Below are 72,089 nucleotides of genomic sequence, written 5' to 3'. Positions count from 1 at the left end.
TATTTCTGAAGATTAACTCAGGTTTTCGCCCAGTGGCTAAGGAGTTGGAGCTGTGGCAGGAGTTGGACCTATGGCAGAAAGGTGGCTGGTTCGAATCCCGGGCAGGGCGCTGGAAAAAACAGGCGGGCTTGATCTGATCTGGAGGGCTGCTGGGTTCACATCCTCAAAACATTCACCTTTCGTTGATCAGAACTCTAGAGGGTCTTCTTCACTGAACCCAAAGATATATATTACTTTTATTGGTTCCATACAGTTGAAGTCGGAAGTTTACATACACTTAGGTTGGAATCATTAAAACTCGTTTTTCAACCTCTCTACAAATTCCTTGTTAACAACCTATATTTTTGGCAAGTCGGTAAGGACATCTACTTTGTGCATGACACAATAATTTTTCCAACAGTTGTTTACAGACAGATTATTTCACTTATAATTCACTGTATCTCAATTCCAGTGGGTCAGAAGTTTTTATACACTAAGTTGACTGTGCCTTTAAACAGCTTGGAAAATTCCAGAAAATGATGTCATGGCTTCAGAAGCTTCTGATATTCTAATTGACATAATTTGAGTCAATTGGAGGTGTACCTGTGAATGTATTTCAAGACCTACCTTCAAACTCAGTGCCTCTTTGCTTGACATCATGGGGAAATCCAAAGAAATCAGCCAAGACCTCAGAAAAAAATGGTAGACCTCCACAAGTCTGGCTCATCCTTGGGAGCAATTTCCAAACGCCTGAAGGTACCACGTTCATCTGTACAATCAATAGTACGCAAGTATAAACACCATGGGACCACGCAGCCGTCATACCGCTCAGGAAGGAGACGTGTTCTGTGTCCGAGAGATGAACGTACTTTTGTGTGAAAAGTGCAATTCAATCCCAGAACAACAGCAACGGACCTTGTAAAGATGCTGGAGGAAACAGGTACAAAAGTATCTATATCCACAGTGAAACGAGTCCTATATCGACATAACCTGAAAGGCCGCTCAGAAAGGAAGAAGCCACTGCTCCAAAACCGCCATAAAATAAGCCAGACTATGGTTTGCAACTGCACATAGGGACAAAGATCGTACTTTTTTGAGAAATGTCCTCTGGTCTGATGAAACAAAAATATAATTGTTTGTCCATAATGACCATCGTTTGGAGGAAAAAGGGGGTTGCTTGCAAACCGAAGAACACCATCCCAACCGTGAAGCACGGGGGTGGCAGCATCATGCTGTGGGGGTGCTTTGCCGCAGGAGGGACTGGTGCACTTATCAAAATAGATGGCATCATGAGGAAGGAATATAATGTGGATATATTGAAGCAACATCTCAAGGCATCAGTCAGGAAGTTAAAGCTTGGTCGCAAATGGGTCTTCAAAATGGACAATGGCCCCAAGCATTCTTCCAAAGTTGTGGCAAAATGGCTTAAGGACAACAAAGTCAAGGTATTGGAGTGGCCATCACAAAGCCCTGACCTCACTCTTATAAAAAAATGTGTGGGCAGAACTGAAAAAGCGTGTGCGAGCAAGGAGGCCTACAAACCTGACTCAGTTACACCAGCTCTGTCAGGAGGAATGGGCCAAAATTCACTAAACTTATTGTGGGAAGCTTGTGGAAGGCTACCCAAAACATTTGACCCAAGTTCAACAATTTAAAGGCAATGCTACCAAATACTAATTGAGTGTATGTACACTTCTGACCCACTGGGAATGTGATGAAAGAAATAAAAGCTGAAATAAATCATTCTCTCTACTATTATTCTGACATTTCACATTCTTAAAATAAAGTGGTGATCCTAACTGACCTAATAGATGGGGATTTTTACTAGGATTAAATGTCAGGAATTGTGAAAAACTGAGTTTAATTGTATTTGGCTAAGGTGTATGTAAACTTCCGACTTCAACTGTATATTAAGGAAGTGTTAGAAGCCTTTTTGGTTCTATAAGGAACCTTATTTTCTAAGTGTATAATAAACACGTTTTTATTTTGATTATTTCATTACCTACATCATGTTTTTTCAAGTTATCCCTTGGGAGCGCAACATCACGTTGTTAAAAAATAATCCTAAATTGGGCATGGCTATAAATTGGGCAATTGAAGGCATCTAGGGCGAAAAATTTGTTCTATGAAAATGAACATTGTATGCAACGTTGTAGGCAACATTATTGACAAGGGACCCTGATGCCTACGATGCCAAAGCTATTTAGAGTTGTTAAACGGGTGTGAAGAGTGTTTTGGTATAACGGTAATATTGTCAAAATTCCACTTGTAACAAACATCAGAATTGGTTAAAGAAATATGCATTCCATTATATTAGGCAATAATGAAGAGTAGGCAAAGTGTTTGTGTCTTGTGAAAATTCATTCATCTTAAGATAGCTATTTATTTTGCAAATAAACGTAGTAAATTCTTCATGAAATTGTCATCTCACCTCTTAGCTTTGGTGTCATGTTCCCCAGAGAGACTCATTTTAGAGGCAGGGACCCCGTCCTCTCTCTCCCCAGAGAGACTCATTGTAGAGGCAGGGCCCCCCTCCTCTCTCTCCCCAGAGAGACTCATTTTAGACCACTGACCCCTAAACAGAGATGCAGCATGTTGGTTGAGGTGAACACAGTGACAACTCATTCTAGAATGTCCATTGTTCTCTTTTACTCATGATCTCTTAGAAATAAAACATTTACTAACAGACACATCCAAACAGTCAGGTTATTTAATGCAATTGCTTTTTCTAGCCCAATGACTCCTCAAAACCCACCAACAACCTACTTTACTCTCTTTTTTTTTGTTGAAATTTGAAAAGGAATTTTCCCACACAGCAGGAAATGCATACTTGTAATGTATTCATGGTTTAAAAAGGCTTCTAGAGTTTATAATTTCCACTTCAAAATGTCAGACTTATTTTGCTATAATGAAAAATTTATCAACCCCTACAAAAAATTTCCATTAATTATAATCCACATAATAATTCACATTTCCTGTTGCTGCAGGATTATTTTCCTGCTGAGAGAAACTGGGTCAAATTAAGATATGGCATCTGTAAGTGCATTCATCTTACGATAGCTAGGTGAGACAACCACATATCACAGTCATATATACAGGATATAAACATTTTACTCTAGCTGAACAATGGAAATGTAGTGTTTTGCAAACAACAACAAAAAAAATGCATACACATTTAAAATCTATGAATTACAAATCTGAGAAAAGTAATATTAGCAATAAATCATATATTTTTTAAAACACAAATGTGATTTTTTGGGGAAATAGCGTTTTGGAAATAAACATAATAAATTCTTCATATAATTGTTATCTCACCTCTTAGCTTTGGTGTCATGTTCCCCAGAGAGACTCATTTTAGAGGCAGGGCCCCCCTCCTCTCTCTCTCCAGAGAGACTCATTTTAGAGGCAGGGCCCCCCTCCTCTCTCTCTCCAGAGAGACTCATTTTAGAGGCAGGGACCCCCTCCTCTCTCTCCCCAGAGAGACTCATTTTAGAGCACTGACCCCTAAACAGAGATGCAGCATGTTGGTTGTGGTTACCACAGTGACAACTCATTCTAGAATGTCAATTGTTCTCTTTTACTCATGATCTCTTAGAAATAAAACATTTACTAACAGACATATCCAAACAGTCGGGTGATTTAATTGTATCACAGGAACATTGTTACGTTCCTCAACAAGAAATAAAACATTGTCTCTCAAACAGAAGAAGGAACTAACAAAGAGTCACTAACAACAACCAAAACGAAACAGGTGGTTTTAGGAGGGGTTCTGAAAGACACTCATGGGGGTGTCCACTAGTGGTGGGAAACAGAGGCTTTACGAACGCTTTGGGGCTTTCACCAAATTGTGCCGAAAATGCCATGGATAGATTTGAGTGCTAATAAACAACATTTAGTTAGAATGTGGGGTTCGCTTTTTGCCTCCAGGTTCACTATGTTTTCAAAAACGATGCATCTGTGGTATTATTTAGGATACTAAATACAGAAGATTATCATAAATAAAACACATTATTTAAACAACAATGGGAAATCCCAATCCCCGTCCCTACCTGCTGAGCTCCCATTCAGGGGCTACAAACTGGAAGACGTCAAACTAAATGTATAAATAAGGTGTCCAGTAGAGGTCAGTGTTTGAAAGAGACTTTGCATCTAAAAAAAAAAGCACTGGCACCAGGGAGAAATCAGTGAGATCTCTCGCATTTTGTGAGGCCGGTTGGACGTACTGCCAAATTCTCTAAAACGACGTTGGAGGCAGCTTATGGTAGAGAAATTAACATTCAATTATCTGGCAACAGCTCTGGTGGACATTCCTGCAGTCAGCATGCCAATGGCACGCTCCCTCAAAACCTGAGACATCTGTGGCATTGTGTTGTGTGAGAAAACTGCACATTTTCGAGTGGCCTTTTATTGTCCCCAGCACAAGGTGTACCTGTGTAATGATCATGCTGTTTAATCAGCTTCTTGATATTCCACCCCTGTCAGGTGGATGGATTATCTTGGCAACTGAGAAATGCTCACTAACAGGGATGTTAACACATTTGTGCACAAAATTGGAGAGAAATAAGCTTTTTGTACAAATGGAACATTTCTGGGATCTTTTACTTCAGCTCATGAAACCTGAGACCAACACTTTACATGTTGCGTTTATATTTTTTGTTCAGTATAGATAAAAACACAAAGCCTCCAGCAGAGGTCAGGCTCTGTCGCCGCCGGCCGCGACCGGGAGACTCATGGGCGGTGCACAATTGGCCCAGCGTCGTCCAGGGTAGGGGAGGGAATGGCCGGCAGGGATGTAGCTCAGTTGCTAGAGCATGGCGTTTGCAACCCAGGGTTGTGGGTTCGATTCCCACGGGGGGCCAGTATAAAAAATAAAAATGTATTCACTAACTGTAAGTCGCTCTGGATAAGAGCGTCTGCTAAATGACTTAAATGTAAAATGTAGTGTGATGTCCGAATCTTCGACCGTCATCATCACGTAGTAATGTTACTTTGATACAAGCATTGATACGTTGTGTCGAATCAGTAGTGCTTTGAAAACTGCAACGGCACATCGTAGCTCCGGTATTAATCGTCCAATCCCTAGTGTCCACTGAATGTTGACTAGCAACAAGAAAGTGGTACCTAAAGGACACCCACCATGAGCGCCCATTGAAGTGGCTCCAGAAGAGGAAATCTGAAATAAAAACCCTCCAACTTACAATATGGAGTAAAAAAACAAGTGGAACCAAACCAAACCAGACCAAACCAGACCAAACCAAACCAGACCAAACCAGACCAAACCCTGGGAGATACAAGACAGAAAGACTTTGTTCATCAACTTAAAGAAGCAGAGCTACAAAGAGGTGCCAGTCTTCTAACATCTTTAAGGCCAACCAGAACACTGGGCCAGCTGCTCTTCAATATCACATAACAGATGGAAACCTTCTGACTAAAGAGATGACAAGCCAGCACAGGCATAAGCATACTGTCTATTGACGTGGCGCCAAGAGGTGCGGCCAACGTGCTAACGTCCAACCTCAAAATATAAATGGAAATACCAAAGCCTGTAACAACATGTAGTCGTGACTGATATCTTTCACCTCATCTCCCTGTTACTGTTTGTTAAGGTAGTTATAGACAGTGCAGCAACACAAGGCCACATTCCTCTCACCCCTTCCACTCTCTCAGGCTAATGTGTATTTGATAAAAGTAGACTTTTTCTTTCAATCTGTTCTTTTCTAAACGTGTCTGAGAATGTAGACAGAAGGGCTAAAATGGACATGATTGATCTGAGGGGGATCAGTGATACGTACAGAAAGGTTTTTTGCAACAAGTAAGAGATGTTATATTATGTAAAGTAGGCTAGGTTTTACTGTATAATAGCAGTTTGTTAGTGATATGCAGATCAAGGTCTATACCTCGGCTATAGCATACAATATCCTAGATGACCAGCCTAAACCGGTTCAAATCAGTTCACATAGGTTATCAGTAGCAGGATTGATCACCTACAAATCGGTTTTAACCAGTATATCTAGCTTGCATCATAGTACACCCCTCAGGCTAAGTTCAGGTTTCAGCATGAGACAGACATCAACAGCCGAGTTGTAGGCTACAACCTGGGTCGTATTCATTAGTTTACTCCGCAGCCAACTGTTTTAAAATGTTGCATAAACAGTTTACTCCAAACGCTGTACAACGTGACCTAAACGGTTTCTGTTGCCAAACGTTTTGCTACGGTGGGAACTAATGAACACACACAACCTGTTTTGAGGAACTGTAAGTTGTTGTTAGTCTTTCCACAGTATTTATTTGTATCTCTTTCACACAACATACCTTCCTGAGTGAAAAGAGTTAACAGTGGATTAGAAAGAGAAAATGTTGTTGCTTGTTGTGTTTAAAGCCTGTTTTGAGAAGACAAGTCTATAGACCTATGACACAGGACACTCTTAGAAAAAAGAGTTCCAAAAGAGTCCTCTGGCTGTCCCCATAGGAGAACGCTTTTGGGTTCCAGGTAGAACCCTTCTGGCTTCCATGTAGAACCCTCTGTGGAAAGGATTCTTCATGGAACCCAAAAGGGTTCTACCTAGGACCAAAAAGGGTTCTACAAAGGGTTCTCCTATGGGGACTTTTAAATTCTAGATAGTGTAGGAGCGATCACCCTGGGGCACACAGATGGAAACAGAACAAATTCACATTCCGCATCTAATTTATATTGAACACATGTTAAGGAGAGTAGGCCTATTATAACACTGTCCACAAAACATATCATCAACTATATTAATACACATAACAATATCATCAACTATAATAATACACATAACAATATCATCAACTATATTAATTCACATAACAATATCATCAACTATATTATTACACATAACAATATCATCAACTATATTAATACACATAACAATATCATCAACTATATTAATACACATAACAATATCATCAACTATATTAATACACATAACAATATCATCAACTATATGAATACACATAACAATATCATCAACTATATTAATACACATAACAATATCATCAACTATATGAATACACATAACAATATCATCAACTATATTAATACACATAACAATATCATCAACTATATGAATACACATAACAATATCATCAACTATATTAATACACATAACAATATCATCAACTATATTAATACACATAACAATATCATCAACTATATTAATACACATAACAATATCATCAACTATATGAATAAACATAACAATCATCGTCTTACCTTTTATATGTCTCTCAATAGAAGCAGAGTCTAGAATGATCATTCGGTCACTGAAAGTTACTTTTGTTTGCTGAACCTATTTACATATCAGGTTCTTCCCTCTCACTCTCACTCTCACTCTCAATCTCACTCTCACTCACACTCACACTCACACTCACACTCACTCTCAATCTCACTCTCTCACTCTCACTCTCACTCTCACTCACACTCACACGCACACTCTCACACATACACACACACACACACACACACAAACACACACACACACACACACACACACACACACACACACACACACACACACACACACACAGCCAACCAATGGAACAAACTAATTGACTAAATAAAACAGACATGTACAGAAACATATCGTTGGCTCAAAAGTTCCAAGAAATATTATATTTTAGAACTAACTGACTTATAAAATAAACTTTAATTTGAGGCATTAGAATGTATGTTAGAGACATGATTGTGTGAAATCTATGTCAATGTAGAGCAGCATAAAGTACAAGAACAGATGTATTGCTGTGATGAGTGACATACACCTCCAGGTAACTGCCAAAATAAAGGAGACACCAACATAGTGTCTTAACAGGGCGTTTTGCCTCCAGGAGCTGCCAAAATAAAGGAAACACCAACATAGTGTCTTAACAGGGCGTTTTGCCTCCAGGAGCTGCCAAAATAAAGGAAACACCAACATAGTGTCTTAACAGGGCGTTTTGCCTCCAGGAGCTGCCAAAATAAAGGAAACACCAACATAGTGTCTTAACAGGGCGTTTTGCCTCCAGGAGCTGCCAGAACAATACTCCTTGGTGTAGATGTGTCTTGGCATACATTCTACAAGTGTCTGGAACTCTATTGGAGGGATGTGACATCATTCCTCCACAATAAATTCCATAATACGGTGTTTTGTTGATGGTGGTGGAAAACTCTGTCTCAGGCGCCGCTCCAGAATCTACCATCAGTGTTAAATTGGGTTGGGACCTGGTGACTGAGACGGCCATGATACATTGTGAAACATCTACTCTGGAACACTCTTTACTCTGGAACACTCTCTACTCTGGAACACTCTCTACTCTGGAACACTCTCCACTCTGGAACAATCTCTACCCTGGAACACTCTCCACTCTGGAACACTCTCTACCCTGGAACACTCTCTACTCTGGAACACTCTCTACCCTGGAACACTCTCCACTGGAACACTCTCTACCCTGGAACACTCTCTACTCTGGAACACTCTCTACTCTGGAACACTCTCCACTCTGGAACACTCTCTACTCTGGAACACTCTCTACTCTGGAACACTCTCTACCCTGGAACACTCTCTACTCTGGAACACTCTCTACTCTGGAACACTCTCTACTCTGGAACACTGTCTACTCTGGAACACTCTCTACTCTGGAACACTCTCTACTCTGGAACACTGTCTACTCTGGAACACTCTCTACTCTGGAACACTCTCTACTCTGGAACACTCTCTACTCTGGAACACTCTCTTACTCTGGAACACTCTCTACTCTGGAAAACTCTCTACCCTGGAACACTCTCTACTCTGGAACACTCTCTACCCTGGAACACTCTCTACCCTGGAACACTCTCCACTCTGGAACACTCTCCACTCTGGAACACTCTCTACCCTGAAACACTCTCTACTCTGGAACACTCTCTACTCTGGAACACTCTCTACTCTGGAACACTCTCTACTCTGGAACACTCTCTCTCTCTGGAACACTCTCTACCCTGGAACACTCTCTACTCTGGAACACTCTCTACTCTGGAACACTCTCTACCCTGGAACATTCTCTACTCTGGAACACTCTCTACTCTGGAACACTCTCTACTCTGGATCACTCTCTACTCTGGAACACTCTCTACTCTGGAACACTCTCTACTCTAGAACACTGTCTACTCTGGAACACTCTCTACTCTGGAACACTCTCTACTCTGGAACACTCTCTCACTCTGGAACACTCTCTACTCTGGAAAACTCTCTACCCTGGAACACTCTCTACTCTGGAACACTCTCTACTCTGGAACACTCTCTACTCTGGAACACTCTCTCACTCTGGAACACTCTCTACTCTGGAACACTCTCTACCCTGAAACACTCTCTACTCTGGAACACTCTCTACTCTGGAACACTCTCTACTCTGGAACACTCTCTACTCTGGAACACTCTCTCTCTCTGGAACACTCTCTACTCTGGAACACTCTCTACCCTGGAACACTCTCTACTCTGGAACACTCTCTACCCTGGAACACTCTCTACTCTGGAACACTCTCTACTCTGGAACCCTCTCTACCCTGGAACACTCTCTACTCTGGAACACTCTCTACCCTGGAACACTCTCTACTCTGGAACACTCTCTACTCTGGAACACTCTCTACTCTGAAACACTCTCTACTCTGGAACACTCTCTACTCTGAAACACTCTCTACTCTGGAACACTCTCTACTCTGGAACACTCTCTACTCTGGAACACTCTCTACCCTGGAACACTCTCTACCCTAGAACACTCTCTACTCTGGAACACTCTCTACTCTGGAACACTCTCTACCCTGAAACACTCTCTACTCTGGAACACTCTCTACTCTGGAACACTCTCTACTCTGGAACACTCTCTACTCTGGAACACTCTCTACTCTGGAACACTCTCTCTCTCTGGAACACTCTCTACTCTGGAACACTCTCTACTCTGGAACACTCTCTACTCTGGAACACTCTCTACCATGGAACACTCTCTACTCTGGAACACTCTCTACCCTGGAACACTCTCTACTCTGGAACACTCTCTACTCTGGAACCCTCTTTACCCTGGAACACTCTCTACTCTGGAACACTCTCTACTCTGATATAAATGTGAGGATGGTTCTTCTAGCACACAAACTTGGACTTGGTTATGCAGCTCTAAAGAAAATAAACAAAGTCCTAGGGATTCCTTCCTTGAGTCTCAGCTCATATCAGAGACATGACAGGAGAGTGACAGGTCAATAAAAAGGGAGAGTAGCCCATTATTGTCAGGTGACTTGCTGTGGATAAATAATATTTAGTAGCCAACTGTGATTACTGAGAAAGTAGCTTTACATAAAGTAAATGCATGCTGATATGCTAATATGTACATAGGGTAACATGCTGATATGCTAATATGTACATAGGGTAACATGCTGATATGCTAATATGTACATAGGGTAACATGCTGATATGCTAATATGTACATAGGGTAACATGCTGATATGCTAATATGTACATAGGGTAACATGCTGATATGCTAATATGTACATAGGGTAACATGCTGATATGCTAATATGTACATAGGGTAACATGCTGATATGCTAATATGTACATAGGGTAACATGCTGATATTTAGTCCTGCAGTTATGACTGTAATGTCGACATGTCGAATGATAACGTCCTCAAAAGAATGTAGCATGGAGGAACCCAGAATGCAAATGAACGTCTGAACTCTAATATGGTCGCGACGCCCCAAAACTGTCTTCTTGGGCAAAAGCCTCATTGCCAGTATGGCAGTAGCCACGTTCAATGAGGGAGCCACTGCTATATCAGATGGGATGGACTAATTGTGTATTGGCAGCACTTTGGCGTCACTGGAAGCAATCAGAGAGGAGTTGTGAGAGCTGATGCTGCTTCAATGGAGTGTGACAAGCGGAGGCGCAGGTCACATGACACGGTCAAGAAAGTAAAGCAGCACCAGCAACAACTCAAAGAGGGCCGTACATATGGGGCAGGGATAGCTGATTACTGTTCTGCACATTTCAACAGCCATACAAAAGCCTTGGATGTGACAAATCGAGCAAAGTGATATGAGAATTTGGCCAAAACTGCATATTTGCCCTACAAACCAGTATTCAAAGCATATGCTCTATTGCTTGAAACAAATGTATTAAACGTGCTGATGTATTTGTAAAAGGTATATTTGATGTTTATCTGTCAGTTTAGAAGCTTTTGTATGGCTGTTGAAAAAGAGATTAATTTAATGTGACGTAAATGGTCATATTTATGGAAAGTACATTTTAATTGTAGTCTGTGGTGTTTGGCATTACAGTTGTTCTCAATTGCTAAAACACAATTTCTGAAACCTTGCTCCATTTCCTGAAAACATTAAACGCAAAACCTCATCTTCAAGCACTATTTACAAAACCTCTGACTCCTCTCGCAAAATGAAACATTCGCCCTCAAAACAGTTTTTACCTGTGTTCAAATTCAAACACTGCTCTCAAATCATAAACAAAGTGATCAAAATGATAAACACTCTCAAGCAGTCAGTAAACAATACACCGAAAAATAGAAAACACATTGTTCAAAACATACAGTTCTCAGGGAGAAGTACATTTTTAATCTCAAAACAAATGTCATGTTTTTCCATCATTGTCTTTTGATGAACGAAAACATGTTCTATCATAGTAGCTCAAAATGGATCAGAAATGACTACTCTGCTTTGCTCTTTGCAATTTAGTTTTTTGTTCTTCCTCCTCCTTGTACCCCTATTTTTACAGTACTGTACCCTGCATCTCACAAACTTGTCCTTTGTCTCTGTGATACTGTAATTCTTGTTCTTTGTTGATATGAACCTGCAACCAGTCAAAATTTATTGAGCAGTCAGTTCTGTTAACAAATGGAAAGCCCAATGTTCAGGGCCATACAATTTGTCCATTGTACAGTATACAGCCTACAATGCACTGTACTACAGTATACAATACTAAAAGGGACAAAAATCAAAGGAGTAAACATGTGATCAATGTGATTCTCCTTGTCTTTGGGCTGGGTCAGGCCAGAACACTTCGTCCACATCACAAGCAATATTGTCCCTCCTGAGGCAACGGGGGAAGAAGCCTCTTGTGTGCCGTATCCAGCCCTGACATGATTCCTCACCTGTATCACCACAGGCTAAATCCATGGCTTGCAGCAGATTTACTCTGGTGTAGGGTTGTCTATCATACACTTTCCATCTCCAAGAGGAGAAATACTCCTCAATCGGATTCAGGAAAGGCGAGTATGGAGGGAGGTACAAGTTCATAAACTGCCCGTTGATGTTAAACCATTCCCTTACCTGAGCAGCTGGGTGGAAACTGACATTGTCCCACACTATCACATAGGTGGGAATGGGATTCTCATTTAGCTCTTGAACCTGCTGCTCTTGAACCTGCTGCTCAAATAAAATATCTCTTAGATTGGCAATAAATCTTAGAAGGTGCCGGGTGTTATATGGCCCGAGTGTAACATGGTGATGTAGAACACCATGGTTGCCGATAGCAACACAGATTGTGACATCGCCACCTCGTTGACCAGGGACTTCAACAACGGCCCGCTGTCCAATTTATGTTTCGGGCCTCTCCCTTCTCCTCTTTGTTAGATTGAAGCCTTGATTCATCGACAAAGATGAACTCATGGGGTCTGTCCAAGGATTCCAAGTCAAATATTGTCTGTGTAGAAATACAATATACTGTATGTAGGATTTTGTAAGTGGTACAGAGACAGTGCTATACTGTAGAGTACAATTAGGCCTACTGTATGCACTTCTGATTCACATACATTGTATGTACTGAAGAGTAATGTCATTCACATAGTATGTGTTAGTACTGTAGACAATCTGGATTACAGTAAATGTTTCTGAATGTACACTTACTTGCACATACTGAGCTCGCAGTTCTTTCACCCTTGGTGAGTTGCGCTCAAAAGGTACTCTGTGTACTTGTTTCATTCGCATCCTGTTACGACGGAGGACACGGTCAATAGTGGAAATGCTCACACTGTTCGATTCCCTGGAAGTGTGTGTTGTCTTGTATCACTCGTTCCTGGATTTCTCTGAGTCGTATTGCATTATCTTGAAGGACCATGCCAACTATAACGGCCTCTTGCTCCCCAGTGAATATAGCTGTCCTTCCACCTGCATGTGGCAGCCTTGCAATTCTACAAAAAGTAGTTGTGCAGTTACAAAACATATTCATGCAGTACAATACATACAGTGATTCACTTTACAAACGTCTATTGAAACAGCTACATATAGTGTAGTACAGTAAATTTGCAATTACAAAAATACAGTAGTACACTGTACCTGTTCTCTTCTCTGAATGTCCTTACTATGGTGGACACAGAAAATCGGCTCAAATTGGGTTGCACTCTAAGTCCTGCTTCCCTCATTGTCAGTTACAGTTTATGCCTATTGCTTACACACTTTTTGCAGAATTTGGCTCATTATGTCAAAACTCAACACACAAGCCAATCAGACATAGCACTTGGAGATTAACAACTCACATATATGCCAAAATGAAACACTGCAATCAAAACGTAACACTCCTTTCTAAAAATGAAATTCTTGCAACAAAACCATACACACAAGCAACATTTGAATTACTCTTTCATATCACCAGCAACACACTGATGGGCTTTATATAAAACACTGCAGTCTCTGAGTTTCTATTTTTATTGTCATTTTATTGTCATTGTCTTCTGTAAAACTCAAAAGTAGAATTTCTGCAGTAATCAAACAGTATTTACAAAAAAGTTTTTACAAAAAAAGTAACATTCTTACAGAAATTCTTAACATCAAATTTAGCAACAAAACAAAAGTAAAAAAACAGAACAATTACTGGATAAATTGCTATTGGGGGAAAAAACATATACTTGTTTTGTGTGTGTGTGTGGTGGGGGGCGGGGGGGCTTATGGATCACGCCTTCTGTTCGGATCTGGCCACAAGACCTCGTCAACATCACAGGCGATGTCCTCGCGGGCTAGGCATCGGGGAAAATATCGCCTTGTGTGCCGAATCCACCCTTGGATTGATTCCACCTCAATGTCTCCACATGCCTCTTCCATTGCTTGCAGAAGAGTCATGCGGGCATGTGGTTGCCGATCATATACTTTCCACCGCCACGCTGAAAAGAATTCCTCGATTGCATTTAGAATGGGGCTGTAAGGGGGCAGGTATAAAACTGTGAAATGATTATGGTTGTTGAACCAATCTCGGACCAGAGCAGCCCGGTGGAAACTAACATTATCCCAGATGACAACAAACCTGGGCTGCTGTGGTCTGTCCTGCACAACTGCATGTAGTGCATCTAGAAATGCAATGATCTGTCCTGTATTGTAGGGACCTAGAGTGGTATGATGATGCAGGACTCCTTGGACACTACTTGCAGCACACAAGGTGATATTTCCCCCACGCTGCCCAGGGACATTTACAACAGCCCTTTGTCCAACTACGTTACGGCCCGACGCCTGGTTTTGGCCAGATTGAAGCCTGCCTCATCCACGTAGATGAACTCATGCGGCAGTTCGGCTGCATCAAACTCCAGAACTGTCTGTAACAGAAAATATTGAATAGTGTTACTGAAAACACATACAGTAACTACAATGTCTATATTTTCACACAAGTAGGGGCTGGGTTGGGTGAGTATAGACAAAAACTACAAGCTACAGGCAGGGCAGGTGGCAGCATAAACCCTCATTCCCACATCACAATATATAGTATATAAAGTAAAGTGACACATACCTGCACATAATCATGGCGCAGATCCTTGACCCTGACACTGTTCCTCTCAAATGGCACCCTGTACAGCTGCTTCATTCTGAAGTTATGTTTCTGTAGGATGCGACTTAGTGTAGAAATGCTGACCCTGTTGATATTGTTGAATTCATTTCCATTTGCAATTATGCGTTGTTGCAACTCACGAAGTCGGATTGCATTATTTTCTCGCTCCATTTCAATGATGGCAAGCTCTTGTTGTTGAGTGAAGAGCCGTTCCCTTCCACCTTGAGGAGGTCGTCCAACCATTCTGTAGAAAATGCCACCACAAGATGTCATTGGTTAGGTTATTTTTCACATACTGTACTTTCAAACTGTACACAGTACTGCAACATCACAATGGTATTCCTTTACATATACAGTACTTCACAGCACTACCCATTTTTGTATAGTATAGTTAGTACAGTAATACTGTAATATGATACAGAATCATGTGACACGTACAGTCTGGAGTAGAAACTTGAAGATATACCTGTTATCCAGTCGGAATGTCCTTATTATCGATGCTACTGTGTAGCGACTGAGGTTAGGGTGGACTCTTTGCCCAGCCTCCCTCATGGACAGGCCATGATTTATCACATGGTCCACCAGAGTAGCCCTGATGTCATCTGATATACGTCTCCGCACTGGTCCTCGTCCTCTTCCACGTCCTCTTCCACATCCGACTCCTCTCTCTCTTCGTCCTCCTCTTACTCTGACTCTCATTGCCTCCATGCTTGCAAAGTTCTAAAAATGGCTTACCTGAGGCCTATTTGTAGTGCTAAGGCTCAGACTGATTGGTGTTCTGTTTTCTGTGCAAGTGTTTTCAGGTGTGTATGTAAGTGCATACAATTGCCAGATGAGTTTTGCATTTTGAACAGAGTGTTTTCCCACTGATAACAGGTGATTTCGTTTTTGAACAAAGTGTCTAATGTAAGAAAACGTGTGTAGTGTTTCGCAATAAGTGTGTTACAGAATTGCAAACAAAGTGCAAAGTTGACATTGTGTTTAAGCTATGGTTACACTGTGTTTAAGGTATGCTACAAGAAGTTTAGGTATTGAGGCTTTGGTCTAAGCATTCGGTTTTAGTGTGTAAGCAATGGGCAAAAACTGTAATGGACAAGAACATGTTCTATGACTGTTGCTCGAATTTCATCAGATATTTCCACTCTTTGTCTTCCTCTTCCTCTTCGTCCTCCTCTTCCTCTTTCTTGCCCTCCTCCTCCTCCTCCTCTTCCTCCTCTTCGCCCACCTGGCATACGCCCTCGTCCTCGTCCTCTCACATTGTTTCTTCTATCCATTCTCAGACTTTCTCCTTCCCACCTTCAACAACCTGTTTGCTCTCTGAACTGCCTTATATTGGTTGTGTCGCATCATTTGAAACAGGTTAAATCCATTTTGAGTGGTTGTGTTCAATCAATGACATGTGTTCTCTATTTGTATTTGATTGTTGCCACTTGTGTTTACCAGTATGGATGACATGTGCATTAGAGTGCAGAATGTGTTTGGAGAATGAGAATATGTTTAGAGTTTTGCTGAAAAGTCTAAGTGAGATCTGCATATTGTGTTTTACCATGTGAAATGGTTTAAGGTATTGACAACAGACTGCATAATTAGCTAAATGAGTCCAGGCAACTGAGAACTTTGTTCAGCCAATGGGTTTTAGTGTTTTAGCAATTTGGCCTTTTATAAACCCATTTCATGCAATTCCACGTCATTTTACTTGACTGCAGACTCTGGCATAATCTGTATTAATGCCGTGTTCAAAACAACTGGAAACTCTGAGCTGGGAAATCTCAGACTTCCGACTTTAATGAGTTCAAGACAACTGGGAAATGGGGAAAAAACGAGCTCCAACTGGAAACATTTGTTTTAAACGGTCATCCTACTGGGAATTCTGGCCTCTTTCTAGAGCTCCGACTTTCCTGATTTGAAGACCACTGATGTCATGATTCTACCTAATTTTTTCCCGAGTTCCCATTTGTCTTGAAAGCGCAATACCGCACAAATGATCGAAATGACAGGCTATTTTGACACTGAAAAACTGAGAATCTGAGATCAATGAAAACGAACTTGAATCCATCAATAGCCTATGCCTGGGTGTGTCTAGACATATTGTATGCTACAATATGAGGAGGAAATTATAGTCCTAAAAATGTTTTAAAGTTTCACTGACAGATTTGCCGCGCGTTCCTGACAGTATGCCTTGTTATTGTGCTACACTCCATTTACATTTTAGTCATTTAGCAGACGCTCTTATCCAGACCGACTTACAGTTAGTGAGTGCATACATTTTCATACTGGCCCCCCGTGGGAATCAAACCCACAACCCTGGCGTTCCAAAAGCCATGCTCTACCAACTGAGCTACACGGGGCCTAGGTTAATTTTAAAATAAGCTATTTATCCTCTGTGACTACATTTTAGGCTTTCTCATTGCGTAGTAGGCTATTTTGAATTATTTCATTTATTTCTGAACAGACAGCAGTAATTCTATAACTTTGTAAAATGTATTTGAATTGATCAGGCGTGCTGCAGCTCCTCCAGAACCCTTGGCGTGGCTCTATAAATGATGGGCAATGCTGGAGAGATGAGAGTTGGAGGCTCATGTCTGTCAGAGCAGAGAGAGTTCTGGGAGAGATTATTAGCATTTTTACATTGCAAAAAGTGACAATTATCTTTCATGCCAGGAGAGGTACCGGATCCGGCCAAATAGGTTCCGGAACGAAACAGTCCAAAACGGAGAGGTGCCGGATCCTGTCCCGGCAGGATCCAGATCAAATTAAGCACTGATAATACACTATAACCATCATATCAAAGTAAACTTGGAGTCACGCGATATGTTGCGTGGTCCTCCCACTACGACTCGGGAAAGCATGCAGTTTTAGGCTACAGATGAAATAAGTTATGATGAACTTCACAGGTTGGTGAAAGTGCAAGGTGACGAGCTTGATGCTCCTTTCCAATAAATATTAAGGGTCTTATTCAGCTAACATGATGATCGATGCTTAGCTGCCATTTGTGAAATACAAATAATATCGATATAGCCATACCCACACTGTATCTGTGAGTTGTTGGCATGTGCCATGGCCAGAGTGGGCACATTTGCTATATAATGCAACAGCTTTAGTGACAAAACCATCAGTAGAGTTGAAGATGCGATGGAAACCCATTTAACTTGTGTTTTTCATGTGGTACATGGGAATTTAACCACACAAGGAATTACGTTATCATGTACAGTCTTTTATCCACAAAAAATCAGTTTGATGGAAACATCTCTGGAGGGAAAATGCGCATATTGTTTTATTCAGAATTTAGAATATTCGCATGGAATCCTTTCGAATATTGGATGAAAACCGATCTATTGACCAGATACTCCATTGGCTCTAACAATGAAAATAATTGTCTTAAAAAGTTAAAGGCAGTCGAGAGGAAGCAAGATCAACAGAACCGAAAACCAGAAAAAAATGTTTTCAAGGAACAGCAACAGAACCGGAAACGAAGATCGATACTGTTTTAAAAACAACTGGTTAAAAAGTGTTATTTTACGAGTCACACACAAAAAAACGCTATGAAGTGCTCATGCAAAGCCCTCACTCTGTCACTCCAACTTATTCCAGCTTCTGCCTGCCAGCTGAAAGTCTTTACCAGTGGGTGTGTACACCATCCAAAGTGTAATTAATAACTTCACCATGCTCAAAGGAATATTCAGTGTTTGCTTTTTATTTTATTTTGACCCATCTACCAATAGGTGCACTTCTTTGCGAGGCATTGGAAAACCTCCCTGGTCTTTGTGGTTGAATTTATGTTTGAAATTCACTGCTTGACTGAGGGACCTTACAGATAATTGTTTGTGTGTGGTACAGAGATGAGGTTGTCATTCAGAAATCCTGTTAAACACTATTATTGCACACAGGTGAGTCCATGGAACTTATTATGTGTCTTGTTAAGCACATTTTTACTCCTGAACTTATTTAGGCTTGCCATAACAAAGGGGTTGAATACTTGTTGACTCAAGACATTTCAGCTTTTCATTTTTAATTAATTTCTAAAAACATTACTCCACTTTGACATTATGGAGTATTGTGTGTAGGCCAGTGACACAAAATCTCAATTTAATCCATTTTAAATTCAGGCTGTGTAACAACAAAATGTGGAAAAATTCAAGGGGTGTGACTTTCTGAAGGCACTGCATTATAGACCGTTCAGACTTCAGTAGGGGACGTTGTTGGGCATCTCCTTTAGCATACACATCAGATTCATCTACTGGGTTGTTATCAATCTAAATAAATACCATCTAAAAAATATATATTGCTTGATTGAATGCAGTCATGTCTTAAGAATATTTTGTTTCTTATTTTGAATATTTGTATATTTAGAAGTACATAAAATGCATGTAAGGATATGTTTTATATTATAACCAATCAGCGTTCAGGATTAGACGTTATATAATATTCTACAAAGGCCTACTGAAACATGTAGCATATTTTAGTTTCCCATACAATAAAAACATGACAATGTAATACATTTGATAAATAGTATTTATAGATGTGATTAGTAATATAGTTATAGTAAGTAATACAGTCCAGTAACAGCTTCTTTTTACAAAGTAAAACGTAAAAGAGAATTATATCAACCCACAAGGCTCACGGTCATATTATTTGCCGTAAACATGAGTGCCAAAGCTTGATAAATAGTGCGTAAACAATTGTAAAGGATGAATTACATGAATAAATATCGGTGAAAAGATATCCATGAAAAGATATGAAAAGAAGAGTCATTTATTGATTGTATGGGACCCTGTATTGTGGCCTTACCCGTGTTTTAACTCATGAATCAATCTCATGAATAATGCTTCAGTTCGGCTGGCGCTGAACTCTGCTAGCCAAACCCAAGGAGTGTTCTAGTATACTCCCTTAAAAAGACCTTAAAAGACCTTCGCTTGAAAATCGTGAAAAAAGAGGCAGTAGTCCTATTTGTCCTTTTTGAGATGCCGTAGCCAGTATAGACTCAAAATCGTCTGAATTAATTAAGATAACTCAAGCAATCTTGGCAAAATGGGTAAAATTGCAGGACATTTGCTTTAAAACTGCAATAATTCTCTCTGCCCCATGGCAAAATATATAGAATTGCATGAAATTGGTTATAAAATTGCTACATTTTCTCTCCACCCCAATGCAAAATGTGTATAACTGCAGAATACCTGCTTTAAAACTGCAATATTTTCTCTACACCACATGGCAAAATGTGTAAAAATAATTAGACCACCCACAATTCTTCATCATCATTACACCATTGTTCTAAATTAAATTCACCCTCTTCACCCTCCTCATCGTTCAGTTCATTCTAATGTAATTGTAAAGTAACGTGCACCATTATCCGTTTCCATCGCCCGTTCATCCATTGGCATCATTCAACCAGTGAGGAGAGAGACACATGATCACCTGGGTACCAACGTCTTACAGCGCATTTGTCTTGGACCCTTAAGATAGTACTAGGTGTGGAAACATTGCTTTCACCTGTCCAGTTCTCTCATGTAGTTGAGATGAAGGAGAGGAGACAAGGAGAGGAGACAAGGAGAGGTGACAAGGAGAGGAAGTCCATGTAGAATGTTGATATGCCCCCCAGGAGTTGTTGATGTCCTGAGATGTCTGTCTGTTTAGTGTTGTATGCTTGATGTCATCCTAATATTTCTATATTTCTTAATTCCATTGTTTTCCTTTTTAGATCTGTGTGTATTGTTGTGTATTGTTAGATATTACTGCACTGAGCTAGGAACACAAGCATTTTACTACACCCTCCATAGCATCTGCTAAATATGTGACCAATAAAATAGATTTGCTGAACCCTTATTGGGAGGTAGTTAACTAGTCTGTATATTCCACTGATTCATATGGATACCAGTCCATTCATTGGCTGTAAATGTGGGTAAAACCTGACAAGCGTTTAACTGTAGCTATGTGGTCTTTACTTGGGTGTGTTTCAGCAGGGTGAGGTCAGAGAGGGTGAGGTCAGTCAGTATTTTTCTGAACTCCTAAAATCCGTTACACAATCTGATGGGATGAATGCTCAACCCCATTTAAATGACCATAAAGTCTATATAGTACCTTTAAGTTAAGACCTCACAGATCTGTTCATGGCAAAGCAGTTCAATTCATGATTTTAATTGATTCTTGAAGAATATAACTTATAAATCATGAGCCTCATCTTGAGGAGTCACCTGTGACAGTATTCATAAAGAGTAGGAGTACTGATCTGGGATCAGTTTTGCCTTTTAGATCATAATGAAACTGATTAGATGGACAGGGGGGACCTGATCCTAGATCAGCACTCCTCCTCTGAGACACTGCCTTTATGAATAAGGGCCCAGGAGTCACCAGGACCAAGAAACCGAACACATACGGTTGCAAAGTCTAGTTACAGCAGGTGTTTACTGCCATCTAGAGGAAGATACCAATAAGACACTTTATTATCAGGGTGGGGAGACGGCTGAGCTGAAACAGAACATAAAGAAGACTATCCTGCTCAGAACAGTGAACAAACAAAGGCAGAAGCTGCTGGTAAAGCAACACTCACGGTGTGATGGAGAGTGGTAAAGCAACACTCACGGTGTGATGGAGAGTGGTAAAGCAACACTCACGGTGTGAGGGAGAGTGGTAAAGCAACACTCACGGTGTGATGGAGAGTGGTAATGCAACACTCACGGTGTGATGGAGAGTGGTAAAGCAACACTCACGGTGTGATGGAGAGTGGTAAAGCAACACTCACGGTGTGATGGAGAGTGGTAAAGAAACACTCACAGTGTGATGGAGAGTGGTAAAGCAACACTCACAGTGTGATGGAGAGTGGTAAAGCAACACTCACGGTGTGATGGAGAGTAGTAAAGCAACACTCACGGTGTGATGGAGAGTGGTAATGCAACACTCACGGTGTACAGATGTAAAATAAATAAGTGTTAGCTTCCTCAGCACCATGCACCCCACTGTTGCCACCGGCAGTGACCAGAAGAAGAAACCGGAGACAGTGACAGACTACAATCACACAAAGGTATATACAGTATCTCTACCATATACAGATAGCCTTCCCATCTGCCAAACACCAAATAGTATCCCCTTTTATTATATTACATTCATATTGTTACTATTAGATGGCTTGACAAGACAGTCAGCAGGAGACATATCTTCATGGATCTGGCATGTGAGCTTGGTGAGAACCACATGAACGCAGAGAAAGAAGCTACAGTCACCAAGCAGGCCGCCAAGACATCAGGTCCTGCTCTCCCTCTTCCCCAAGCACCACAGCTCCCACTGGGGAAAAAGACACAATGTCAAGACAGCAGGTGCACACCAAACAAGGCCCATGAAAACTGTGTGCAGGGCAACCGATTTGATTTGTTTGTGGACCCGAAACATTAAGAGAAGATGTGATTGATTCATGTGTAAAGGCGCGGTACAGTGTCTGATACAAGCAACAAATGATTGTTTTTATAACTTGTCATGAATATATTTCCACAAAAATGTATTTATGCAATTCATCCTTTACAATTGTTAATGCACTGGTGCTTTTGTTTAGGAATACAGCAAATCATTTCACCTGAACACCTGGCTAGTTATATTAATATTATAATACTTTTTTAATTTGTACTTTGTCAAAATAAACTGTAAATGGACTTCATTAACTCTATTACTAATTGAATCTACAAATACAGTTGATTAAATGGTTTACACTGTAATGTTGTATTGTAAGTGAAACAGAAATAGGCTATAGGCCTATTTTGTAGAATTAACTATTGTTGTTATTTTTTTATTGATATATTTCCACAAATATTTCTTCATGCAATTAATCCTTTACAATATATGATGCACTATTTATCAAGCGTTTATTTAACAAACCATGTTTGCACACCTGGCACCTTGCTGGTTGATATGCATCTGATGCATATGCTAAAGTGGACGCCTGGTAACTTTCTCTAGCGGGTTCTTATATGCTGAAAGAACAGGCGGTTCTAGTGTTAAGGACTGGTAGATGGGTGTTGCTCATGCATTCACTCATGCTGACCGGCTCCAGTACTTTGTTCTTGACTAAAGCCTCCAAGTCAGCCTTGACTTTTGGTCTGATAGCATAAGGTACAGGTCCTGCTTTCAGAAACGTTGGTTTGCTGTCTGGCTTAATGCTAAGCTTCCCTGTAATGTCGTTCATACTACCCAGCTGTCCATTAAAGTCTTCTCCATGTTTCTTTAAGATGGCAGGTAGGTCTGTGTCTCCATGTGTCATTGTATGCACTGATGGCCAGTCCAGTGTGATTTTCTCCAACTATGAACATCCCAGTAGTGATGCATAGTCTCCTTTCACAACATAGAGTGGCAGCTTTTCAGTTTGTCTGTTTACCTGAACTGTGACATCAGTGATGCCTCTCACAGCGACAGATTCACCTGTGTAAGTCTTTAACACGAGGTGCGATGGTTGAAGTGGAAGGTGTTTCAGTGTCTTTTTTCTGACACAAGAGATACAGCTGCCCCTGTGTCAATCTCCATACCCACCGGCTGTCCCTCTAGCAAGGGGGAGACATAGTAGCCGTGCGGCCCGCCAGGAAAAAGTCAGGATTTTCAGTGTGACTTCCTGGTCTGATGAGTCACTCACCTCAGTGTTCTCTTACTCAACAGTGTGAACATGTCTATTTGTCTTTCGTTGGAATGTCTGTTTCTTGTTTCAGTCTGATCTCTTTTTGTTTCTGGAGACTTGTTCGATGTTGCCCTTTTTACCACAGGCTGGACAATCCATGTCCTTCCACCAGCATGTAGAAGCCTGATGTCCCTTTTTACCACAGGCTGGACAATCCATGTCCTTCCACCAGCATGTAGAAGCCTGATGTCCCTTTTTACCACAGGCTGGACAATCCATGTCCTTCCACCAGCATGTAGAAACCTGATGTCCCTTTTTACCACAGGCTGGACAATCCATGTCCTTCCACCAGCATGTAGAAGCCTGATGTCCCTTTTTACCACAGGCTGGACAATCCATGTCCTTCCACCAGCATGTTGATACCTGATGTCCCTTTTTACCACAGGCTGGACAATCCATGTCCTTCCACCAGCATGTAGAAGCCTGATGTCCCTTTTTACCACAGACTGGACAATCCATGTCCTTACACCAACATGTTGATACTTGATGTCCCACCTTGCCACAGTGGAAGCATGTGACTTGATTTCCCGGTCTTTGATTTTTAGTTGAAATTCCGTGCACTTTTCATTCTTTTGTGATCAACTTTATATTTATTTTAAAGAAACACAGACAAGAACAAACAGCAGCAGGAATGGTTATACAGCTAGAGACACAATACTGTTAAAATATATATCAGTATATTATGGAAACTAGTTATTGCAGATAAATACAATTATAATAAACCACATATACAAAATGTGTTGTTTGGCCCCATGGATCCTAGAATGGATAGTTCTAAATAAATTATACCTATAAAAGTGCTGATCCAATGAGGTGTGGTGGTTGCCATCTTAGTTCCAACATCTTTTTAGCTGCTGTCCAACCTGACAACATTATAACCCACCCTCCAACCCCTCCTGGGACCACCCCAACCCACCCTCCAACCCCTCCTGGGACCACCCCAACCCACCCTCCAACCCCTCCTGGGACCACCCCAACCCACCCTCCAACCCCTCCTGGGACCACCCCAACCCACCCTCCAACTCCTCCTGGGACCACCCCAACCCACCCTCCAACCCCTCCTGGGACCACCCCAACACACCCAACCTGATCTCCATTAAATTATATACTAAATCAAGGTACACATTTGCACAAAAATGATAATTAACGGTCAATCTGTTGGGTAAAACCCACTACAGGAGTTATTTTATGGTTTCAGCTGCAATTGTTGTTTGGCTAGCCCCATGGATCCTAGCAGTGGATAGTTCTAAATAAATTATATCTATTAAAGTGCTGATCCAATGAGGTGTGGTGGTTGCCATCTTAGTTCCAACATCTTTTTAGCTGCTGTCCAACCTGACAACATTATACGTCTTTGCTGTAATGACAGTGGTGAATTATCATTCAGTAATAACAGTTTGGGGGAACAAGGTATGAGGATACCTCTTTCCAAAACATGTCCCCTGGTCACTCCCAGTACATATGATTAAAGGAGGCCAAGGCACCTTGATTACATAGATCACACAGAGGAGCGGTTGTGATTTCTATAAAATGATGTTTTCTAGGTGGAAGGTATGAGATTAAAATGTATCAGCTGATGATTAGGATTGTTAGATGAACCCACTAAGTTCCTGATGAACTCAACTGGTGAGCCTCTTTAGCAGCTAGTTCCATGGACACACTGATTTCAATGTCCTTTGCCAAGGTCAGATGACTTTCAGTCAACAGTCTCTTTTGTGTAGCTTCACTCCGTAGCCCACATACTAGTCTGTCTCTAATGATGTAATTTAGAACAACATTAAACTCAGTGTTCTGGTAGTTTCTTTAATGCAGCAGCAAACATTGTTACTGATTCTCCCTCTTCCTAATGTCTCCTGTGGAACCTGAACCTTTCAGCATTAACTAGTGGTTCTGGTGAAAAATGTCCTTTAAGTATCTCCACAATATCCCCATACGTCTTATTACCTGTTCTGTCTGGCTGTAGCAGGCTGCCTAGTAAATTAAATGTCTTTGGCCCCATTACACTAAAACATGGAGGCACAATGTTGTCCTCATCCATGTCATTTACAATAACAAAATATTCAAACTGTTCTGTATATGAGTTCCACTGCTCAATACTTTCATCAAACTGTCCAATGGTTCCATCAATTCCAATAATGGTTCATTTCTCAGTGAGCTCCTGATTGTCACTCACTTCAATATTGTCCTCAACCAAAGCAATATTTTCCTCAGTCACGTGATCTTCATTCACTTCACTCACTGACGTTTCCTCCTAAGTTCGCTCATTTAGCAATTCTTTATTCCAAAGTTCATCTTCACAGTTGAATAAATGTCCTTTCCTTTAATCACTGTATATTCCTCCTTTTTAATCATTTTGTTTTCCCGCTCCGACGTCCGTCTCCAGTCCTGTTAACTCTCTTTCTTAGCTAGCTAGACTATGCACCTGCCTCTGCTATCAATACACTGTGCTAACATTAGCCTTTTCTGGACCACAGAAAATAACAGTTTTAAACAGTTGTAAAAACCCACTTCTTCCAGACAGAATAGTTCCTGTAGATTCAGACTTACTCATCGCCAATCTTTTGTTATGTCTCGTTGGTTTCATAACCACGTCTGTATAACAATTCAATAATGATGAGACAGGAGACAGGAATCAGTTCAACCACGTGAACGTGATCATCTCAACACATACAAACCCCCATGATGCTCTGCAGCACAACCCCAATATACAACAAATACATACATTAGTAAATGGACACTAAACAAAACTCATAGAGGAATTGAAATGTTCAGTTGTAGAAAGTAGGGCCATGGGATAGGGTCAGAAAGGTCAGTATGTTTGATAACTGGTTCCAGAGGTGACATAACAAGCACAAGGTCCATTATAACACAGTGAAGTAGAGGTGGGAGCTAAAAGCAGACATGGACAGTGAGACGGTATGAGGAGGTCAGGGGTGAAACACTAGATCAGGACAGGTAGAAATGGCAGGGCTGGAAATAGACACAGAGACACATTATGATCATGGCTCAGACCTGACCTGAGACACCCAAACAGAAGATGCCATAGCAAAGTCCTGTCCACTAGGCTATATGGGATTTCCTTTCATCAAAATCCAACACATGGAAATGTGTCCAGTGTGTGTGTGTCCAGTGTGTGTGTGTGTGTGTGTGTCCAGTGTGTATGTGTGTGTCCAGTGTGTGTGTGTGTATCAAGTGTGTTTGTGTGTGTGTGTCCAGTGTGTGTGTGTGTCCAGTTTGTGTGTTCAGTGTGTGTAGGTGTGTACAGTGTGTGTGTGTCCAGTGTGTGTGTGTGTGTGTGTATGTCCAGTGTGAGTGTGTCCAGTGTGTGTGTTTGTCCAGTGTGTGTGTGTGTTTGTGTGTGTCCATTGTGTGTGTGTGTTTGTGTGTGTCCAGTGTGTGTGTTTGTCCAGTGTGTGTGTGTGTAAGTGTGTGTTTGTGTGTGTGTGTGTGTGTGTTTGTGTGTGTCCAGTGTGTGTGTGTTTCCAGTGTGTGTGTGTGTGTCCAGTGTATGTGTGTGTGTGTGTGTCTGGTGTGTGTGTGTGTGTGTGTGTGTCCAGTGTTTGTGTGTCCAGTCTGTGTGTGTGTGTGTCCAGTGTGTGTCCATTGTGTGTGTGTGTGTCCAGTGTGTGTGTGTGTGTGTGTCCAGTGTGTGTGTGTGTGTCCAGTGTGTATGTGTGTTCAGTGTGTGTGTGGGTCCAGTGTGTGTGTGTGTGTGTGTGTGTGTTTGTGTTTGTGTGTGTCCAGTGTGTGTGTGTGTGTGTGTGTGTCCAGTGTGTGTGTGTGTGTGTGTGTGTGTCTAGTGTGTGTATGAGTGTGTCCAGTGTATGTGTGTGTGTGTGTGTCTGGTGTGCGTGTGTGTGTGTCCAGTGTGTGTGTGTGTGTGTGTGTGTGTGTCCAGTGTGTGTGTGTCCAGGGTGTGTGTGTGTGTGTTTGTTTGTCCAGTGTGTGTGGGTGTGTGGGTCCAGTGTGTGTGTGTGTGTCCAGTGTGTGTGTGTCCAGTGTGTGTGTGTGTGTGTCCAGTGTGTGTGTGTGTCCAGTGTGAGTGTTCAGTGTGTGTGTGTGTGTACAGTGTGTGTGTGTGTCCAGTGTGTGTGTGTGTGTGTGTGTCCAGTGTGAGTGTGTCCAGTGTTTGTGTTTGTCCAGTGTGTGTGTGTGTGTGTGTGTGTTTGTTTGTGTCCAGTGTGTGTGTGTGTGTGTATCCAGTGTTTGTGTCCAGTGTGTGTGTGTGTGTGTGTCCAGTGTATGTCCAGTGGGTGTGTGTGTGTCCAGTGTGTCCAGTGTGTGTGTCAGTGTTACCATGGTTATTATTTACAGGGACACTGAGGAGTCAACAACATACACTCTAAACCCTGGATAGAGGGGCTCAGTGAATGTGGAGTGGAATGTGTTCAGGTGGGTCAGTGTATCAGAGGAGACTCTGTAGAAGGACAGAGTGCCGGCTGGCCAGTCCAGATACACTCCTACTCTGTGGGAGCTGGAGGAGGGGACATCTATGGTAGTGGACTTATTCTTGTGCCAGGCTCTGTAACTGTTGTCAGAACAGAACAGACTCCAGGACTTGTCATAACCTCCAAGCCTACAGTCATCACCCCTTCCTCTCCTGCTGATTCCTTTATATGTCACTCCTATACCAGCCCCACTCCCACTCCACTCTACCTCCCAGTAACAGCGCCCAGTCAGACCCTCTCTACACAGCACCTGACTACAGCCCTCAAATCTCTCTGGGTGATCAGGATACGGCTGCTCCTCTCTCCTCCATGTCACCTTTCTGTTCTCCTCAGACAGAGAGAGGAATCTGTTTACTGTGTTTAGGTCCAGTGTGAGATCACAGACATCTGATGGATGAAACCAGACACAATATTAGAAATCATCATCATTCACATTAGAATGTTAACTCACTTTTCACTAATTCATTTAATGTAGATGTTTCTAGGTATCAAAAGGAGAAGTTAAGGTTGAGACTTGTTGAATGATCATATGTTATACTGTATGGTAATATAAAACACACTTATTCCTGTTAATTACACACACACACACACACACACACACACATTGTCAAAGCAACTCTTTGTAAACTTTGGTGTCCCTGATTTGTGCTTCTGTAGAACTACAGCTGATATTTAATATGACCAAGTAAGTAATGATGGTGATCTTTGACTTCACTTGAATTAAGACTTATTCTTAGTCATATTCTTCACAGCAGTCAACACTCACATTTTCTAAGTCCAGGTTTCATTGTGTTCTCTCCACCATGTTCCACACTGTAGCGGTAAGCAGAAGAACAGACAGTCATTGAGGGATACACCTGAACTCACACACACACACACACACACACACACACACACACACACACACACACACACACACACACACACACACACACACACACACACACACACACACAGTCAGCATATAACTTTGTCCAAGTGTGTGTGTGTATGTGTCCTTTTTGTGTGTGTTTTTGTCCAGTGTGTGTGTGTGTGTACAGCGTGAGTGTGTGTGTGGGGCCAGTGTGTGTGTGTGTCCAGTGTGTTTGTGTCCAGTGTGTGAGTGATCATGTGTCCAGAGTGTGTGTGTGTGTGTGTGTGTGTATGTGTCCAGTGTATGTGTGTGTGTGTTTGTCCAATATGTGTGTGTGTCTAGTGTGTGTATGTATGGATCCATTGTGTGTGTGTGTGTGTGTGTGTGTGTGTGTGTGTGTGTGTGTGTGTGTGTGTGTCCTGTCTGAGTGTGTTTGTTTCCTTTTTGTGTGTGTGTGTGTCCAGTCTGTGTCTGTGTGTGTGTGTTTGTCCAGTATGTTTGTTTGTGTGTGTATGTGTGTGTATGTGTGTGTCCAGCGTGTGTGTGTGTGTCTAGTGTGTTTTTTTCCAGTTTGTGTGTGTGTGTCCAGTGTGAATGTGTGTGTGTGTGTGTGTGTGTGTCCAGTGTGTGTGTGTCTGTGTCCTTTGTTTGTATGTGTCCAGTGTGTGTGTGTGTGTCCAGTGTGTGTGTGTGTGTCCAGTGTGTGTGTTCAGTGTGTGTGTCCAGGGTGTGTGTGTGTGTGTGTGTGTGTGCCCAGTGTGTGTGTCCAGTGTGTGTGTGTTTCCAGTATGTGTGTGTGTGTGTGTCCAGTGTGAGTGTGTTTGTGTGTCTCCAGTGTGAGTGTGTGTGTCCAGTGTGTGTGTGTGTGTCCAGTGTTTGTGTGTGTGTGTGTGTGTGTGTCCAGTGTTTGTGTGTGTGTCCAGGATGTGTGTGTGTGTGTGTGTGTGTCTAGAGTGTTTTATCAAATGTGTGTGTGTGTGAGTGTGTGTGTCCAGTGTGTTCTTTTCCCCATTTTGTGTGTGTCCAGTGTGAATGAGTGAGTTTGTTAGTGGGTGGATCCAGTGTGTTAGTGTGTGTTGTTTCAGTTTGTGTGAGTATGTGTGTGTCCAGTGTGTGTGTGTGTGTGTGTCCAGTGTGTGTGTGTGTGTGTGTGTGTGTGTGTGTGTGTGTGTGTTTGTGTGTGTCCAGTGTGTGTGTGTGTCTCCATTGTGAGTGTGTGTGTGTGTGTTTCCAGTGTGTGTTTCCAGTGTGTGTGTGTGTGTGTCCAGTGTGTGTGTGTGTGTGTCCAGTGTTTGTGTGTGCGTGTGTGTGTGCGTGTGCCCAGTGTGTGTGTGTGTGTCAAGGATGTGTGTGTGTGTGTGTCCAGTGTGTGTGTGTGTGTGTGTGTGTCCAGTTTGAGTGCGTGTGTGTGTGTGTCCAGTGTGAGTGTGTGTGTGTGTCCAGTGTGCTTGTGTTTCCGGTGTGTGTGTGTGAGTGTGTGTGTGTGTCCAGTGTGAATGTGTGTGTGTGTCCAGTGTGTGTGTGTCTGTGTCCTTTGTTTGTATGTGTCCAGTGTGTGTGTGTCCAGTTTGTGTCCAGTGTGTGTGTTCAGTGTGTGTGTCCAGTGTGTGTGTTCCCAGTGTGTGTGTCCAGTGTGTGTGTGTTTCCAGTATGTGTGTGTGTGTGTCCAGTGTGTGTGTGGGTGTGTGTGTGTATGTGTGTGTGTGTTTGTCCAGTTTGTGTGTGTCTGTGTGGGTGTGTGTGTGTGTGTGTGTGTCCAGTTTGTGTGTGTGTGTGCCCAGTGTGTCTGTCCAGTGTGTATGTGTTTCCTTTTTGTGTGTGTGTGGGGCCACTGTGTGTGTGTGTGTGTGAGACCAGTGTGTGTGTCTGTGTTCTTTGTGTGTGTGTCCAGTGTGTTTGTGTATGTGTTCATTGTGTGCGCTTGCATGTGTGTCCAGTGTGTCCAGTGTATGTGTGTGTGTGATACACTGATACACGTGCGCACATACACACTGGATGGACACACACACACACACACACACACACAGACGGAAACACACACATACACACACTGGATACACACACACTGGACACACACACACACACTGGACACACACACACACACACACACCCACACACACACTGGACACACACACACACACAGTCTTTTATATAACTTAGTCCAAGTGGTGGTCAGAATGTTTGTCTTCACTAGCCTGATAACTCCAACATGTCTGATATGAACATTGACATAAACCCTCTACATACTTGAGTTTCTCCAGTCTGCAGTGTGGATCCTCCAGTCCAGCAGAGAGCAGTCTGACTCCTGAGTCTCCTGGGTGATTGTAGCTCAGGTCCAGCTCTCTCAGGTGTGAGGGGTTTGACTTCAGAGCTGAGACCAGAGAAGCACAGCCTTCCTCTGTGACTAGACAGCCTGACAGCCTGCAAAGAGTCAAATCATATTAAAAACACACTGCTATTCTTTGGTGGTGAAAATAGTGGCAGTATATTTTTTCTACATATTAAGATACATTAATTTATGAATAGATATGGCAGGTTTCAGGACACGGATGTATCATTATTAGATATTATCATAATATTGCTTGTAGATAGAAACATGTATAGTCCAAATATTTGAGTAGACTGACCAGAGCAGTTTATAAAGCAGTATCAGTCAAAAGACAGACAGTGAGGTATCAGATTTAGATTGTATTGAGTATACAGTCCACACCATATCTATTTTGACAGTGAAGCTAACATTTTAAATGTGGCTCTATACTGCAGCATTTTGGATTTGAGATCAAATGTTTCATATGAGGTGACAGTATATAATGTTACCTTTTATTTGAGGGTATTTTCATATATATCTGTTTCACCGTTTAGAAATGAAAGCACTTTATATATCTAGTCCCCCTATTTGAAGAAGTCATAAGTATTCTGACCAATTCACTTATAGTGTATTAAAGTAGTCAAAAGTTGAGTATTTGGTTGTAAACTTGTTGGTTGCATTTGCAGTTTGTTTTGGGTTATGTTTTGTCCGATAGTAACTGAATGGTGGATGATGACTGGAGTAATTTTCTGTCTAAGTGAGTAGATAACAGGTTTCTAAACACTACTAAATTAATCCTGATAATGCCATGATTAATAAAAATCATGAATGAATCATGAATAATAATGAGTGAGAAAGTTACAGAGGCTACAACAAAACATGCTAACCTCTCACCATTACCAATAACAGAGGGGGTATGATCCTTGTTCCTCTGTAACTTTCTCATTCATCATCATTCACGATTCATACATGATTATTCATAATCATGGTAGTATCCACATGAATGTAGAATTGTTCAGAAACATCTTCTATTCTTACTGACAATACAAGTGAAGTGACTCCAAAATGGCAGGACATTATTCACCATTCAGTTTCTATTGGGAAAAACATCATTACATTTACATTTACATTTTAGTCATTTAGCAGACGCTCTTATCCAGAGCGACTTACAGTTAGTGAATACATTTTTTTTTTTTTTTTATACTGGCCCCCCGTGGGAATCGAACCCGCAACCCTGGCGTTGCAAACGCCATGCTCTATCAACTGAGCTACATCCCTGCCGGCCATTCCCTCCCCTACCCTGGACGACGCTGGGCAAATTGTGCGCCGCCCATGAGTCTCCTGGTCGCGGCCGGCTGCGACAGAGCCTGGATTTAATCATCCAAAACACAACCAAAACAAACTGCAAATGTATTCAACAAGTTTGTAGAATCACAAGCTTGAGGTAATCACTGTGGGTAAGGAATATGGGACCAAATACTAAACTTATGACTAAATGAATTGTCCAAATAATTACGTATTTTTCAAATGAGACAACTAACTACATGAAGTGCTTTCATATCTAAACAGTGAAACAGGTATGCATGAATACTCTCAAATAAAAGGTGACATTCTTATAGTGTATTAAACTAGTCAAAATTTGAGTATTTGGTCCAAACTCGTTGGTTGCATTTGCAGTTTGTTTTGGTTGTGTTTTGGGTTATGTTTTGCCCATCAGTAACTGAATGGTGGATGATGACTGGTTTAATTTCCTGTCTAAGTGAGTAGATAACATGTTTCTAAACACTACTAAATTAATCCTGATGATGACATGATTAAGAAAAATCATGAATGAATCATGCATAATAATGAATGAGAATGTTACAGAGGCTACAACAAAACATGCTAACCTCTCACCATTAACCTCAAATAAAAGGTGACATTCTGTACTGTTGCCTAATATTAAACATTCTATCTCAAATCCAAAATGCTGGAGCATAGCACCAAATGTAAAACTGTAAGCTTCACTGTCCAAACACATATGGTGTGGACTATGTGTGCCTGGTAAACACATGTGGATCTGGTGAACAGTTATCACTTGTTGACCAAATACAGGAATACTGACCTCAGAGTCTCCAGTTTACAGTGGGGATTCCCCAGGACAGCAGAGAGCAGCTTCACTCCTGAATCCTTCAGGTCATTGTTACTCAGGTCCAGCTCTCTCAGGTGTGAGGGGTTTGACTTCAGAGCTGAGACCAGAGAAGCACAGCCTTCCTCTGTGACTAGACAGCCTGACAGCCTGCAAAGAGTCAAATAATATTAAAACCACACTGCTATTCTTTGGTGGTGAAAATAGTGGCAGTATATTTTTTCTACATTTGCAGATACATCAGTGTCCTGAAACCTGCCATATCTATTCATAAATTAATGTATAATTATTAGAAATGATCATAATATTGCTTGTAGAGAGAAACATGTATAGTACAAATATTTGAGTAGACTGACCAGAGCTGTTTTAAAAGCAGTATCAGTCAAAAGACAGACAGTGAGGTATCAGATTTAGATTGTATTGAGTATACTGTCCACACCATATCTAGTTTGACAGTGAAGCTAACATTTTAAATGTGGCTCTATACTCCAGCATTTTGGATTTCAGATGAAATGTTTCATATGATGTGACAGTATATAATGTCACCTTTTATTTGAGGGTATTTTAATACATATCCGTTTCACCATTTAGAAATTAAAGCACTTTTTTTCTGTGAGTAGATAACATGTTTCTAAACACTACTGAATTAATCCTGATGATGACATGATTAAGAATAATCATGAATGAATCATGAATAATAATGAGTGAGAAAGTTACAGAGGCTACAACAAAACATGCTAACCTCTCACCATTACCAATAACAGAGGGGGTATGATCCTTGTTCCTCTGTAACTTTCTCAATAATCATCATTCACGATTAATTCTTGATTATTCATAATCATGGTAGCATCCACATGAATGTAGAAGTGTTCAGAAACATATTCTATTCTTACTGACAATACAAGTGAAGTGACTCCAAAATGACAGGACATTATTCACCATTCAGATTCTATTGGGAAAAACATCATCCAAAACACAACCAAGAAAAACTGCAAATGCATTCAACAAGTTTGTAGAATCACAGGCTTGATGTAATCACTGCAGGTAAGGAATATGGGACCAAATACTAAACTTATGACTACTTTAATACAATATAAGTGAATATGTCCAAATTATTAAGACTTCTTCAAATGGGGGACTAGATACATAAAGTGCTTTCATTTCTAAACAGTGAAACAGATATGTATGAAAATATCCTGAAATAAAAGGTGACATTATATACTGTCACCTCATATGAAACATTTGATCTCAAATCCAAAATGCTGGAGCACAGCACCAAATGTGAAACTGTAAGCTTCACTGTCCAAATACATATGTCAGGACTATGTGTGCCTGGTAAACACATGTGGATCTGGTGAACAGTTATCACTTGTTGACCAACTACAGGAATACTGACCTCAGAGTCTCCAGTTTACAGTGGGGATTCCCCAGTCCAGCAGAGAGCAGCTTCACTCCTGAATCCTTCAGGTCATTGTTACTCAGATCCAGCTCTCTCAGGTGTGAGGGGTTTGACTTCAGAGCTGAGACCAGAGAAGCACAGCCTTCCTCTGTGACTAGACAGCCTGACAGCCTGCAAAGAGTCAAATCATATTAAAACCACACTGCTATTCTTTGGTGGTGAAAATAGTGGCAGTATATTTTTTCAACATATTAAGATATATCAGTGTCCTGAAACCTGCCATATATATTCATAAATTAATGTATCGTTATTAGAAATGACAAATTATCAAAGTATTGCTTGTAGAGAGAAAAATATAAAAGTACAAATATTTGAGTAGACTGACCAGAGCAGTTTAAAAAGCAGTATCAGTCAAAAGACAGACATGGAGGTATCAGATTTAGATTGTATTGAGTATACAGTCCACACCATATCTATTTTGACAGTGAAGCTAACATTTTAAATGTGGCTCTATACTCCAACATTTTGGATTTGAGATCAAATGTTTCATATGAGGTGACAGTATATAATGTCACCTTTTATTTGAGGGTATTTTAATACATATCTGTTTCACCGTTTAGAAATGAATGACTTTATGTATTTAGTCCCCCTTTGAAGAAGTCATAAGTATTCTGACAAATGTACTTATGGTGTATTAAAGTAGTCAAAAGTTTAGTATTTGGTCCCAAACTGGTTGGTTGCATTTGCAGGTTGTTTTGGTTGTGTTTTGGGTTATGTTTTGCCCGATAGTAACTGAATGGTCGATGATAACTGGAGTACTTTTCTGTCAAAGTGAGTAGATAACATGTTTCTAAACATAACTAAATTAATCCTGATGATGCCTTGATTAAGAAAAATCATGAATGAATCATGAATAATAATGAGTGAGAAAGTTACAATGGCTAAAACAAAACATGCTTCCTCTCACCATTACCAATAACATAATGAATGTTGAAGTGTTCAGAAACATCTTCTATTCTTACTAACAATACAAGTGAAGTGACTCCAAAATGACAGGACATTATCCACCATTCAGTTTCTATTGGGAAAAACATAATCTAAAACATAACCAAGACAAACTGCAAATGTATTCAACAAGATTGTAGAATCACAAGCTTGATGTAATCACTGCAGGTAAGGAATATGGGACAAAATACTAAACTTATGACTACATCATTGATATACACAGAGAATAGAGTCGGCCCGAGAATTGAACCCTGTGGCACCCACAGAGAGACGGCCAGAGGTCGAGACAACAGGCCCTCCGATTTGACACATTGAACTCTATCTGAGAAGTAGTTGGTGAACCAATCGAGGCAGTCATTAGAGAAACCAAGGCTATTTAGTCTGCCAATAAGAATGCGGTGGTTGACAGAGTTGAAAGCCTTGGCCAGGTCGATGAAGACGGCTGCGCAGTACTGTATTTTATTGATCACGGTTATAATATTGTTTAGGACCTTGAGCGTGGCTTAGGTGCACCCATGACCAGCTCGGAAACCGGATTGCATGGCGGAGAAGGTATGGTGGGATTCGAAATGGTCGGTGATCTGTTTGTTAACTTGGCTTTCAAATACTTTCGAAAGGCAGGGCAGGATGGATATAGGTCTGTAACAGTTTGGATCTAGAGTGGCACCCCCTTTGAAGAGGGGGATGACCACGGCAGCTTTCCAATCTCTGGGGATCTCAGACGTTACGAATGAAAGGTTGAACAGGCTAGTAATAGGGTTTGCGACAATTTCGGCGGCTAATTTTAGAAAGAAAGGGTCCAGATTGTCTAGCCCAGCTGATTTGTAGGGGACCAGATTTTTTTGCTCTTTCAGAAAATCAGCTGTCTGAATTTGTGTGAAGGAGAAGCGGGAGGGGGGGGGGGGGGGGGGGGGGGGGGTGCATGGGCAAGTTGCAGCTGAGGGTGCAGAGCTGGTGGCCGGGGTAGTGGTAGCCAGGTGGATCATTCTGAATCATGGTAGCATCAACAGGAATGTAGAATTGTTCAGAAACATCTTCTATTCTTACTGACAATACAAGTGAAGTGACTCCAAAATGACAGGACATTATTCACCATTCAGTTTCTATTGGAAAAAACATAATCCAAAACACAACCAAGACAAACTGCAAATGTATTCAACAAGTTTGTAGAATCACAAGCTTGATGTAATCACTGCAGGTAAGGAATATGGGACCAAATACTAAACGTATGACTACTTTAATACAATATAAGTGAATATGTCCAAATTATTACGACTTTTTCAAATGGGAGAACTAGATACGTAAAGTGCTTTCATATCTAAACAGTAAAATAGATATGTATGAATACCTTTAAATAAAAGATGACATTCTGTACTTCACTGTCACAACACATATGGTGTGGACTATGTGCGCCTGGTAAACACATGTGGATCTGGTGAACAGTTATCACTTGTTGACCAACTACAGGAATACTGACCTCAGAGTCTCCAGTTTACAGTGGGGATTCCCCAGGACAGCAGAGAGCAGCTTCACTCCTGAAGCCTTCAGGTCATTGTTACTCAGATCCAGCTCTCTCAGGTGTGAGGGGTTTGACTTCAGAGCTGAGACCAGAGAAGCACAGCCTTCCTCTGTGACTAGACAGCCTGACAGCCTGTAAAGAGTCAAATCATATTAAAACCACACTGCTATTCTTTGGTGGTGAAAATAGTGGCAGTATATTTTTTCTACATATTAAGATACATCAGTGTCCTGAAACCTGCCATATCTATTAATAAATTAATCTATCATTATTAGAAATTATCATAATATTGCTTGTAGAGAGAAACATGTGTAGTACAAATATTTGAGTAGACTGACCAGAGCAGTTTAAAAAGCAGTATCAGTCAAAAGACAGACAGTGAGGTATCAGATTTAGATTGTATTGAGTATACAGTCCACACCATATCCAGTTTGACAGTGAAGCTAACATTTAAAATGTGGCTCTATGCTCATTTTGGATTTGAGATCAAATGTTTCATATGAGGTGACAGTATATAATGTCACCTTTTATTTGAGGGTATTTTTATACAAGTCTGTTTCACCATTTAGAAAAATAAAAGCCCTTTATGTATCTACTCCCACTTTTTCAAGAAGTCAAGTATTCTGACCAATTAAGTTATAGTGTATTAAAGTAGTCAAAAGTTTAGTATTTGTTCCCATATTCTTTGAATGCAATGACTAAATCAAGCCTGTGACTGCCATGATTGAGAAAGATCATGAATGAATCATGAATAATTATGAGTGAGAAAGTTACAGAGGCTACAACAAAACATGCTAACCTCTCACCATTACCAATAACAGAGGGGGTATGATCCTTGTTCCTCTGTAACTTTCTCATTCATCATCATTCACGAGTCATTCATGATTATTCATAATCATGGTAGCATCCACATGAATGTAGAAGTGTTCAGAAACATCTTCTATTCTTACTGACAATACAAGTGAAGTGACTCCAAAATGACAGGACATTATTCACCATTCAGTTTCTATTGGGAAAAACATAATCTAAAACACAACCAAGACAAACTGCAAATGCATTCAACAAGTTTGTAGAATCACAGGCTTGATGTAATCACTGCAGGCAAAGTATATTGGACCAAACACTAAACTTTGGACTAAATTAATTTGTCCAAATAATGAAATACTTTTTCAAATGGGAGAACTAGATACATTAAGTGCTTTCATTTCTAAAAGGTAAAATATATATGAATATCCTCAAATAAAAGGTGACATTCTGTACTGTTGCCTAATATGAAACATTCTATCTCAAATCCAAATTGCTGGAGCATAGCACCAAATGTAAAACTGTAAGCTTCACTGTCCAAACACATATGGTGTGGACTATGTGTTCCTGGTAAACACATGTGGATCTGGTGAACAGTTATCACTTGTTGACCAACTACAGGAATACTGACCTCAGAGTCTCCAGTTTACAGTTTGGATCCTCCAGTCCAGCAGAGAGCAGCTTCACTCCTGAATCCTTCAGGTCATTGTTACTCAGATCCAGCTCTCTCAGGTGTGAGGGGTTTGACTTCAGAGCTGAGACCAGAGAAGCACAGCTTTCCTCTGTGACTAGACAGTCTGACAGCCTGCAAAGAGTCAAATCATATTAAAACCACACTGCTATTCTTTGGTGGTGAAAATAGTGGCTGTATATTTTTTCTACATATTAAGTTATATCAGTGTCCTGAAACCTGCCATATCTATTCATAAATGAATGTATTATTATTAGAAATGACAAATTATCAAAGTATTGCTTGTAGAGAGAAAATTATAAAAGTACAAATATTTGAGTAGACTGACCAGAGCAGTTTAAAAAGCAGTATCAGTCAAAAGACAGACAGTGAGGTATCAGATTTAGATTGTATTGAGTATACAGTCCAAACCATATCTATTTTGACAGTGAAGCTAACATTTTAAATGTGGCTCTATACTCCAGCATTTTGGATTTGAGATCAAACGTTTCATATGAGGTGACAGTATATTATGTCACCTTTTATTTTAGGGTATTTTCATACATATCTGTTTCACCATTTAGAAATGAAAGCACTTTCTGTTTCTAGTCCCCCCATTTGAAGAAGTCATAAGTATTCTGACCATTTGACTTATAATGCATTAAAGTAGTCAAAAGTTGAGTATTCGGTTGTAAACTCGTTGATTGCATTTGCAGTTTGTTTTGGTTGTGTTTTGGGTTATGTTTTGCCCGATAGTAACTGAATGGTGGATGATGACTGGATTAATTTTCTGTCTAAGTGAGTAGATAACATGTTTCTAAACACTACTAAATTAATCCTGATGATGTGTTGATTAAGAAAGATCGTGAATGAATCATGAATAATAATGAATGAGAAAGTTACAGAGGCTACACCAAAACATGCTAACCTCTCACCATTACCAATAACAGAGGGGGTATGATCCTTGTTCCTCTGTAACTTTCTCATTCATCATCATTCACTATTCATTCATGATTATTCATAATCATAGTAGCATCCACATGAATGTAGAAGTGTTCAGAAACATCTTCTATTCTTACTGACAATACAAGTGAAGTGACTCCAAAATGACAGGACATTATTCACCATTCAGTTTCTATTGGGAAAAACATCCTCCAAAACACAACCAAAACAAACTGCAAATGCATTCAACAAGTTTGTAGAATCACAAGCTTGATGTAATCACTATGGGTAAGGAATATGGGACCAAATACTAAACTTTAGACTAAATTAATTAGTCCAAATAATTACGACTTTTTCAAATGAGAGAACTACATACATTAAGTGCTTTCGTATCTACACAGTAAAACAGATATGTATGAAGAACCTCAAATAAAAGGTGACATTCTGTACTGTCGCCTAATATGAAACATTATACCTCAAATCCAAAATGCTGGAGCATAGCCCCAAATTTAAAACTGTAAGCTTCACTGTCCAAACACATATTGTGTGGACTATGTGTGCCTGGTAAACACATGTGGATCTGGTGAACAGTTATCACTTGTTGACCAACTACAGGAATACTGACCTCAGAGTCTCCAGTTTACAGTGGGGATTCCCCAGTCCAGCATAGAGCAGCTTCACTCCTGAATCCTTCAGGTCATTGTTACTAAGATCCAGCTCTCTCAGGTGTGAGGGGTTTGACTTCAGAGCTGAGACCAGAGAAGCACAGCCTTTCTCTGTGACTCCACAGCCTGACAGCCTGACAGAAAGATCATCATGATTACACAAACACATTGTTAATTTAACACCAGTAGTGTAGAAGTACAATGGCAGATGCATTTGGTTTATTCTCTTAAACAACATATAGATTAATCTTCCGTCTCCTAGAATTGCATGGTCATATTGTTATACTAATTTGAACACCAATGCACTGATTCAATATGTTATTTCATAATACATATTTTTCTCTAATCTGAATATGTTTTCCTGATGATTAGTACTTAAATATAATTGTATTTACTCACAGAGCAGCTCTGGAGGCTTTGACCACTGGCAGCAGCCTCAGAAGACCTTCCTCTGATCTGGAGTATTTCTTCAGGTCAAACACATCCAGCTCCTTTTCTGAAGTCAGCAACACAAAGACCAGAGCTGACCACTGAGCAGGTGACAGTTTGGCTCCTGAGAGACTTCCTGATCTCAGGTAGCTTTGGATCTCCTCCACTAGAGAATGGTCATTCAGTTCATTCAGACAGTGGAACAGATTGATGCACCTCTCTGGAGAGGGATTCTCCCTGATCTTCTCCTTGATGTACTTGACTGTTTCTTCATGGCTCTGTGAGCTGCTTCTTGTCTTTGTCAGTAGACCTCGTAAGTGCTTCTGATTGGACTCCAGTGAGAGGCCCAGAAGGAATCGGAGGAACAGGTCCAGGTTTCCTGTCTCACTTTGTAAGGCTTTATCCACAGCACTCTTGTAGAAGGTAACTTTACGCTTGTGTCTGATCCTCACAGAAAAATTACAGGATGTTGATTGCGGTTTGGCCATTAGATTCTCATTGTTGTTGATGAATGAGAGGAACACATATACAGCAGCCAGAAACTCCTGAATGCTCAGATGCACGAAGCAGTACACCTTGTCCTGGTACAGCACACATTCCTCTTTAAAGAGCTGTGTGCACAAACCTGAGTACACTGAGGCTTCATTGACATCAATGCCAGCCTCTTTCAGGTCTTCTTCATAGAAAATTAGATTGCCCTCAACAAGCTGTTGAAAAGCCAGTTTTCCCAGTGACAGAATGCTCTCTTTATTCCAGTGTGGACCTGTCTCTTCTTTTCCAAGATACTTTTCATTCTTCTGTTTGGTATGAAACTCCACAAGGTGTGAGTACATCTCAGTCAGAGTCTTGGGCATCTCTTCTCTCTTATGTTTCAGCATGTGTTCAAGGACTATTGCAGAAATCCAACAGAAGACTGGAATGTGGCACATGATGTGGAGGCTCCTTGATGTCTTTATGTGTGAGATGATTCTGCTGGCCAGGTCCTCATCACTGAATCTCTTCCTGAAGTACTCCTCCTTCTGTGGGTCATTGAACCCTCGTACCTCTGTCACCTGGTCAACACACCCTGAAGGGATCTGATTGGCTGCTGCAGGTCGGGTAGTTATCCAGAAGAGAGCAGAGGGAAGCAGATTTCCCTTGATGAGATTTGTCAGCAGAACATCCACTGAGGTTGACTCTGTGACGTCACAACAGATCTTGTTCTTCTGGAAGTCTAGGGGCAGTCGGCACTCATCCAGACCATCAAAGATGAACAGAACTTTGTACTTGTCATAGTTGGAGATTCTTGATTCTTTGGTTTCCATTGAGAAGTGATTGAGAAGTTCAATCAAAGTGTGTTTTTCCTTTTTCATCAAATTCAGCTCCCGAAAAGGGAATGAAAATACAAATTGGACATCCTGATTTGCTTTTCCTTCAGCCCAGTCCAAAATGAACTTCTGTACAGAGACTGTTTTTCCAATGCCAGCGACTCCCTTTGTCAGCACAGTTCTGATAAGTTTGTCTTGTCCAGTTAAGGGTTTGAAGATGTCGTTACATTTGATTGCAGTCTCTGGTCTTGCTTGTTTCCTGGTTGTTGTCTCAATCTGTCTCAGCTCATGTTCATTATTGACCTCTCCTGTTCCACCCACTGTGATGTAGAGCTCTGTGTAGATCTTATTGAGAAGTGTTGGGTTTCCTTGTTTAGCGATCCCCTCAAATACACATTGAAACTTCTTCTTTAGATTAGATTTAAGTTCACGTTGGCAAATCACAGCAAGTTCATCTGAATGAAGAAATAACACAGAAGATATTAATATTACGTCTGTTTTAATGCCTACAGTATTCTAGGACTGTTATGACATTTTAAATTATAATACTTTTTTCGCTTAACTGACTGTATAAATGTGTAAATGTTTTCATAATGCATTACAGACTGGTGTGACTGATTTATATCATTATTAGTATTCTATCTCTCTCTCTCTCTCTCTCTCTCTCTCTCTCTCTCAACACAACACATTCTTCTGCTACTTGATGAGGTCACTAGGTGTTGTGTTAAGGCTGCTACAAATGATTGAGTTACACAGCTACTTTAGCTGTACTTTAGCTACAGCTTTTAAATGTTCTAAAACCGCATTCAACATGAGGCAGACAGCTCTTACTTTTCTCCAGTGTGTCAGCAAGCTCCTTCTGGTTCATTTTCCTCAGGACGTGCAGTGTGATCTTCAGAGCCCCCTCTCTGGCACTGCTCTCCTGCTTCTCATCTTCAGCATCCACCACTTTCTTATCCTGCTTCTGACTCTCAAAGCCTTCTGGGAGTTCTGGACTAAGAATCCTCTTGAACATCTTCAGCTCGTTCTTCACAAATGTTATAATATTCTCTTCAAGCAACTGAAATAAATCAAGTAAATAAGTTAAGCAAGAGACTAAATGCTTTCTCATTAACACATTAATGAATGATTGACAGGTCAACTTTACTTGAGGTAAACAAAAACAAATGTACATAACAGGACCACATACACTGAATATGGAGGCCAGGTCTGTTTGATGACTCTGGGAAGATTGACCACTGAGAATCTCTGACTCTGAAATCTCCTGTTGGTTTCTGTGGACAAAACATGAGATTACATCTCCTCATCCAGGGAGTACACACACACACACACACACACACACACACACACACACACACACACACACACACACACACACACACACACACACACACACACACACACACACACACACACACACACACACACACACACACACACACACACAGGGAGGGAATGTTGTGTTTGTTTAATATTGTTTTAGGACTATGAAAATGGAAAAAAGGTTTAGCCTATGGATTATGAAAACAACAAAAAGAAATGGGAAAATGGGAGAGGAGAAATTACTAGAAACAGTGTTGTTTAACTCACTGACCATGACCCATGAGTTCTTCTTACCTTTGTTCAGTAGAAAAGTCTCCCTCTCTGAAGAATATAGGTTGACGCATAGACCGGTCACTCTTCATGGACACACAGCTGGGTACAGGGGAGGCTGGTCTCTCCTGCTTGATTGGGCTTCAACACAACAGAGACAAACATTACATCTCTCATCTACTCTGAGCTCAGATGGGGAAACAGAGGAAGAGTTTCTTTCCAAAATGCTATATATCCATTTTCAGAAATGTTTGTAAATGATCTTCTATTTGTTTAAAGAAATTATCAAACAAATGGTTGTGTTTTCTCACTATCTAATCATAGCAGGGTTGTTCAATGACAGACATGTGTTTGATTAAAATCGATCACTTAATGGCTTCATTTCAGAGAGACAAATGTTTCTTTTGCAAAATGCTATATATCTGCCTTACTCTCAGATAAATAAGTAGTACTGCTAGATTTTACACAGTTAAATGTAATAAATATGCTAAATATTTAATAAAGAACTGTACAAATGATACACTTGTGATATCAATATTTAAATATTGTAAAAATAATAATTCAATACAGTAATATGAGATCTGTATGAAAAACATTTACATTTGACATTTTAGTCATTTAGCAGATGTTTTTTATCCAGGGTCCGGATTCCCAAAAGCATTTTAAGGCCAAGTTCATCATTAGAATCTTCGTAGGAGCATTGTTAAATCTCTGAGCTGTTTCCCAAAACCATCGTTATTAACGTTGCACTTGAAAACACTCATATTCTAACACCTGCCTCAGACCACTTGTAGAACAGCCAAGTGAGTCGTTAGATGTTTTTTTGCCCTCCCGCGTCACTTTATACACAGAAGATCTCCGCTAAACATAGAATCACATGGTTTATCCGTCTCTCTGTGACCGCAGATAAATTCAGAACAAATTTGACTACAAATACAAAGTTGCCAATGTCTTTGCAATTGATTCAAACAAGGGACGTACACAAATTATGCTTCAAATGAAACTGAGATGACTGCATTAAAATATAAACAGTAGGCTATAGGCCTATTTCAATCATATTGGAATACATTCCATGTTCAATATATTTAGTTATATGTTGCTACTTGTAGGCTACTGTCTGTAAATTGTCTCAATATATTTCATGATGTGTAGCATAACATGTGCCCAATGATGTGCCAAATCTGTGATTTAGTGCATTTTTATTGGGTAAGCACTAGAATAAACTACCTCAATATTTGCAGCCGTAGGTAGTAATATCATTCTAGAAGCTGATCCGTGGTCAGTATTGTGAAATAATTATAATGTTAAGGAAAGATTTTAATGGAGAAAACTGATCCGAGAGCAGCGCTCCCCTTCTTTCGATCCTATCAGTATCGATACATGCTCCACTGGACGTGATACCTTGTCATGCTGCTGATCCAGTTTCTACTGGTCTGCCTGCGGAAATGGAACTCTGACCTGTTCACCGGACGTGTGACCTTGACCCGAACCTGCTGTTTCGACCCTCTCTCTCTCTCCCTCTCTTTCTCTCTCCCTCTCCTTCTCTCTCCCTACCACACCTGCTGTCTCGACCTCTGAATGCTCGGCTATGAACAGCCAAATGACATTTACTCCTGAGGTGCTGACGTGTTGCACCCTCTATAACAACATTGATTATTATTTGACGCTGCTGGTCATCTATGAACATTTGAAAATCTTGAAGAATGATCTGGCCTTAATGGAAATGTACTGTTATAATCTCCCCCCAGCACAGCCAGAAGAGGACTGGCCTCCCCTCAGAGCCTGGTTCCTCTCTAAGTTTCTTCCTAGGTTCCTGCCTTTCTAGGGAGTTTTTCCTAGCCACTGTGCTTCTACATCTGCATTGCTTGATCTTTGGGGTTTTAGACTGGGTTTCTATATAAGCACTTTGTGACAACTGTTGATGCAAAAAATGTATTCTGGGAATACATTTGAAGCAGACCAGGCCAGGGTTTGGGGTTTGAGAAGTCAATGAGAGGTAAAAATGACTTCCGTAGTTGTTCATTTTGAAAATGTTCTGTTTTAAGTAGTTAAACAAACGGACACATTTTCATGTTAGTCAAAAACAACTTTATATGGAAGGAGTGCCTTTGATTTGACTTGATTTGGCACAAGACGACCATTAGACACAATGACGTATTTCTGCGCATGAGCTTCAAATCAAATCAAATTGTATTTCTCACATGCGCCGAATACAACAGTGGTAAACTTTACCGTGAAATGCTTACTTACGAGCCCTTTCCCAACAATGCAGAGTTAAAAAGTCACAAAAAGTAGCTAAATAAAAAAGGAAATAGTAACATAATAAAATAATAATAATGAGGCTATAAGGAGAACCAGTACTGAGTCAATGTGCAGGGGTACCAGGTAGTTGAGGTAATAACTAGACTATATACAAGGAGTACCAGTACTGAGTCAATGTGCAGGGGTACCAGGTAGTTGAGGTAATAACTAGACTATATACAAGGAGTACCAGTACTGAGTCAATGTGCAGGGGTACCAGGTAGTTGAGGTAATAACTAGACTATATACAAGGAGTACCAGTACTGAGTCAATGTGCAGGGTACCAGGTAGTTGAGGTAATAACTAGACTATATACAAGGAGTACCAGTACTGAGTCAATGTGCAGGGGTACCAGGTAGTTGAGGTAATAACTAGACTATATACAAGGAGTACCAGTACTGAGTAAATGCGCAGGGGTACCAGGGAGTTGAGGTAATTTAGGAAATATGTACATGTACGTAGGGGTAAAAGTGACTAGGCAATCAGGATAGAGATTGCATCTCCTCATCCAGGGAGTGCACACACACTCACTGACACACACACAGACACACACACACACACACACACACACACACACAGACTATATACAAGGAGTACCAGTACTGAGTCAATGTGCAGGGTACCAGGTAGTTGAGGTAATAACTAGACTATATACAAGGAGTACCAGTACTGAGTCAATGTGCAGGGTACCAGGTAGTTGAGGTAATAACTAGACTATATACAAGGAGTACCAGTACTGAGTCAATGTGCAGGGGTACCAGGTAGTTGAGGTAATAACTAGACTATATACAAGGAGTACCAGTACTGAGTAAATGCGCAGGGGTACCAGGGAGTTGAGGTAATTTAGGAAATATGTACATGTACGTAGGGGTAAAAGTGACTAGGCAATCAGGATAGAGATTACATCTCCTCATCCAGGGAGTGCACACACACTCACTGACACACACACACACACACACACACACACACACACACACACACACACACACACAGAGGGAATGTTGTGTTTGTTTAATATTGTTTCAGGACTATGAAAATGGAAAAAAAGATTTAGCCTATGGATTATGAAAACAACAAAAAGAAATGGGAAAATGGGAGTGGAGAAATGACTAGAGACAGTGTTGTTTAACTCACTGACCATGACCCATGAGTTTTTCTTACCTTTGTTCAGTAGAAAAGTCTCCCTCTCTGAACTCTATAGGTAGATCCAAAGACCGGTCACTCTTCATGGACACACAGCTGGGTACAGGGGAGGCTGGTCTCTCCTGCTTGATTGGACTTCAACACAACAGAGACAAACATTACATCTCTCATCTACTCTGAGCTCGGATGGGGAAACATAAGATGAGTTTCATTCCAAAATGCTATATATCTATTTTCAGAAACGCTAAATTAGATTTTATTGTTTAAAGAAATTATGAAAGAGATTGGTGTGTTTCTTCAGTAGCTAATCATGGTATGTGATTGTTCAATGACAGACATGTATTTGTTTAAAATCTATCACTTGATGGTTTCATTTCAGAGAGACAAATAATCATGTTTTTTTGCACAATGCTATATATCTGCCTCACTCTCAGAGAAATAAGTAGTACTGTTAGGTTTTACACAGTAATAATATATGTCTGCCTCACTCTCAGAGAAATAAGTAGTACTGCTAGGTTTTACACAGTAATAATATATATATCTGCCTCACTCTCAGAGAAATAAGTGCCTCACTCTCAGAGAAATAAGTAGTACTGCCACGTTTTACACAGTAATAATATATATATGTCTCACTCTCAGAGAAATAAGTAGTACTGCTAGGTTTTACACAGTAATAATATATATCTGCCTCAGTAGTACTGCTAAGTTTTACATAGTCAAATGTGACCGATCAGCTCAATTTTATGTAGCAAAATTTGAAATTTGTGTTTTTGACATTGGATAAAAGTAGAGACTCAGCTAGAAAAAGGTATATCATACACTACAGTTGAGGAACAATGGGAAAGTAATTCTGCTTTGAAAGATGATAAACTTGTAACCTCAATTTTGAGAAAATGGCCTTTGAATGTTTTGGTTCACCTACTGGAGAGCTCTTCTTTATCTACAGTGGTTTTACTTTGGCAGATAATGTCACCCATCTAAATAAATAGTATATATATATATATATAGTTAACTAAATGTATGGTGTTTTTGGTTTATGTCAGTTTCATTGTTTGTTATGCTATAAATTGTTATGTTATGGTTGTAAGTGGTAAAATGAACTAGAAAAGGTCATATTTTGAAATTACTACTTTAGTAAGGATATACTTTATTCAGTACTACTGCAGTTGCTAAATAATTCCAATAGATGGCAGCGTAAGACCATGAATGACATTTCAGAAGGTTAGTTTAGTTTTCTCCCTGGATACACCACCACTCCCCCTCACAGGAAAACTCCTGCACAAACTTTTTACTGTCCCTTTCCACACTGCTAACGCAAGAGGACCGACTGAAAAAGCATTTCACAGATTACTGTGAAATAATATAATGATGATTCATGTTTATTATTAGCTGTTTTTATGCTCATGTTTTGAAATTATACTTCATTACTATAACGATTATCAATAAGCCTGAACATTAATTTAGTCACCTCTGGTCGAGAAAAACGTATTTTCCTAGTACATTCATTGTCAGATTCATCAACCAGCAGCGAGCACTCTGCCTTCTAGCACAAGCGAGGGGCATGTTGAGGTACATTTGCTAACCGGGAGGGTTGCATGATGTAATTCATTGGTGGGCTGGAAGACGCACTCTTGTCTTATCTATTCCGAGGTTGTTTAATCGATATATTAGATATTTAAAAATGCATGTATACTAGGGTTGAGGTTGGAGCATCTGACTAGTGATTATTTACCCGGGGTTCAACACCTGCTATAGTCACTATTTTGTTACTCTTCCAAAAGCATCACAGGCCTAATACGAGATATATAGCTAACTAAAGTAATGAGTGACCATTTTAGAAAATCATGGGACATATAGTCTTGGTGAGGCAGCTGAGAAATAAAGTGTATTTTTCTTGTTAATTCCTTAGATCAGTCTCAAACCTTACCCACCTGTCCCACGCCAGTTTCTGGACTTTCACATAGAGGTTACTAGGTCACCCAGTTGAAACCACATTTGAAAAATAAAACAAATGTTTATCAAGTGTTCTGCCTTGCAATAATATATATAATAAAATAACAACAAAATAATCAAAACGCTATTTAATACTATAATTGTATTTACTAAGATAATATTATTACTAAAATAGTTTCTAAACGTGTTACGGCTAAAATAGGTTATGAGTAGGGTAAGAGTTTCTGTATAGCACTTTGTGACATCTGCTGGTGTAAAAAGGGCTTTATAAATACATTTGATTGATTGTTAGGTTTAGGGTTTATATGGCAAAAAACAGTATGGGTTTATGGCACTCTTGCTCCTCCTTGTGGCCGTCTGTGGGTACTACATAACTAATTCATTACATTTACATATTTTTTATTCATGAGACTCCAGGTCGCGGCTGGCTACGACAGTCTGGATTCGAACCAGGATCTCTATCGGCCTTAGACCACTGCGGGAGACCTGACACTTCATGACACTTGCTAGGCTTAGGCTCATAATCTGAGGTAGCAACTGCGTCAGATCTACAAATCCATTAGCTAGACCACCGATTAGACAACAATCACCCCATTATACCCATTTGGTTTGCAACTCAGTGAACCTGCGCAGCATTCGCTCAATTTGATGCCTATGAACGAAGATTTCGATGCATATCAAATTACCCAGCAGCCATTTAGAGACCACAAGTCGTCAAAAAAATGGTTATTTCTTAATTAAAAAATGTCTTCTGGCTGTTTAAAATCGTCCACATCTTGAAAAAGAGGACAGGGACTTGCGTTTTGTTTAGATTGTACACTTTTTTCTTAAAACAAATATAGTTAACCATGACCAGAAAATTTTTAATGTTTGATGGCTATCCGCCTTCCATCACTTGCACTGCTAGCAATGACCACAACATGTACTCAGGTGAACAGTGTTTGTGCTCACCAACTAGCCTTAACCTTGTTAATAATAAGTTACCTGAGGTAAACCTACAGGGTTAAGACTCACCAAGTAGCCGTAACCTTGGAAATAATAAGTTACCTGAGGTAAACCTACAGGGTTAACGCAGGCAGGTCTCATTGATAACAATAGTGAAGCTGGCATTGTGATGCAGAACAATGGGCTGGGAATAGAACGTTCTGAAGGCGAGTCGTTGTCACGGAGCTCAATAGAACTAATAGGAGCTGGTAGGGTGAAAAATGGCCAAACATAAGGCCTGTTTTTTCGCGATTACTTCATAACCAGGGACAGAAGGTAATATTATGGAACTTGGCTCCATGGCGGATGCAATTAACTCATTTTATCAGAAATAAACGTTGTAAAAAATGTCACTTGAGGCGCCCCGAAAATAATATTCAAAAGTTCAGTCCTTGGACACAGAGGGGTTAAACGGTAAAGTTACCGTCCATCTAGAATAGAGAGGAGAACCGGACAGAGGGAGCGTAGGAAGCCAGCATCCATCAACGAGAGAGGGAGAAGCCCTCCATGGTATTTAACAGGTGGAAGAAACAACCAGGGAGCTCCATCGGTCCACAAGAAATGCAGGCAGCCGGTGATGATGTAGTGGTAGCTAGGATAACTAGGATGCTGCTGGTAGAGTAGCTAGCTTAGCTAGCTGTACCGACTAGCTTGGCTAGCTAGCAGGTCGTTCGTCTGTCCCTCGAGGATGATGACGAATCCGGTGAACCACACAATTAAACAAGAATAGCGAGTGAAAAGGATCTGGCTACACTCATACTGTCACTGACCATTACGCAAAAAACGAATTGAACAATAAACTTCGGTGTCTCAACACTATAACGAACTCTGTCGTTATTCCCCAAGATCACATCAGTCCACTCTGCGCGTAACTGGACAATATGCTTGGCGCCAAACCGTAGGTGGACACGGGCATTTCTGTACGTGGACGCGAACAGTTCCAGAACGCGGACATGAGCACTGCCACACAATAAACTAAAAGCAGTCTTTAAAGTCGGGTACATTAGTTATATTCTTTTTTAAATTATGTAAAACAAAAACAAAAATATTTTTTAAAACAAGATTTTGAGATCTGGGCACGTATCCAAAAAGCGTCTCAGAGTAGAACAATTGGTCCTCTCTCTCCCAGACAGACTCATTTAATACTGGGTCGTTACAATATTTTGAGATCTGGGCCCATATCCAAAAAGCGTCTCGGAGTAGAAAATGAGTGCTGAGAATAAAGCCATTCTAGTCCTACTCTTATGGGTATAAATTAAAGCTATGCATGAAGCCTCTTTATTCATAAGTGTCCAACCTAGTTGGCAGATATTTAGGACACCTCATGAGCTGTACTAACCAGTTAAGAGGTACCAGCAGGTGTCTTGATAATAGAAACATGCAGTGAGTCAGTGGTTCCTGTACCACATGTAATTGCTTTGGAGCAGTGGTGACCTGTCATTCAGGGCAGAGCCCCACCTGTTTAGCAGATGCTCTTACCCAGAGCGATTTACAGTAAGTGCATTCATCTTAAGATAGCTAGGTGAGACAACCAGATAATACAGTCAAATATACAGGATACGAACATTCAATTTCAGCTAAACAATGGATATATAGCATTTTGCAATAAATAAAAAAATAATGATATCTAAAATCTATTAATTAAACATCTGAGAACAGTAATATTGAAGGTACCCATAAGCAACCATTTCTGATTAAAAAACACACGTGAAAAATTGTGGAAATAGCATTTAGGAAATAAACTCTTAATAATTCTTAAACAAAATTGTCATCTCACCTCTTAGCTTTGGTGTCATGTTCCCCAGAGAGACTCATTTTAGAGGCAGGGCCCCCCTCCTCTCTCTCCCCAGAGAGACTCATTTTAGAGGCAGGGCCCCCCTCCTCTCTCTCCCCAGAGAGACTCATTTTAGACCACTGACCCCTAAACAGAGATCCAACATTTTGGTTGTAGTTAACACAGTAATTCTTGAATGTGAATTGTTATCATTTATTAATGATCTCTTACAAAACATGTACTAACAGACATATCGAAACAGTCAGGTGATTTAATGCAATCACATGAATATGTAGTTGTGACATCTCTTCTCCATGGCCACGTCACACACTTATTTGTATTCATTAAAAGTCGGCCATTTATTATTTTTGAATCTGTTATTTTCTAAACATATCTGAGAATGTAGACAGAAGGGCTAAAACAGGCTTGATTGATCTGGGGGGGATCAGTGATCTATACAGAAAGGTTTTTTGCAACAATTAAGAGATTTTATATTATTTAGAGTAGGCTAGGTTATAATGTATAACAGTTTTTTTGTTGTTGTGTAAAGCAGATCAAGGTCTATACCTCAGCAAGTGGCGACCCGTCATTCAGGGCAGGTGGCCTTTCCTGTTTTGCATGTTATTGTGGCATTAATACATGTCAAATATCAGTTTGCTAACAATGTAAAAAATATATACACTACTGGTCAAATGTTTTAGAACACCTACTCATTCAAGGGTTTTTCTTTATTTTGTACTATTTTCTACATTGTAGAATAATAGTGAAGACATCAAAACTATGAAATAACACATATGGAATCATGTAGTAACCAAACAAGTGTTAAACAAATCAAAATATATTTTATATTTGAGATTCTTCAAATAGCCACCCTTTGCCTTGATGACAGCTTTGCACACTCTTGGCATTCTCTCAACCAGCGACCCGTCATTAAGGGCAGGTGGCCTTTCCTGTTTTGCATGTTATTTTGGCATTAATACGTGTCACATATCAGTTTGCAAAAAATACAAATATATATATATATATCATTGAGTTAATATTGCCGCATACAAACATGGTCTCTTTTTTGTTTTCTTGAGTAAGGGAGCTCCAAAATGCAGGTGTTTCAGCCTAGCTCAGTGCTTTCTGTGGTGGTGGGGCAAGCCAGAAGAAAATACAGAGCGCTGCGCCGTGATTGGCTCAGTGTTCTGTCACTCATGGGGACACTACGTCACTGCCAAGTCTAAGGGTAGAGCTAGAAAATTCAAGCCCCCTGGGTGCTGCCACAGAGTTACATTAGAAGTGCCCATCCAAGAAGGTCATTGGCCACAGATAAAATGACGTCAAATCACATATCTACAGTAGCTTTGATTGGACTGATCATGTCAACATCATACTTTCAAAATCTTAGCCAGCAGTCATCATCACGAATCAGGTCGACAATCTACAGGCAAATCCTTTTTAATCCTTGTCATATGAAGAGAAATAATGAAGAGAAATGATAGGACAGCTTATGGGACTCTGCTGTTGGGACTCTGCTGTTGGGACTCTGCTGTTGGGACTCTGCTGTTGGGACTCTGCTGTTGGGACTCTGCTGTTGGGACTCTGCTGTTGGGACTCTGCTGTTGGGACTCTGCTGTTGGGACTCTGCTGTTGGGACTCTGCTTTATGTAGGCCCTAACAGTTTGTGGGCACCGTTTGTCACCGTTATAGTGCAATGAATGTATTGTTTAGTGTTGTGTTGTGGAGTGGCTTTGCTGGCATGCATTCCCCTTTATTTATGTTTTGCCCCACCAAGATTGACATGCTAAAATCACCACTGACCTCAGCTATAGTCTAGATGACCAGCCTAAACCTGTTCAGATCAGTTCCCATAACGTTATAACAGTAACAGTAGCAGGAGCCTAGTCCTGATACAGATGGAGGTCTATACCTCAGCTATAGCCTACATATCCTAGATGACCAGCCTAAACCTGTTCAGATCAGTTCCCATAACGTTACAGACCTAACAGTAGCAGGACAGAGCTTGTAGCCTAGGCATGGTATTTTTCACACCATTTCAAACGGAGACCATCAGGTTTGTCAACATGATAAGTGATCATAGCTCAAACCTACTCTGACTATTGAATGTCTGACGTTGACCTAACCTTATAATAGTTTGTAGTTTAGCCTAGACCTACGAGAGTCTGCCCGTCTTTCCTACATATCAACACATTCATCCGACTTCTAATGTTACCGAGAAATATGTGCCACAGTTTCAACAGCCATTGTGTAACTGCGTAGGCTACACACTTACTTTCACGTTCATATGAGGAAATCACATAACTTCTTACAGTCGCTGGTTTAGCCGCCTGTTCTCTTGCAGATGAAGTAGCTTTTATAGGCAACTCATTCAACCAGCCTAAACAACAGTAAATAAAAGATGTCAAATGGTCAAAAGTCAGTCCTGATATAGCCATGTACATCAAAGAGAGGTGTATTGCTACAGATGTAGGATCTTAATTTTAGCCAGTTTGCTATAGCAGGAAAATAATCCTGCAGCAACAGGACATTTTAATTATTATGTGGATTATAATTAATGAACAATTCTTTTAACACAAAGTGGAATTGATCATCTTCAGAAACATTTTTTAAAGCTTAAATACACTCAAATACACTACAAGTTTTAGTTCTCCTGCAACAGGGTGATCAAATTAAGATCCTACATCTGTACAGAGATTATGTTTTTATCTAAATAAGGCAGTTTGAGTTATTAGCAATAACGTTGCAACTGTCAGCTGCTGTAAACCTATGTGATTGGATGTTATAGACCCCCATCTGAACAGTTTATTTCCCCATGCTGTGGCCCTGACCAACTGGCCATCTGGTCCATAGAGACTAAAGGACTATACACTCTATGCTGCTCACCACATCAAGCCCTCTCTGAACTGTACACTACCATCTGGCCCATAGAGACTAAAGGACTATACACTCTATGCTGCACACCACATCAAGCCATCTTTGAACTGTACACTAAATAACTGAACTATACTGCATTAGCACTCTGTTCATCTCTCTTAGATATATTTATACTGGTACTGTACATGTGGACATCCACTGTATTCCCACTGTACTGTATATCTGTATACCAACTGTATTCCCACTGTACTGTATATCTGTATATCAACTGTATTCCCACTGTACTGTATATCTGTATATCAACTGTATTCCCACTGTACTGTATATCTGTATACCAACTGTATTCCCACTGTACTGTATATCTGTATATCAACTGTATTCCCACTGTACTGTATATCTGTATACCAACTGTATTCCCACTGTACTGTATATCTGTATATCAACTGTATTCCCACTGTACTGTATATCTGTATATCAACTGTATTCCCACTGTACTGTATATCTGTATACCAACTGTATTCCCACTGTACTGTATATCTGTATATCCACTGTTCATTCTCTTATAGCTCTATGCTCACTCTTCCTAGTTGTGTATAATGTTGTACAGACATTTGTGTAAACTCTTCTGTCTGTATTCTGTCTCTAAATGTTGTCTGTCACTATCACCATGTAGAATTATGTGTACAGATGTCGGATCTTAATTTGATCACCCCCCACTGCAGAATAACTTTCCCGCAATGCAGGAAATGTAAAACTTGTAGTGTATTTGAGGTTTTAAAAGGCTTCTGAAGTTTGTAATTTCCACTTAGAAATGCCAGACTTGAGTTTCGCTTAATAAAAATGTATCAACCGCTACAAAAATGTCCATTAATTATAATTCACACTTCCTGTTGCTGCAGGAATATTTTCCTGCTGTAGCAAACTGGCTCAAATTAAGATCCTACATATGTACATGCAAATGTACTTGGCGAATAAAGGTGATTCTGATTCTGCAAAGGTTGAGTCTTGAATATTGATATATTGAATTTGACTTGCCCATGTTCAGTTATCACCATTTTGTATGATTAAACTGACACAAACCTGTCTCAGTAGAAGTAGACTGTTAGGTCTGAGTGTTTTACATACATTCACTGTACTAAAATTACACCATACATTTAATTTCTCTACACACTTTACAATCATTCCAGGCAGGATTATCACCTTGTAGCCTGAATTCACAACCAGAACATGTCAAGTCATTGAGATATCTACTGTTCTGCTGAGAGAGCACCTTCGTGATGACTAGCGCTCTGTATATTCTTATGGGTGAGGCCTGAGCTGGAATGTGAATCTAACTGAAGCTAACTTTAGAAAACCAGTATATCTAGCTTGCATCATAGTCCACCCCTCAGGCTAAGTTCAGGTTTCAGCATGAGGCAGCCATCAACAGCCGAGTTGTAGGCTACAACCTGGGTCGTATTCATTAGTTTACTCTGCAGCCAACAGTTTTAAAATGTTGCATAAACAGTTTACTCCAAACGCTGTACAACGTGACCTAAACAGTTTATGTTGCCAAACGTTTTGCTACGGTGGGCACTAATGAACACACACAACCTGTTTTGAGGAAGTGTAAGTTGTTGTTAGTCTTTCCACAGTATTTATTTGTCTCTCTTTCACACAACATACCTTCCTGAGTGAAAAGAGTTAACAGTAGATTAGAAAGAGAAAATGTTGTTGCTTGTTGTGTTTTAAGCCTGTTTTGAGAAGACAAGTCTATAGACCTTTGATACAGTACACTCTTAGAAAAAAGAGTTCCAAAAGGGTCCTCTGGCTGTCCCCACAGGATAACGCTTTTGGGTTCCAGGTAAAACCGTTCTGGCTTCCATGTAGAACCCTCTGTGGAAAGGATTCTTCATGGAACCCAAAAGGGTTCTACCTAGTACCAAAAAGGGTTCTACAAAGGGTTCTCCTATGGGGACAGCCAAAGAACCCTTTTAGATTCTAGATAGTGTAGGAGCGATCACCCTGGGGCACACAGATGGAAACAGAAGGAATTCACCCCACGCATCTAATTTATATCCAAAACATTTTAAGGAGAGTAGACCTATTATAACACTCTGTCTACCAAAATATCCATCAACTATATTAATACACATAACAATATCATCAACTATATTAATACACATAACAATATCATCAACTATATGAATACACATAACAATATCATCAACTATATAAATACACATAACAATATCATCAACTATATTAATACACATAACAATATCATCAACTATATTAATACACATAACAATATCATCAACTATATGAATACACATAACAATATCATCAACTATATGAATACACATAACAATATCATCAACTATATTAATACACATAACAATCGTCGTCTTACCTTTTATATGTCTCTCAATAGAAGTAGAGTCTGGAATGATCATTCGGTGGTGGAAAGTTCCTTTAGTTTGTTCTGCTCATTTCCATATCAGGTTCTACCTGTTCTCTCTCCCACTCCCTGTCTCTTTATAGCTCTTACAATGTGCCTTGGAATACATTCTACAAGTGTCTGGAACTCCAAATGTAGTTCTGATTTAGTGTTCCAAATGAAAACAATTTGATTAAACTGGTTAATATGGTTAAATTTCATTAAGACTGAGTAATGCTGTGATTGTTTTTATTATTTTGTATTGAAATGTTTGACTTTATTTTCCCTATGTCCTTTCAATATAGGAACAATTTGTGAAATGACAGCCTTCTGTAAATATGGACAAAAGTCTATGGATTAATTTTATGGTATGTGTCTTGCAACATTATGTAAAATGACAGATTGAGAAACACTGCATCTTCCTAGGTGCATATGTGAGAAGGAACGCAAACTGTCTCCCTATGTGTGTGCTATCCCTAAACATCAAGTGTTTGTGGTTCATTAAAATGTTTATTGTCAAGGTTTAAAAAATAAATAAATAATAATAATAGTATTTTGAACTCTATTGGAGGGATGTGACATCATTCTTCCACAAGAAATTCCATAATTTAGTGTTTTGTTGATGGTTGTCTTCAATTGGGTTGAGACCTGGTGACTGAGACGGCCATGGCATATTGTGAAACATCAGCAAGTTCCTCTCTCCCCAGGGGTAACAGCTCCTCTCTCCCCAGGGGTAACAGCTCCTCTCTCCCCAGGGGTAACAGCTCCTCTCTCCCCAGGGGTAGCAGCTCCTCTCTCCCCAGGGGTAGCAGCTCCTCTCTCCCCAGGGGTAGCAGCTCCTCTCTCCCCAGGGGTAGCAACTCCTCTCTCCCCAGGGGTAACAGCTCCTCTCTCCCCAGGGGTAACAGCTCCTGTCTCCCCAGGGGTAACAGCTCCTGTCTCCCCAGGGGTAACAGCTTCTCTCTCCCCAGGGGTAGCAGCTCCTCTCTCCCCAGGGGTAACAGCTCCTGTCTCCCCAGGGGTAACAGCTCCTATCTCCCCAGGGGTAGCAGCTCCTGTCTCCCCAGGGGTAACAGTTCCTCTCTCCCCAGGGGTAGCAGCTCCTCTCTCCAGGGGTAACAGCTCCTCTCTCCCCAGGGGTAGCAGCTCCACTCTCCCCAGGGGTAACAGCTCCTCTCTCCAGGGGTAGTAGCTCCTCTCTCCCCAGGGGTAGCAGCTCCTCTCTCCCCAGGGGTAACAGCTCCTCTCTCCCCAGGGGTAGCAGCTCCTCTCTCCCCAGGGGTAACAGCTCCTCTCTCCCCAGGGGTAACAGCTCCTCTCTCCCCAGGGGTAGTAGCTCCTCTCTCCTCAGGGGTAGCAGCTAGGATGTGAAGACATCGGTGGCTTAGCCCACAGCCAGTAGGAGGGTCCGGGAAGGAATTTCAACAGCTAAATCCATGAATACATCACCAGTGTATTGCCAAAAACCACTCAAGACCTTCAAATATATACTCTGACCTGTCAAATGAGCCAAACTGATTAAATAACCCCACAATACCTAAACACTCTCTCTCTCTCTCTCTCTCTCTCTCTCTCTCTCTCTCTCTCTCTCTCTCTCTCTCTCTCTCTCTCTCTCTCTCTCTCTCTCTCTCTCTCTCTCTCTCTCTCTCTCTCTCTCTCTCAGTGCAGTAATTAGAATCCCTATATCAGCTTTTAGTGATAGTCTACTGTGTGTTCTCCCCTCCTCTGTCTCTCTCCATCACTTTCTCTGTGTCGTCTATTGATGTCTTTCATCTTGTCTGGTGTCTCTCTCCATCATATCCTATTCTTCTGTTGCTGTCTCTGTCTTGTCTGGTGTCTCTCTCCATCATATCCTATTCTTCTGTTGCTGTCCCTATGTCTTGTCTGGTGTCTCTCTCAATCATATCCTATTCTTCTGTTGCTGTCTCTGTGTCTTTTCTGGTGTCTCTCTCCATCATATCCTGTTCTTCTGTTGCTGTCTCTGTGTCTTGTCTGGTGTCTCTCTCCATCATATCCTATTCTTCTGTTGCTGTCTCTGTGTCTTGTCTGGTGTCTCTCTCCATCATATCCTATTCTTCTGTTGCTGTCTCTTTGTCTTGTCTGGTGTCTCTCTCCATCATATCCTATTCTTCTGTTGCTGTCTCTGTGTCTTGTCTGGTGTCTCTCTCCATCATATCCTATTCTTCTGTTGCTGTCTCTGTGTCTTGTCTGGTGTCTCTCTCCATCAATCCTATTCTTCTGTTGCTGTCTCTGTGTCTTGTCTGGTGTCTCTCTCCATCATATCCTATTCTTCTGTTGCTGTCTCTGTGTCTTGTCTGGTGTCTCTCTCCATCATATCCTATTCTTCTGTTGCTGTCTCTGTGTCTTGTCTGGTGTCTCTCTCCATCATATCCTATTCTTCTGTTGCTGTCTCTGTGTCTTGTCTGGTGTCTCTCTCCATCATATCCTATTCTTCTGTTGCTGTCTCTGTGTCTTGTCTGATGTCTCTCTTTAGTTTTGTAATCTAAATTTGGAGCTATTGGAATTGTAACATGTTGTCCCATGTACATGGTGTAATTTACTGATGGTCCCTAACTAGCCCCATAGGGATATCCAAATTCAACCCACATTTACCACAGGCATTACGATTGGGTCGCTATTTTGTTTGCTATCTTTCTTACCATTATCTGGGTATTTTGCATTTCAATGCGAGTTAAACCATAATGTTTCTGCGTGATTGTGCCGTGTTTATTCTGGTGATAACTGGATCACTGGCTGTCTCATGGAGTGTGTGAGGGTGAGTGTCATGGTCGGGATGGCCTGAACTCAGAGCCTGATAGAATACCAAGGAAAACCGTAGTAACTGCAGTAGAACATGGTGGAACAAAGCCAGATGGCAGTAACCTCACTTACTGCTGTTTCCTTGGTTTTTACTGGGATTTTATAGTTGCATCAAATTTGACCCTCCATTTTCTCTGAAACGGAAGATATTTGAACCAGGACACTTTGTCACAAGATATAACAGATACTATGAAGCCTGATTTAGGTCTGAACTCATCTTTGACCAAATGTGTAGCAGCAGTTTGCAATTGTATGGCAGAATAGCTGTGCACATAATCCTAATACCTCTTCATGGACTACATTTGAACACTTAAACATTTTCTTCTTTTAGGGCGGGACCTGGTATGGTGTGGTCACATTGCCTAGTGGTTAGAATGTTGGGCCAGTAACTTAAAGGTCGCTGGTTCAAATACCCGAGCCGTCAATGTGAAAATCTGTTGATGTGCCCTTAAGCAAGGCACTTAACACTAACTTGCTTCATGGGTGCTGTACTACTATGCCTTACCCTGTAACACAACACATTTCACTGCACCTATCCGGTGTATCTGACAATAAAAACATATATATTTTTTGCAATTCCAACAGTTAATTTAACAAAGCTGGTTATAACTCTTGTTGACGTTGATCCAAGGACACCTTCACTTGCATTACCCTCTTACTGCAGAAAAATATTCTCATGAAATCATGTGACTTATAGTTAGAGAGAACGATTCCTGTAAACGCACACTGCTACAAGCAGGAAACAAGGTATGGACAAACCAGAAATGTGACATTTCTGTTTGATAGTAACCCTGAATGATGAATGTGTGATCTATCTTGTCATCTTTTTGGTCAACCACATTGGAACATTCTAATCTTTAAGGACATGAAGTATGGAGTCATTGTTTTCAGGAAGGTGTCTCCATGGCGATAGGAGGGACAGGAGGCAGACTAAACGGCAAGGGAAGCCGCCTGAACTACTGCCCTACAAAGGCAAAGAGCAGTCTACGCAAATGTCCGTGCATATCAACCATAACCACTGATCTGACCTATGACCCCTAAAATGCTGATACTGAACTCTGCCTTTGTATGACCTTAAACAAGTATATGGGTAATGCAACGGCAAAGTGCAGCATAAAGAAATCTAAATATGTTGATCCAACTTTCTTGTTGTTTATCTGTTTGATGGAAACTGTTTGATAGTTGTTACTACCTTCCAACTGTATTTAATGGTGTTATGTAGTCGTGTTTTCATGTTTTCAATGTTGTATTATAGTAGGCCTAAGGTTATTTCATCATGGAGAATGTTTATACTCAAGAAATATTTGACATTGTGTGACTATCATTATAATGCTGTTTTACCATTATTTACTCTCTCTCTCTCACACACACACACTCACAGACACACACATATCCCCCCCCCCCCACACACACACACACACACTCACTGTGCAGTAATTATAATCTATAGAGCAGCTTTAAGTGATACAGTCTACTGTCTGATCTCCCCTCCTCTGCCTCTCTCCATTACTTTCTCTGTCTTCTGTTGCTGTCTCTCTTGTCTGCCCTCTTCTGTTGCTGTCTCTCTTGTCTCCCCTCTTCTGTTGCTGTCTCTCTTGTCTCCCCTCTTCTGTTGCTGTCTCTCTTGTCTCCTCTTCTCTGCTGTTGTCTCTCTTGTCTGCCCTCTTCTGTTGCTGTCTCTCTTGTCTCCCCTCTTCTGTTGCTGTCTCTCTTGTCTTCCCTCTTCTGTTGCTGTCTCTTGTCTCCCCTCTTCTGTTGTTGTCTCTCTTGTCTCCCCTCTTCTGTTGCTGTCTCTCTTGTCTCCCCTCTTCTGTTGCTGTCTCTTGTCTCCCCTCTTCTGTTGATGTCTCTCTTGTCTGCCCTCTTCTGTTGCTGTCTCTCTTGTCTGCCCTCTTCTGTTGCTGTCTCTCTTGTCTCCCCTCTTCTGTTGCTGTCTCTCTTGTCTGCCCTCTTCTGTTGCTGTCTCTCTTGTCTCCCCTCTTCTGTTGCTGTCTCTCTTGTCTCCCCTCTTCTGTTGCTGTCTCTCTTGTCTCCCCTCTTCTGTTGCTGTCTCTCTTGTCTCCCCTCTTCTGTTGCTGTCTCTCTTGTCTCCCCTCTTCTGTTGCTGTCTCTCTTGTCTCCCCTCTTCTGCTCAACCAACCTTGGTTCTCTCTCCATCTGCCCTCTTCTGTCACTTTCTCTGTGTCTTGTCTGTTGTTGTCTATGTCTTGTCTGTTGCTGTCTGTGTCCTTTCTGTTGCTGTTTGTAAATTGAATTTTGCTGTCTGTGTCTTGTCTGTTGTCTGTGTCTTGTCTGTTACTGTCTGTGTCCTGTCTGTTGCTATCTGTGTCTTGTCTGTTGCTGTCTCAGGTTCCAGTTTGTTACTTTCTCCTTTGTCTATTTTCTTCTGTTATGGCCTGTTCTGTCTCTCTCCATCATATCCTGTTCTTCTATTGCTATCTCTGTGTCTTGTCTGGTGTCTCTCTCCATCATATCCTGTTCTTCTATTGCTATCTCTGTGTCTTGTCTGGTGTCTCTCTCCATCATATCCTATTCTTCTGTTGCTGTCTCTGTGTCTTGTCTGGTGTCTCTCTCCATCATATTCTATTCTTCTATTGCTGTCTCTGTGTCTTGTCTGGTGTCTCTCTCCATCATATCCTATTCTTCTGTTGCTGTCTCTGTGTCTTGTCTGGTGTCTCTCTCCATCATATCATATTCTTCTGTTGCTGTCTCTGTGTCTTGTCTGGTGTCTCTCTCCATCATATCATATTCTTCTGTTGCTGTATCTGTGTCTTGTCTGGTGTCTCTCTCCATCATATCCTATTCTTCTGTTGCTGTCTCTATGTCTTGTCTGGTGTCTCTCTCCATCAACAGAAATATTGGTGAGGGTTAGGCCTACTCCAATACAACATTGAAAACATGAAAACACGACTACATAACAGCATTAAATACAGTTGGAATATAGTTACAACACTCAAACGGTTTCCATCAAACAGAAAAACAACAAGAAAGCTGGATAAACACATTTAGATTTCTACATACTGCACTTTGCTTCTGCATTACCCATACAGCTGTTTAAGGTCATACAAAGGCAGAGTGCAGTATCAGCATTTAAGGGGTCATAGGTCAGATCAGTGGTCATGGTTGATATGATTGGACAAAAAACCCAACTTTAAAGCCATTTTTCTCAGATTCACTGTTTGCGTAGACTGCTCTTTGCCTTTGTAGGGCAGTAGTTCAGGAGGCTTCCCTTGCCCTTAGTCTGCCTCCTGTCCCTCCTATCGCCATGGAGACACCTTCCTGAAAACAATGACTCCATACTTTGCTGAAACCTGTTTTGCCAGTTCATGTCCTTAAAGATGAATGTTGGAATGTTCCAATGTGGTTACCCCAAAAAGATGACAAGACAGATCACGCATCCATAACTTGTTTCCTGCTTGTAGCAGGCCGCGTTTACAGGAATCATTTTCTCTAATTATAGGTCATATGATTTCATGAGAATTGTTTTCTGGAGTGAGAGTGTAATGCAAGTCAAGGTGTCCTTGGATGAATGTCAACAAGATTTATAACCAGCATTGTTAAATTAACTGTTGTAATAAATAAATACAATATTTGTAAATGTATTGTCACAGATACCGGATAGATGCAGTGAAATGTGTTGTTTTACAGGGTCATAGTAGTACGGCGCCCCCTGGAGCAAATCAGGTGTAAGTGCCTTGCTTAAGGGCACAGACAGATTTTTACCTTGACGGCTCAGGTATTCGAACCAGCAACCTTTCAGTTACTGTCCCCACTAGGTAATCTTACCATACCAGTTCACGCCCTCAAAGAAGACACTGTTCAAGTGCTCAAATGTAGTCCATGAAGAGGTATTAGGATTATGTGCACAGCTATTCTGCTGTACAATTGCAAACTGCTGCTACACATTTGGTCAAAGATGAGTTATAACCAAGGAAAAAGCAGTAAGTGAGGTTACTGCCATCTGGCTTTGTTCCACCATGTTCTACTGCAGTTACTACGGTTTTCCTTGGTATTCTATCAGGCTCTGAGTTCAGGCCATCCCGACCATGACACTCACCCTCACACACTCCATGAGACAGCCAGTGATCCAGTTATCACCAGAATAAACACGGCACAATCACGCAGATACATTATGGTTTAACTCGCATTGAAATGCAAATACCCAGATAACGGTAAGAAAGATAGCAAACAAAATATTGAAACGCTCGCTAACATAAAGAAAAGGACAGCATTGATAGTAATACAAAGTCACATAAGGATAAACATTCTCCGTGATGAAATAGTTCTTACCTTATGGATAAAAAAAAGCTTGAGGGTTGCTACAATACAACATTCAAAACATGAAAACACAACTACACAACACCATTAAAAACAACAAGAAAGCTGGATAAACACATTTAGATTTTTTAGATACTGCACTTTGCTTTTGCATGACCCATACAGCTGTTTAAGGTCATACAAAGGCAGAGTGCAGTATCAACATTTTAGGGGTCATAGGTCAGATCAGTGGTCATAATAAGATGATACATCAGTGCATTTACACTTATCTACCTACGACATATTTGGCTGAACAGCAAAAACAACTTTAAAGCCTTTTTGTCTTCAGTTGGACTTTTTTCTAGTTGATGCTCTTTTGCCTTTGTAGGGCCGTTTATTCAAGCGGTCAACGGACAACAACTCTTAATGCAATCACGGGGGAAACACTTTTGAAAGCAGTTTTGACCTTTGTTAAAAAAAGAGGGGGATCCAAGCTTTCCATTGATAAAACATTTATTTCTATACTCCTACAATCACGCTAAAGCATTGTTTTAAAAATGCAGTTACAACCGGAGTATCAAGCATGGTTTAGGAACATTTGCAACAGAGCTCTTAAAGGGGCAACGGCATCTTAAAACCGGAGTGTCAAGCATGGTTTAGGCACATTTGCAACAGAGCTCTTAAAGGGGCAACGGCATCTTAAAAGGGCAATTACACACTTTGTAATAGAAACCCCCCAACAACAATTCTGAGTGAATAATTATATGCTGCATCCACTATGCTGCATCCGTTGGGCTACAGGGGATCATGCTTATTGCTAATAGAACATCTGATAATAGACCATGAATATAGGATATATGGTTCAATATGTTAAAATCATTTACCATCTGATAATAGACCATGAACACAGGCTATATGGTTCAATATGTTAAAATAATTTACCATCTGATAATAGACCATGAATACAGGATATATGGTTCAATATGTTAAAATAATTTACCATCTGATAATAGACCATGAATACAGGATATATGGTTCAATATGTTACAATCATTTACCATCTGATAATAGACCATGCATACAGGATATATGGTTCAATATGTTACAATCATTTACCATCTGATAATAGACCATGCATACAGGCTATGTGGTTCAATATGTTAAAATCATTTAACATCTGATAATAGACCATGCATACAGGCTGTATGGTTCAATATGTTAAAATCATTTACCATCTGATAATAGACCATGCATACAGGCTATATGGTTCAATATGTCAAAATCATTTAACATCTGATAATAGACCATGCATACAGGATATATGGTTCAATATGTTACAATCATTTACCATCTGATAATAGACCATGCATACAGGCTATGTGGTTCAATATGTTAAAATCATTTAACATCTGATAATAGACCATGCATACAGGCTGTATGGTTCAATATGTTAAAATAATTTACCATCTGATAATAGACCATGCATACAGGCTATATGGTTCAATATGTCAAAATCATTTAACATCTGATAATAGACCATGAATACAGGATATATGGTTCAATATGTTAAAATCATTTACCATCTGATAATAGACCATGCATACAGGATATATGGTTCAATATGTTAAAATCATTTACCATCTGACATAGACCATGCACACAGGATATATGGTTCAATATGTTAAAATCATTTACCATCTGATAATAGACCATGAATACAGGATATATGGTTCAATATGTTAAAATCATTTAACATCTGATAATAGACCATGCATACAGGCTGTATGGTTCAATATGTTAAAATCATTTACCATCTGATAATAGACCATGCATACAGGATATATGGTTCAATATGTTACAATCATTTACCATCTGATAATAGACCATGCATACAGGCTATGTGGTTCAATATGTTAAAATCATTTAACATCTGATAATAGACCATGCATACAGGCTGTATGGTTCAATATGTTAAAATCATTTACCATCTGATAATAGACCATGCATACAGGCTATATGGTTCAATATGTCAAAATCATTTAACATCTGATAATAGACCATGCATACAGGATATATGGTTCAATATGTTACAATCATTTACCATCTGATAATAGACCATGCATACAGGCTATGTGGTTCAATATGTTAAAATCATTTAACATCTGATAATAGACCATGCATACAGGCTGTATGGTTCAATATGTTAAAATCATTTACCATCTGATAATAGACCATGCATACAGGCTATATGGTTCAATATGTCAAAATCATTTAACATCTGATAATAGACCATGAATACAGGATATATGGTTCAATATGTTAAAATCATTTACCATCTGATAATAGACCATGCATACAGGATATATGGTTCAATATGTTAAAATCATTTACCATCTGACATAGACCATGCACACAGGATATATGGTTCAATATGTTAAAATCATTTACCATCTGATAATAGACCATGAATACAGGATATATGGTTCAATATGTTAAAATCATTTAACATCTGATAATAGACCATGCATACAGGCTGTATGGTTCAATATGTTAAAATCATTTACCATCTGATAATAGACCATGCATACAGGATAAATGGTTCAATATGTTACAATCATTTACCATCTGATAATAGACCATGCATACAGGCTATGTGGTTCAATATGTTAAAATCATTTAACATCTGATAATAGACCATGCATACAGGCTGTATGGTTCAATATGTTAAAATCATTTACCATCTGATAATAGACCATGCATACAGGCTATATGGTTCAATATGTCAAAATCATTTAACATCTGATAATAGACCATGCATACAGGATATATGGTTCAATATGTTACAATCATTTACCATCTGATAATAGACCATGCATACAGGCTATGTGGTTCAATATGTTAAAATCATTTAACATCTGATAATAGACCATGCATACAGGCTGTATGGTTCAATATGTTAAAATCATTTACCATCTGATAATAGACCATGCATACAGGCTATATGGTTCAATATGTCAAAATCATTTAACATCTGATAATAGACCATGAATACAGGATATATGGTTCAATATGTTAAAATCATTTACCATCTGATAATAGACCATGCATACAGGATATATGGTTCAATATGTTAAAATCATTTACCATCTGACATAGACCATGCACACAGGATATATGGTTCAATATGTTAAAATCATTTACCATCTGATAATAGACCATGAATACAGGATATATGGTTCAATATGTTAAAATCATTTAACATAATCTTTACCAATATCTTATTGGGCTCATTCATGGAGGTGGAAATGATATTTTAGATGGTGTCAGCATCATTGTATTTTCATTCATTCTGGAGTAGAACTGCCTTTTTCTTGTCACCAGAACTGAGCTTCTTAGAACTGAGCTTCTCAAGAAGTATCCCCAGGAGGACCCTGGGAACCCTAAGCAAGGGGACTGGAATTGGTCAAATTTGCAGTTTTAATACATTTACAAAAATGATCCTCTTTTCCTAAAAGCATGACGGTCATGACTTGTTTACGTGAAAGGGGAGATTAATTTAGCACAAGACAATCAATCTGAGGTCGACGTAAGGATATTTTATTTTTTCTTTAACCCCTGAGATTTACCTGTTCTACGAGTATGAATGGTCTGAGGCAGGCGTTAGATTACAAGCGTTTTTAAGTGTAACGTTAATAACGATGGTTTTGGGGGAACTGCTCAGAGATTTAATTATGCTCCTAACGATGAACTTAGCCTTAAGATGCTTTTGGGAAACCGGATCCTGGATGAGACCATCTGCTAAATGACTAAAATGTCAAATGTAAGGTTTTAAACACAAATATCATATTACTGTATTTTTGGGAAAAAAAATGTAAGTATTGATTTCACAAATATAATATTTGTACAGTTCTTTATTTAAAATGTAGTTATTTTTACATGTCCCTGTGTAAAACCTAGCAGTACTACTTATTTCTCTGAGAGTTAGGCAGATATATAGCGTTTTGCAAAGAAAAACATTATTTGTCTCTCTGAAATGAAACCATCAAGTGATAGATTTTAAACAAATACATGTCTGTCATTGAACAACCCCATACCATGACTAGATAGTGAAAAAACTCACCAATCTCTTTCATAATTTCTTTAAACAATAAATGCTAATATACCAACATTTTTGAAAAGTGATATCAAGCGTTTTGGAATGAAACTCTTCTCATGTTTCCCCATCTGAGCTCAGAGTAGATGAGAGACTGAGGGGCGGTTTCCCAGACAGAGTTTAATTGAAGTCAGGACCAGGTAAATTCTACTTAAGTATCTCCACAATATCCCCACACATCTTATTACCTGTTCTGTCTGTGTCCCGTATACTCCCTCTCCGGCGTTCCAGGTCACCAGCTCATTATTATGCACACCTGTCACCATCGTTACGCCCCCTGCGACCAATCAGACTCACCTGGACTCCATCACCTTCCTGATTACCTCCCCTATATCAGTCACTCCCCTTTGGTTCCTTCCCCAGGCGTTATTGATTCTGTTTCAGTGCTTCATGTCTGTACGCTACTCCTGTTTCTTGTTTTGTTCCATCTATTATTAAATTCACTTCCTGTACTTGCTTCCTGACTCCCAGCGTTCACGTTACAGTCTGGCTGTAGCAGGCTGCCTGATAAATTAAATGTCTTTGGCCCCATTACACTAAAACATGTAGGCACAATGTTGTCCTCATTCATGTCATTTGCAAGAACAAAATATTCAAACCATTCTGGATATGAGCTCCACTGCTCAATACTTTCATCAAACTGTCCAATGTTTCCAACAATTCCAGCCATTTTTCATTTCTCAATAGGCTCCTGATTGTCACTCACTTCAGTATTGTCCTCAACCACGGCAATATTTTCCACAGTCATGTGATCTTCATTCACTTCACTCACTGACGTTTCCTCCTAAGTTCGCTCATTTAGCAGATTTAATTAAAAGGTTTGTCTTCATAGTTGAAAAAATGTGCTATCCTATAATCACGTTGTTTTCCCGCTCCAATGTCCATCTCGAGTCCTTTTCTGCCGTCCATGACGATGTTAACTCCAGTGGTGGAAAAAGTACCTAATTGTCATACTTGAGTAAAAGTAAAAATACCTTAATAGAAAATGACTCAACTAAAAGTGAAAGTCACCCAGTAAAATACTACTTGAGTAAAAGTCTAAAAGTATTTGGTTTTAAATATACTTAAGTATCAAAAGTAAATGTAATTGCTAAAATATACTTAAGTATCAAAAGTAAAAGTACAAGTATAAATCATTTCAAATTCCTTACATAAAGCAAACCAGACGATTTTCTTGTTTTTAAAATGTACGTTCAGCCAGAGGCACACTCCAACACTCAGACAATTTACAAACTAAGCATTTGTGTTTATTGAGTCTGCCAGATCAGAGGCAGTAGGGATGTTCTCTTGATAATTGTGTGAATTGGACCATTTTCTGTCCTGCTAAGCATTCAAAATGTAACGAGTACTTTTGGGTGTCAGGGAAAATGTATGGAGTAAAAAAGTACATTATTTTCTTTAGGAATGTAGTGAAGTGAAAGTAAAAGTAGTCAAAAATATGAATAGTAAAGTCAAGTACAGATACCCCCAAAAAACTACTTAAGTAGTACTTTAAAGTATTTTTACTTAAATACTTTACACCACTGGTTAACGCTCTTTCTTAGCTAGCTGGACTATGCACTTGCCTCTGCTATCAATACACTGTGCTAACATTAGCCTAGACTGGACCACAGAAAATAACAGTTTTAAACAGTTGTAAAAACCCACTTCTTCCAGAGAGAATAGTTCCTGTAGATTCAGACTTACTCATCACCAATCTTTTGTTATGTCTGGTGGGTTTCATAACCACGTCTGTATAACAATTCAATAATGATGAGACGGGAGACAGGAATCAGTTCAACCATTTATCTGGAACGTGATCATCTCAATACATACAAACCCCCATGATGCTCTGCAGCACAACCCCAATTTACAACAAATACATAGATAAGTAAATGGACTCGAAACAAAACTCATAGAGGAATTTAAATGTTCAGTTGTAGAAAGTAGGGCCATGGGATAGGGTCAGAAAGGTCAGTATGTTTGATAACTGGTTACAGAGGTGACATAACAAGCATAATGTCCATTATAACACAGTGAAGTAGAGGTGGGAGCTAAAAGCAGACATGGACAGTGAGACGGTGTGAGGAGGTCAGGGGTGACACACTAGATCAGGACTGGTAGAAATGGCAGGGCTGGAAAAAGACACAGAGACACATTCTGATCATGGCTCAGACCTGACCTGAGACACCCAAACAGAAGATGCCATAGCAAAGTCCTGTCCAGTAGGCTATATGGGATTTCCTTTCATCAAAATACAACACATGGAAATGTGTCCAGTGTGTGTCCAGTGTGTGTGTGTCTGTGTGTCCAGTGTGTGTGTGTGTGTCCAGTGTGTGTGTGTGTGTCCAGTGTGTGTGTGTCTGTGTGTCCAGTGTGTGTGCGTGTGTCCAGTGTGTGTGTGTGTGTGTGTGTGTCCAGTGTGTGTGTGTGTGTCCAGTGTGTGTGTGTGTGTGTATGTCCAGTGTGTGTGTGTGTCCAGTGTGTGTGTGTGTGTGTGTCCAGTGTGTGTGTCCAGTGTTTGTGTGTGTTCAGTATGTGTGTGTGTGTCTAGTGTGTGTGTGTGTGTGTGTGTGTTCAATGTATGCGTGTGTGTCCAGTGTGTGTTTGTTCCCAGTGTATGTGTGTGTGTGTCCAGTGTGTGTGTGCGTGTGTGTCCAGTTTGTGTGTCCAGTGAGTGTGTGTGTGTGTGTGTGTGTCCAGTGTGTGTGTGTGTGTGTCTAGTGTGTCTGTGTGTGTGTGTTCAATGTATGCGTGTGTGTCCAGTGTGTGTTTGTTTACAGTGTATGTGTGTGTGTACAGTGTGTGTGTGTCTAGTGTGTGTGTCCAGTGTGTGTGTGTGTGTGTCCAGTGTGTGTGCGTGTGTCTAGTGTGTCTGTGTGTCCAGTGTGTGTCCAGTGTGTGTGTCCAGAGTGTGTGTGTGTGTACAGTGTGTGTGTGTCTAGTGTGTGTGTTCAGTGTGTGTGTGTCTGTGTGTTCAGTGTTTGTGAGTCCAGTGTGTGTGTCCAGTGTGTGTGTGTGTCTAGTGTGTCTGTGTGTGTGTGTGTGTCCAGTGTGTGTGTGTGTGTCCAGTGTGTGTGTGTGTGTGTGTGTGTGTGTGTTCAGTGTGTGTGTGTGTATGTTCAGTGTTTGTGTGTGTGTTCAGTGTGTGTGTGTGTGTGTGTACATTATGTGTGTGTGTCTAGTTTGTGTGTCCAGTGTGTGTGTGTCCAGTGTGTGTGTGTGTGTGTTTGTGTTCAGTGTGTTTGTGTCCAGTTTGTGTGTTCAGTGTGTGTGTTTGTTCAGTTTGTGTGTCCAGAGTGAGTGTGTTTGTTCAGTGTGTGTGTGTCCTGTGTGTGTGTGTCCAGTATGAGTGTGTGTGTTCAGTGTGTGTGTGTGTCCAGTGTGTGTGTCTAGTGTGTGTGTGGGCGTGTCCAGTATGTGTGTGTGTTCAGTGTGTTTGTGTTCAGTGTGTGTGTGTCTAGTGTGTGTGTGTGTGTCTGTTCAATGTATGCGTGTGTGTCCAGTGTGTGTTTGTTCCCGGTGTATGTGTGTCCAGTGTGTGTGTGTGTTCAGTGTGTGTGTGTGTGTGTTCAGTGTGTGTGGGTCTAGTGTGTCTGTGTTTCCAGTGTGTGTGTGTGTGTGTGTCCAGTGTGTGTGTGTGTGTGTGTGTTCAGTGTGTGTGTGTGTGTGTGTGTGTGTGTGTGTGTTCAGTGTGTATGTGTCCAGTGTGTGTGTTCAGTGTGCATGTAGAGAGTTTTTGTGTGTGTTAAGTGTGTGTGTGTGTGTTCAGCGTGTGTTTGTTCAGTGTGTGTGTGTCTGTCCAGTGTGTGTGTGTGTGTCCAGTGTGTGTCCAGTGTGTGTGTGTCCAGTGTGTGTCCAGTGTGTTTGTGTGTGTATCCAATGTGTGTGTGTGTGTGTGTCCAGTGTGTGTGTGTGTGTTTGTGTGTGTGTGTGTGTGTG

At 40.4% G+C, this 72,089-nt stretch overlaps 3 protein-coding genes and 1 pseudogene across 4 annotated transcripts in view; all 4 read right to left on the bottom strand.

Moving 5' to 3' along the window:
* Positions 1–7,357, bottom strand: part of LOC311114824 (uncharacterized protein) — a gene marked incomplete at its 3' end in the record, with an annotated part of 83,858 nt that extends 76,501 nt beyond the window's left edge. Inside the window, exons 1-3 of the mRNA XM_084190057.1 lie at positions 7,214–7,357; positions 3,295–3,483; positions 2,411–2,554 (exon numbers count right to left, since the gene is read on the bottom strand). Coding sequence (XP_084046183.1) covers positions 2,411–2,554; positions 3,295–3,467 — 317 coding nt within the window. The 5' untranslated portion in view covers positions 3,468–3,483; positions 7,214–7,357. The remainder of the gene's footprint in view (positions 1–2,410; positions 2,555–3,294; positions 3,484–7,213) is intronic.
* A 20,368-nt stretch (positions 7,358–27,725) lies between these two features.
* On the bottom strand, positions 27,726–33,079 carry LOC311114823 (stonustoxin subunit beta-like; the record flags this gene model as incomplete). The annotated part of the gene is made up of 2 exons (XM_084190056.1): positions 27,726–28,252; positions 33,067–33,079. The coding sequence occupies 2 exons, from the start codon at positions 33,077–33,079 to the stop codon at positions 27,726–27,728; spliced, it is 540 nt and encodes a 179-aa protein (XP_084046182.1).
* Positions 33,080–33,099: 20 nt separating this feature from the next.
* LOC311114822 (NLR family CARD domain-containing protein 3-like) lies at positions 33,100–51,728 on the bottom strand (the record flags this gene model as incomplete). Its single annotated transcript, XM_084190055.1, has 7 exons — positions 33,100–33,304; positions 34,551–34,724; positions 40,558–42,349; positions 42,726–42,954; positions 43,084–43,168; positions 43,512–43,628; positions 51,646–51,728. 7 exons carry the CDS (start codon positions 51,726–51,728, stop codon positions 33,100–33,102), a joined length of 2,685 nt encoding a protein of 894 aa, XP_084046181.1.
* Positions 51,729–69,939: 18,211 nt separating this feature from the next.
* Positions 69,940–72,089, bottom strand: part of LOC311114821 (NLR family CARD domain-containing protein 3-like) — a 20,347-nt pseudogene continuing 18,197 nt past the window's right edge. Inside the window, exon 7 of the transcript in view lies at positions 69,940–72,089. This exon is cut by the window's right edge and continues 873 nt beyond it. The product of the transcript in view is annotated as an NLR family CARD domain-containing protein 3-like (transcript).

This window comes from Coregonus lavaretus, assembly GCF_964263955.1.
Source record: "Coregonus lavaretus genome assembly, contig: HAP1_SCAFFOLD_233, whole genome shotgun sequence".
In the NCBI taxonomy this organism is placed as follows: domain Eukaryota; kingdom Metazoa; phylum Chordata; class Actinopteri; order Salmoniformes; family Salmonidae; genus Coregonus; species Coregonus lavaretus.
Note: the sequence above shows the minus strand (reverse complement) of the source record. Positions and strands in the feature narration are given on the sequence as shown.